Source organism: Triticum urartu, chromosome 7, assembly GCF_003073215.2.
Source record: "Triticum urartu cultivar G1812 chromosome 7, Tu2.1, whole genome shotgun sequence".
NCBI classification, from domain to species: Eukaryota; Viridiplantae; Streptophyta; class Magnoliopsida; order Poales; family Poaceae; genus Triticum; species Triticum urartu.
The window spans coordinates 671,734,198-671,806,286 of record NC_053028.1 but is presented as its reverse complement, the minus strand read 5'-3'; the positions used below and the strand labels follow the sequence as shown (position 1 = coordinate 671,806,286).

General features: G+C 47.8%; 1 protein-coding gene across 1 annotated transcript; it reads right to left on the bottom strand.

The window, feature by feature from the left end:
• Positions 1-52,908: 52,908 nt before the first annotated feature.
• LOC125520270 (zinc finger protein CONSTANS-LIKE 5-like) lies at positions 52,909-54,499 on the bottom strand. Its single transcript, XM_048685151.1, has 2 exons — positions 53,729-54,499; positions 52,909-53,624 (listed from the first exon to the last, which is right to left on the bottom strand). Exons 1-2 carry the CDS (start codon positions 54,395-54,397, stop codon positions 53,175-53,177), a joined length of 1,119 nt encoding a protein of 372 aa, XP_048541108.1. The 5' UTR covers positions 54,398-54,499; the 3' UTR covers positions 52,909-53,174.
• Positions 54,500-72,089: the final 17,590 nt, after the last annotated feature.

Genomic DNA, 72,089 nt, shown 5'->3' with positions numbered 1-72,089 from the left:
CGCAGGCGGTTACAAATCACATGAGAGGAGGAAAAAAGTGCAGCAGACCCAAATGCAGGCACTGCAAGCAAGGGTACAAGCGATAGAGGAACGAGAAGCAAATCGCAGCAAACGTACTGCCGAAGCTTCCCCCGAAGCTACCCCACCATCTCAGCGGAGAAGCAGCGTGGCTTCCACCGAGCTGCTTCAGCCAGAGCATGCCTTGATGGCTCCTGCCATCTATCCCGTGGATGCTATCACGGAGTCTCAAAATTGCCACCTTATGACGCAATGGATGAATTTGAAGGTCAAGGCGGCTGTTGGCTTTGTTTATCCTACTGAACCCGGCGCAACTTTTTACTGCTGGCCGATTCCAGAAGGATATGCTAGGGTGATGGTGGATGAAATAACGGAGGGATTTGAGGTCCTCCAGCTTGACCACCCTACAGGTGAAGGGGAGACTAGGCTGGGGTCTGCTTTGAAGACTCCATGCCTATGGCGGAAGGAGCTCATCAACCTTCCGAACTGGACGCCTCCGCCTCTCCTCCTCCTCCGGGAAGTCAGGGCACTCCGCCTCCTCCACCGCCTCCTCCTCCGGCGAGTCAGGGCACTCTGCCTCCTCCACCGCCTCCTCCTCCGGCGAGTGACGATCAGGGCACTCGACCAGCTCCTTCTCCAGTGCGTGGCAGCACTCCGCCTCCTTCTCCGCCTGCGCCGACGCGCCCGAGCAGCCAGCCTCCTCCTTCTCCGCCTCGTCAGCAAGGGCGGAAGAGACCTGCCGCCGCTCCGGCTGCTCCGGCGCGTCATAGTCCTTCTCCTCCGCCTCGTAAGCAAGTAAAGAATCCGTCTACTCGGCCGGCGTCTAGCAGTACAGCCAGAGGCGGGAGGACATACAGATTTGGTCCTTCTCTAAAGACTCCAGAGAAGTTACCATACGAGAGGACCCCGGAGGAGAACGCCGAGATCGCATGAACCGAAGTGGATGACTGGTTTCAAGGGTTGAAAGCAAAGAGACATCCACTACCGGAGGAGAAGGTAGATTTGGTGAAAGCGAAGCGCACTCTGGCTGCCCTGACAAAACCACCCAAGTCTCCGCCGAAAGGAAACTATGAGCGCATTATTGGAAAGGAATTTGCCGAAGCGGAGCGGTCGGGAAGTACTGTCAGTGATCAAAGGCTAAAAGAACGACGAGCTGGGAAACAAATTGCCCAGCTCGGCGAACAAGCGAAGCAATCGTGCCCCCCGCTCAAGGTGCCTAGCCACAACGTCGCTAATGATCCGAGGATGGTGCCTTTTATAGCAATCTTGCAGATTACCTGCCCGACGATGTACATTATGAACCCATGGAGGTGCAGATACAAAGATACGAGTACGGGAAGCCTCTCGTCAAAGATGAAAGATCTCTATCAACGATGATGCGAAGATTGCATGATTGGTACTTGAAAATCTGCAGAGACTCTGGGGGAGGAGTACTTTGTATGTGAAAGTTAGAAAGGAGCATGACCTCGTTGGAATTGAACTGTTGCCTGTTCCATTTGAGGAGTTCTATCAGTTTTTCAACCAATTGGCCCTCGATAAAACATCGGTCGCCTGCTACTGTCTGTAAGTAGTACTACTTCTGTCATTAAGTCTCTCTATATAGCTCAGCTCTTTCATTGCATGTATTTATAATCATCCTCACTATATTATGCAGATTGAAGATCGCCGAATTGAAGAAAAGACAAGTCGGTGATATTGGGTTCATTAACACATATCTCATAGATGCAACTCAGGTTAAATTTCATGCCGCAGCTACCGAGGCCAACTTGCTATGATCGTTGGTAATAAATGAAAACAAAGATATAATACTCTTTCCTTACAACTTCAAGTGAGTGTTACTGTCTTGTGCGTATTCGATTTCCCTTATATATTAGTCAAGGTTATAGTAATGTAATTGATGAGTTATGCATGCGTGTGCAGTTTCCACTATATTCTCCTAGAGATTAAGCTTGAGCAGGGACTAGTAACCTTCTTAGACTCAAGACGAAAAGATCCCCAGGACTATGCAGACATGACTCAAATACTCGAGAAGTAAGTTAAATCGATCATTATCCACCATATCAGCAACTTTGTTCATTTCCTGATATATCAAGTAATTGTTTTCTTTGTCCGGCAGGGTTTGGAGAAAATTCACCAGAAAAGATCCGGGACTGCCGAAGGAGCTGCAATTTAGACACCCGAAAGTAAGTATTATAGTAGCATGTTCCGCGCATCTACTAGTCATTCAAGCGCTAGTTTCATCAATACCATTTGGCATTTTTGCTTATCAGTTTGATTGACCACTATTTCTTGTAAAGTGGTTGTGGCAGGAACAAGGGAATGATTTATGTGGATACTACGTTTGCGAGTCCATCCGCCACACGACTTGTGAGCGGGGCTACACTGACGAACAATATGAAGTACGTAAATAACAACATTCACAATTTTATTTTATTACCATCATTTGTGTTGAGTTTCATTCATTCATATATATATGTATTGACCCCCTTCTTTAAATTAGATGTTTCGGAAGCGGGATGAACTCCTAGCACCAGCTCGCATGCGAGCAATTCAAGAGGAATTGGCGGCATTATTTCTTAACCACGTGATCCCTAAAGACGGAGAATACTATGTGGACCCTGAGTCCGTATGATTATATTTGTAAGAGATAACTATTGTATATATGTAGCCGGTAGTGTCGGATAGATATACGAGAACTTGTTGTTCGACCAATCTCTCGGAGAAGGAGAGGTGGTCGATATCACTTCTCTCTGTATGCATATATGTTCTTGACGATCTTCTGTTTGCTTCATTTGCTTACTAGCTAGCTAGCGTGTCTAGTCCTCTCTATACGTATGTATAGTACGTAGCGTCGACCAAGCACGGACATAAGAGAGGACACTTCTCTCTATTAATTATAGCTAGCTAACACAATATATGAAACACCTAAATTAACCCCCCCAAAACCCCCAAACCCCCCCCCCCCCCCCCCCCCCTTTCAAAAAAAACAAAAACCCCAACCACAGAAATGCTGACGCGTGGATGCCTATTGGTCCCGGTTGGTGCCACCAACGGGGACCAAAGGGTCTCCTGCCTGGGCTCCGCGCACAGGCCACATGGAGGCCCATCTGGCCCGGTTCTGGATTGAACCGGGACTAAAGGGACAGGGCATTAGTACCGACCCTTTAGTCCCGGTTCCAGAACCGGGACAAAAGGCCCATACGAACCGGGACAACAGGCCCTTTTTCTACCAGTGTAAGTATATGTTTGTCTGATGATCTTTGAATGATTTCATAAATGAGGTTGGTTCACAGGTTCGTACAGTTGCACTGCGAGGTTATTCCTTCCGATCATCATCACACTCAAGGCAAGTGCATTGATTAGTGAATGTCTAGACTCAAAAAGTCGTACACAATGTCATTGCTTTGGAGGCCACCTGATACTCACACATTTATGTAGAAGGCCATGTTCAAGGTGTCAATTAATAAAGAAACAGGTTGGCTCTTACTCGCAAATGTAGAAACAAGGCTAATTATCGTATGTATGTATGTATCGATTGTTCCAAAGGGCCTCACAGCATGTACAAGTTTTGCATGGCGTACATGCTGGAGCGAGGAGATGCCCTGGACGGTGCACCATAGCCAGATCTGGATCACTATCTCTAACTAAAGATGGCTAGAAATCAATACATTATATTTAGTCAGTAAGATTCTCCATCTCAAGCTCCAAAGAAAAACAAACCAAGAGTTCATATTGACTACGCCCAATGAGTCCCAATAACTATTTAAACTTTCTCTAACTAAAGATGGCTAGAAATCAATGCATTATATTTAGTCAGTAAGATTCTCCATCTCAACCTTCAAAGAAAAACAAACCAAGAGTTCCAATTGACTACGCCCAATGAGTCCCAATAACCATGACAAGAACTGTAACATTTATAAAATTACACTCTATGAATCCCAATAATGATTTAAACTTTCTAACCTTTTTATGTTTTTAAATATGTGAAGTTAATCATTAATTCTTGTATGAGAATGCAAACACAAGTCAATAAAAAAGTTACACTCTGAATATATTTCATGCGACAAATATAATCAAACAAATTCCACGCATGCCATCAGCCTATATCTTTTTTTAGAATCGATGTGAAAAGTATTATGATGTAAGACTTCCTAAAACACCTTCTACTTCAGAATGGATAAAGTGTTACTTTCCAGCTCCGTCGTAAAAAAAACTCTAGCTACAAAAAATAAAGTTGCCAAGCAATGGGATAGCAATGTATTTGATGGAAAGTTTGTACGAGTACATGTTCAGGAATAATTAGGGAAATCCTTTGTGAGAAAAGGTAATTCTTACATGCAAGGACGAGTTTGTACCATGCTCTAGAGAAGACATAAGTCGAAAACTGAGGTAACTATAGGCACTCTCAAATGGATCAAAGGGAACAATCAGCTCAATTATGAGAAACTACTACTTATTTATTTGACATAATTGATACATCACCTGGATTAAGCATTCTATTATGATTCTTCTGTGCTTTGGAGTTGTGCATATTAAAAATAATCCAACTACACAAGCTGGTTGCCATTTATTTCTTTATACATTATTAGTTCATTATATAATACTTCCAAGAATAAACAAAATAATGTTTTATCTTCGTATATATGTGATACTTTTTTTACGTAGCCAACACCACTTTATTGTATTTGTAGGATCTTCCGGACATATATGGTAGTATAAATTATACAAAAGAAACTCATTTGCCTGTCAAATATTAATAAAATTATTATTGTTCCTAACTAAAATATACCAACAGAAGTTATACAGAGACATTATTCGGCTGGCTCTTATGATTCAATGTTGTCAACCAGTAATCTAAGATTGATTTACACAACTTAAGGTTCTCTATGTTAATTATTAATGATATAGCATATTGTGTTAGCTTTCCTAATGTGGGACTAATACATTACAGTTAGGTTAGGAACGAGGAATTTTATCTAAATATCAATTATCATTTTCTTTAGAATATATTTTATAAAGATTTTGCAACTAATAACAATCTATAGCCTGTGCGAATGCACGGGTTGACGACTAGTTTCCCTTAGTTTTTGAGAACCAAGGTATCAATCCAGTAGGAGGCCACGCTCAAGTCCATCGTACCTGCACAAAACGATAGCTACTCGCAACCAACGCGATTAGGGGTTGTCAATCCCTTCATGGTCACTTACGAGAGTGAGATCTAATAGAGATAAAAAATTTGGTATTTTTGGTATAAAGATGCAAAGTAAAAAGTAAAAGCAAAGTAAAAATGCAAAGCAAGATTAAAGTGATGGAGATTGATATGATGAGAATAGACCCGGGGGCCATAGGTTTCACTAGTGGCTTCTCTCAAGAGCATAAGTATTCTATGGTGGGTGAACAAATTACTGTTGAGAAATTGACAGACTTGAGCATAGTTATGAGAATATCTAGGCATGATCATGTATATAGGAATCACGTCCGAGACAAGTAGACCGAAACGATTCTGCATCTACTACTATTACTCCACTCATCGACCGCTATCCAGCATGCATCTAGAGTATTAAATTAAAAACAGAGTAACGCCTTAAGCAAGATGACATGATGTAGAGAGATAAATTCATGCAATATGAAATAAACCCCATCTTGTTATCCCCCATGGAAACGATGCAATACGTGCCTTGCTGCCCCTTCTGTCACTGGGAAAGGACACCACAAGATCGAACCCAAAGCTAAGCACTTCTTCCATGGCAAGAACTACCAATCTAGTTGGCCAAACCAAACAGATAATTCAAAGAGTCTTGCAAAGATAACCAATCATACATAAAAGAATTCAGAGAAGATTCAAATATTATTCATAGATAGACTTGATCATAAACCCACAATTCATCGGTCTCAACAAACACACCGCAAAAAGAAGATTACATCGAATACATCTCCATAAGAGAGGGGGAGAACTTTGTATTGAGATCCAAAAAGGGATAAGAAGCCATCTAGCTAGTAACTATGGACCCGAAGGTCTGAGGTAAACTACTCACACTTCATCGGAGAGGCTAGGATGATGTAGAAGCCCTCCGTGATGACGGCCCTCTTCCGGCGGAGCTCCGGAATAGGCCCCAAGATGGGATCTCGTGGATACAGAAAGTTGCGGCGGTGGAATTAGGTTTTTGGCTCCTATTCTGATCGTTTGGGGCTACGTAGGTATATATAGGAGGAAGGAGTATGTCGGTGGAGCACCGAGGGGCCCACGAGGCAGGGTGCGCGCCCTAGGGGGGGGGCGCCCCCCACCCTCGTGACCGCCTCTTTTGTTCCTTGGAGCAGGGTCCACGTCTCCTGGATCACGTTAGGTGAGAAAATCACGTTCCCGAAGGTTTTATTCCGTTTGGACTCCGTTTGATATTCCGTTTTTCGAGACACTGAAATAGGCAAAAAAACAACAATTCTGGGTTGGGCCTCCGGTTAATAGGTTAGTCCCAAAAATAATATAAAAGTGGAAAATAAATCCCAATATAGTCCAAAACAGTAGATAATATAGCATGTAGCAATTAAAAATTATAGATACGTTTGAGACGTATCAGAGGTCGAGGCGGAGCTTCTGAGCGCATCAGCAAGGCGAGGCAGTGGCTGTGGCCACGACAACAGCGAGCGGTGGCGACGACGGCGCTCGGGCACGAGAGGAAAGAGAGCAGAGGAAGTGAGAAGCTCAGGGAGAGTGAGACAGCGGTCGAGGGGGCTGCGTGGCGTCAGCCGAAGAGACCAGGGCGAAGCGGAAAGCAGGAGGTGGCCGGGCGTGTGCCGGCGTCCGTCGGCCACGCGCTCGTCCCCCTGGGAAGGAGGAAGACGATAGGGGAGGGGGCTAGGCGGGCTGGGGCGCATAGTGTTGGGCCGGCTAGGGGTGCCAGGTAAGCTAGGTAAGTTTCTCTCTCTCTCCTTTATTTTCTATTTTTCTATTTCTTCTATAACTTTGTGGCTTTAATTAAAATACTAAAACTAACTCAAAAATCATAAAACTGGTCATGCCCACTGTATGGAATATTTCCAACAGTAAACATTTTAGTTTATGATTATTTGGACATTTAAAATAATTTATACCATTTAAATGTCCAAATGAAATTAACATATGATTTAATCCAGTGACCTTGTGATGTCCTAGAAAAGTGTGCACCATTTTTTTCAGAGGTTCTAGACCAAGGCAAAGATGGTGAACATTTTAGAAGGGCATTTCAGGTTCATTGAAAAAGATTTTGGTAAACCCTAGTTGGATTAAGGGGGTGCTGGGGGTTCTGTCATCCCCATTTCAAGTTTGTGAGGGAAAGTAAACATGATGCATGGAGATTATGCAATCACAGGCAATAGGGTTGTGACAACTCACCCCCACTAAACAAGAATCTCGTCCCGAGATTCAAGCGTAGGGTAAGATGAAGGGGGGACACAAACTAACATAATCTTCATGATCCAGGTTGCACTTCATAAAGGCATTGATTCAATCACCATCTTTGTCTCGTCGTCTTGCTCTGAGAACTCCAGCCAACATGACAACGAGAGGAAAAGGAAACTCTAGAAGGATCGATATTCTCGAAGATCGAATAACTCAGGATCAACTCATAAAATGAGACATAGCAACATCTCTCAAGCTGAGACACGAAGCACACATCTAGAGGGATGGAGTGGAACAGATGTCGAGGGTTCACTAGGTAGACAACAATTCCACACCTAAGAGGGTGGTGAACGGTTGTCAACGTAGCGAGGATTTGACTTGCCGTGATACCATAACGAGACACCTTAGAGAAGGATGACTCGTAGAATTATCCCTTATGTGGCAAAAAGAATTACTTTTGATTCAGAGATCAATAAAATTTTCTATACCAGCCTAGGGCAAATCTCGAGCAATCCTTTGAAGGAGTTCGAAAGAATGACATACTCTAACTAGAATGGATGATGTGGACTACCTTGTTGAAGACAACGTAATGGATGATCTCTACTTATCATCGGAAATGGATGGAACCCGTGTTAGGATGGCACAACGACGCTGCAAGATGGGAATAAAATGCAAATGCTGGGAATGATTCTAGTAACTGGGGGGAAACCCAACAGTAGAGAGTGAGTCCACTGTTTGAAAAGGTTATAACATAACTGAGGAAACTGGGAGCAATTCCCAATTAATGCCAACGATAATACCTAGTGCTTGCGCGTGCTCTTAAGAACTTGAGCATTTCCATATTCATCAAGGTTTTACCAATATCCATGTCAAGCATCCTGGCAACACAACATACTACCATGATGAATGGTGATGGACGATGCGGATGCAAAGGAAGCTAACACCTTCTCATATTTCACCTTAACGAGGCCAAGGAAACAGAATCTGGATGATCCACCGAGAGACATTTAGCACTCTGCTTCTAATGTTCTCCTTGATGTGCTAGCGTAACCCATTTATTGATATGGTTTGGTATCTAGGACATCAAGTAAAAGGTCGGACTTCGGGAACACAAGAATCCATAAGGAGCAACTTCTGGAGTATATACTATGAGATCCTTATGGGGAGGTGGCCAACTTCCTCAATCAAGATACTACAATGATAGGTCTTCCGGCTGGGTGTGTTGGCCACGATTCAACCATCATATCTGCATGAGATTCAGATCTGGTTGGTGTCAGGATATTCCAGACTCATCAAGTCTAGAGAGAAAAATGAAGGTTTGCAACACAAATCAACAAGATGACGTTGCGAGAATCTCGAGAAATGAACTATGATAGCAAGCCCCAAAACATGAGCTGGTTCTGCTACACCCATGTGAAGACGTTGTCCATGACAAGCATGATCACATGGTAGCCTTACAACAAAATACTACCAAGTTCTGGTAGGGAACCATCAATAATGATATGGAAGTCTCCGCGTGGAAGTCTAAAGTAAGAACCTTAGAATCAACTCCTTTATCTTGAACAAATCAATCGGTGGCTTGGTGTGCTAGCAATTACGTATGGAATTGAGGTGGCCAAACCTATCAACCCATAGAATACTTCACACATACTTGATTGACTTGGGATGATTCCAGAGGAAGCAAAACAAACTTTCTCAAAGTCACGACGACAACTTGCACCCAATGCACGTGAATTAGAGGAAGTCACTTCTTTCATCCAGCATATGCTTCATGAACGGAACATGAAGATAATGCTCATAGAAGTTTCCAACACTAGCTAGATGTTCATCATAAATCATGGAGAAGATAAAGATGTTGCTGATGGGCTCAACAACAATTCATTGGAATTTCCAAAATAAAATGAAATTCCATAATTATGTGAACAAGGTGATAGCACTGGTCAGACCAAAGGATATAACGGTGTATGCTCGAGGAAAACCACGAGTAAGACAACATTACGAACATCGTTGGTTCTGATTTGATTTGTGGATAGCACACACTCAAATCAAAGTTTTGACAAGACAATAGATCCAACAACTGATGACGAGGACCAATTGGTGAAAATATCATCTTTCTTCAACACGCACACAAACACAAAGATATCCCTTCAGAATGAACCAAATTCGGCAAAGATTTTTATCTTACAACTCTCCAAGTTGTTGTTTAGCTTAACCAACTAGCTCATAAAAATCACGGAAACCTAGCAAATCACATAATGTTTTTGGAATCGTGGAAACACTAGCACCCAAATCACACAAAGCATACAATTCATGATCTTTAATTTTAATTTTAATAGTAGGTTCCCACTCATCATAAAGTTTTCTAGGGTTAGAAACTTCCAACTCAAGTTTTTCTTCATAAGATTGCATCAAAGCATCAACGATATGTTTGGTAAAAGCTTTATTTTGACTATAAGCATGAGGAGAATTTAGCATGGATTGCAACAAGGAAATACAATCTATCAAAGAACAATTATCATAATTAAATTCCTTGAAATCCAAGATAGTGGGTTTATTATCTAGAGTTTTGATCTCTTCAATCCCACTTTTATCAATTTTAGCATCAAGATCTGAAAACTCTGGATTTTTGGAATGCCTTCTAGGTAAAGGTGGATCATATTCAGTCCCATCATTATCAAGATTCATATTGCAAAACAAAGATTTAATAGGGGACACATCAATAACTTTTAGATCTTCATCTTTATTTTCATAGGAACTAGAAGAACACGCTCTCATAAAGCAATCTTTCTTAGCACGCATCCTAGCGGTTCTTTCTTTGCACTCATCAATGGAAATTCTCATGGATTTGAGAGACTCATTGATATCATGCTTAGGAGGAATAGATCTATGTTTTAAAGAATCAACATCAAGAGAAATTCTATCAACGTTCCTAGCCAAATCATCAACTTTAAGCAATTTCTCTTCAAGCAAAGCAGTGAAATTCTTTTGAGAATTCATAAATTCCTTAAAACTAGTCTCAAATTCAGAGGCATCTTATTAAAATTTCCATAAGAATTGTTGTAGGAATTACCATAATTATTAGAGGAATTACTAGGATAAGGCCTAGGATTAATGTTTCCTCTATACGCGTTGTTACCAAAATTATTCCTACCAACAAAATTCACATCCATAGATTCATTATTATTATCAACTAAAATATACAAAGGCATATCATTAGGATCATAAGAAACACTCTTAGTAGCAAATAATTTCATAAGTTCATCCATCTTTCCACTCAAAACATTAATTTCTTCTATCGCATGCACTTTTTTATTAGTAGATCTTTCAGTGTGCCATTGAGAATAATTAACCATAATATTATCTAGGAGTTTAGTGGCTTCCCCTAAAGTGATTTCCATAAAAGTGCCTCCCGCGGCCGAATCTAAAAGATTTCTAGAAGCAAAATTCAATCCAGCATAAAAAATTTGTATAATCATCCACAAATTCAAACCATGAGTTGGTCAATTACGTATCATTAATTTCATCCTCTCCCAAGCTTGTGCAACATGTTCATGATCAAGTTGCTTAAAATTCATAATATCGTTTCTAAGAGAGATGATCTTAGCGGGAGGAAAATACTTAGAGATAAAAGCATCTTTGCACTTATTCCAAGAATCAATACTATTTGTAGGCAAAGACGAAAACCAAGCTTTAGCACGATCTCTAAGCGAAAAAGGAAATAGCTTCAATTTCACAATATCATTGTCCACATCTTTCTTCTTTTGCATATCACACAAATCAATGAAGCTATTTAGATGAGTAGTGGCATCTTCACTAGGAAGGCCGGCGAATTCATCTTTCATACCAAGATTCAACAAAGTAGCATTGATTTCACAAGATTCAGTATTGGTAAGAGGAGCAATCGGAGTGCTAAGGAAATCATTATTGTTGGTATTGGTAAAGTCACATAATTTGTTATTATCTTGAGCCATCATGACAAGCAAGCAATCCAACACACGAGCAAACAAGAAGCAAGCGAAAAAGAGGCGAACGGAAAAGAGAGGGCGAATAAAACGGCAAGGGTGAAGTGGGGGAGAGGAAAACGAGAGGCAAATGGCAAATAATGTAATGCGGGAGATAATGGTTTGTGATGGGTACTTGGTACGTTTGTCGGAGTAATGGGCCATAGGTAGGCTAACCCGAGGCCCAGAACCTTTCAAGACATCGGGGCTGACTGCGCCCCTCAAGACACCAAGATGAAGAGCCGCCTTCTGGAGGCCGGCTGGAGGAATAGCTGACTGCCCGCATGTGGCCGAGTCCTGGTGGCGAGGTCAAGACAAGCCGACTCCTACCTGGCGGCTTCCAGAGAATCCGGCCACGGGGAGTCGGCCCACGGCACCAACAAAGCCCATGCCCTCATCAAGGGGGATGGGACGGGGAGTGGCTACAGTGAAGCCCACTCCCTCCCCTTTCCAGGGGCTGGCATGGCCACATTGCGCTGTACCAGCGCAGATCTCCGTCCGGCGCGGCACTGTTGCCATGCCATCCCTGACATCAGCACCAGTGGGCGGAGTCCTGCACCCACGACGGTCTGTCAGTACGGCCCAAGGACGATGGGCCCTACCAGTCAGTGAGATCCCAGAAGACGGCAAGAGCACTACCAGTCGGACCCGATGGGAGCCGGCCCCTCGGAGTCGGCCTGCCCCTCCCACGGGTCCCACGCGCCATTAACCAGATGAGACGGGGAGTGGCTACAGTAATCGCCCGCCAGGCGGCGGAGCTGTAGCCACGACCCCCTGACCGAGACTGCGTCATTAGAGTCACGGCTACAGTAATCAGCAGCCGGCAAGACCCGCAAGCGGTGAGTACGGCCTGTCGGCTCCGTACCGGACCAGTCGGCGGGGCCCCCAGTCAGCGGGCACCAACAGTCGGCGAAGCGGCCGAAGAGACTGACGGCTGGGCCCTGCGCCCAGCTGGATTACCATTGTACCCCTGGGGGTAGGCTTATATAAAGCCCCTAGTGCACCCATGCAAAGGGTTCCAACCCCTTAGAACAAGACCAGATCATATAGGAAGGAGAGAGCTAGCCTTGCCTACTCCTACCTCTAGCATACAGCTCGAGGAGCAACCTTGTACTCACTTTGCCTTAGGGATCATGCGGGGACCCCGCAGAGCAGGACTAGGGGTGTTATCTCCTAGGAGAGCCCCGAACCTGGGTAAAGTACGCCGGCGTTCGTGTCTATGCCTCATCCCGCTTCCGGGCACCGGCGACATTCAACTCGCTCCCACCATGATAAGCCATCCTTTGGCATATGTCGCACCCAACCCCCGACATTTGGCGCCCACCTTGGGGCAAGGTGCACCGTCGTCCGGAGACCTGTTTTGGATGGGAACCCTTTTCCTCCCTGGCGAGCGCAGCCAGCCCGCCACGCCAGACGGAGTCTGCGCCGTAGCGCTGCATGGCGCGGAAATCGCCTGCGCGGCCAGTTGCCTCGCCGATCTTGTTGGCGAGGTTCGCCTCTCCGACGAGCCCGCGTCCGACGTGGGCACAGGCGGCCCCGAGAGCCTCCTCGCGGGCCTCCTTGATCAACTCCACGTCGCCAGCGAGCCAGCTGTGGACTTGGAGTCCGTAGGCTCCACCGACCCGATGTTGGTTGACTCCGACACCGCGTCGCTCGACGCGTTCCCCACCAACGTGGTGGTCTACGACGAGCCGCTCCCTCGTGCGGAGAGCGGCGGAAGTACCGTGACGGAGGTGCTTGTCATCGGTCACGGCGAGCACTCCGGCGGAGGTGCTCGTGACCCGCTCGACGCAGAGCTTCAAGACCTGACTGCGCCCATTCTCGAAGACGCCGACGCCAAGACGCTGGAGGCACGCCGCCTTCAGCTTGTCGAAGGCGCCAAGAAGCTTGACAGCATGAGACGCATGTCCGAGGCCTACTAGCGCGATATGGACCGCACTGTGGGTGGCACACCGGCTCCAGCTGGGCCTAGCCGCCTTGGCACGGTCCAACAGCGGGGCGTGGCCATCGCCAACCTGTTCGGGGCAAATCGCCCCGTCTACGCCACGCCTGCGGAAAACATCCGAGCTGCCCAGGCGGCGGCAGACGAACTAGACAAGTTCGAGGGCGAAGAACGTCGCCTGATGACGGAGCGCGTCCAGCAGCTCCTCGACGCAGCTGCCGAGCAGAACGAGGCCGGTTGCTACACTGATGCGCTGCATCGGCAGAATGACGACCTACATCCCCACCGAGACCAAGGCGTGACATCTCGGATGCCGACTGGTGGCGTCCGCGGAAGAAAAGACAAGGAGTCAGCTGCCAGCCGCAGTCGGACTCGCATCACCATAGAGCGCGACCAAGACGGCCGCCCAAGAGCAGTGGAACGACGGGACGACTGTCCACCTCCTCCCCCTCGTAGGGAAAGGCGAGTCTCCCCGCCGCTCGTTGATCACCCGACACTCGGCGACCGCCTTGGCCGCCGAGAAGGAGTCGGAGAGAACGACGCTCGCCACCGAATCGACCGTCTCCACCGATCCCTGGCACTAGAAGAAGAAGATGAGTTGGGTACGCCGTGTTTTGGCCCCCGCATTCGGGACGAGCCTTTTCCCAAAGGGTTCACGCTCCCAAGAGACACGCCCAAATACACCGGCTCCGTGAAGCCAGAGGACTGGCTGGTTGACTACTCCACAACCGTCAGCATAGCAAACGGCAACAAGCGTGTTGCCGTGAAATACATTCTGCTCATGCTCTAGGGCACAGCCCGGACATTGCTAAACAGCTTGAAGCCCCGCAGCATCAACAGTTGGGTCGACTTCACCGACGCCTTCGTCCGCAACTTCACCAGCATGTATAAGCGGCCGCCCAAGCCTCGCCAGCTTTCCTTATGCGTGCAAGGCCCCAACGAGTCAACTCGTGACTACCTCACGCACTGGGCCGAGCTCCGTAACTCCTGCGAGGGCGTACACGAGGTGCAGGCCATCAAGTACTTCACCACAGGGTGCCGAGAAGGCACCCTCCTCAAGCACAAGCTTCTCTGCGATGAGCTGGAGACCCTCGACGAGCTGCTGGTGATAGCAGACAAATATGCCACGGCCGACTCCTCCATGAAGGCAGAGATCCAAGTTAGTGCGACTGGCAAAGTGGCTCCGCAGGATCCTCGAACCCCGGCTGGAGACGCCAGTCGGCGTCAACAGCAGAATGACAACAAGCGCAAGGCCACGCAGCAGGCAGGTGGCGACCGTCGAAGACCAGCAGCCGGAAGGGCAGCCTCCGCCCAAACGTCAGAAGGGCGGCAAGCCCAACTGGTTGTCGGCTTTTTCATATGAGCAGACTTTGGATGCACCCTGCAAATTCCATAGTGATGCGAAGCCGTCCAACCACACCACTCGGAAGTGCCACTGGCTCACCAGGATCGCCAAGGGAGATGGCCTCTTGCCTCCCCCACCTGCTGGGAAGCCGCCTCCGCCTCCGCCCTAGCAGCCGGCTGTCAGACCAGTTGGCGCAATACAAGACGAGTACCCAGAAGAGCATGGGGCCCATGTTGTGTTCACCAGCGTGGCCGATGACCGACGCAGCAGGCGGCTGCAGCAACAAGAAGTGAATGCAGTAGCATGAGAGACACCAGAGTTCATGCATTGGTCCGAGAAGCCCATCAGCTGGAGCAGAGCCGACCACCCGGAAGTAATGCCCAAACCCGGCTCCTATGCCTTGGTTTTGGATGCCACCTTTGCCATGGACAGGCGAGCTGCTCGTTTCTCCCGAGTTATGATAGACGGCGGCAGCTGCATCAACATCATGTACAAGGACACCATGGAGAAGTTAGGGATCAGACAGAGGCAGCTTCAGTCCAGCCGGACGGTATTCCATGGCATAGTTCCTGGCCTTTCCTGCTCACCAATCGGCAAGATCCTGATAGACGTCCTCTTCGGGGACAAAGATCATTTCTGCCGAGAGTCAGTTTGGTTTGAGGTGGTGCACCTTGAGAGCCCGTACCATGTGTTACTTGCTCGGCCTGCCCTGGCCAAGTTCATTGTTGTCCCCCACTATGCCTACCTCAAGATGAAGATGTCGAGTTCCAAGGGGATTCTGACCATAGCTGGCGACTACAAGAAGTCGTCCGCCTGCCCAGCAGAGAGCAGTCGGCTGGCCGAGTCCCTCGTGATCGCAGCTGACAAGCGGCTCCTTGACCGGGTTGTGGCGATGACAAGCAAGCAGCCGGAGATGTCGCCCGATCCCAAGGAGTCGGAAGCTGAGGGCTCGTACAAGCCGGCCAAAGAGACAAAGAAGATACCCTTGGACCCGGAGCACCCGGAGAGGTACGCTGTCATAGGTACAAACCTCGATAGTAAATAGGAAGGCGAGCTCGTTGATTTCCTCCGTGAGAATCGGGACATCTTTGCATGGTCCCCCAAAGACATGCCGGGTGTTCCGGCAGATTTCGCCGAGCACAAGTTACATGTCCGATCTGATGCCAAACCAGTCAGGCAGCCCTTGCGCCGCCTGTCAAAAGAGAAGAGAAGAGTTGTTGGAGAAGAGATAGCTCGGCTGCTGGCAGCCGGCTTCATCATGGACGTGTTCTTTCCAGAGTGGCTAGCCAACCCGGTCCTGGTGATGAAGAAGAACAAGCAGTGGCAGATGTGTATTGACTACACCAGCCTCAACAAAGCATGCCCCAAGGACCCATTCTCTTTGCCAGGGATTGACCAAGTGATAGACTCCACAGCCGGATGCGAGCTGTTGAATTTCTTAGATGCGTATTCAGGATATCACCAGATCAAGTTGAACCCGGCCGACAGACTGAAGAACGCCTTCATCACGCTGTTTGGAGCCTTCTGCTACTTGACCATGACATTCGGCTTGAGGAACGCCGGTGCCAACTTTCAACGTTGCATGCAGAAGTGCCTCCTCAAGCAACTCGGCAGGAACGCCCACGTTTACGTGGATGACGTGGTGGTGAAGACGGAGAAGCTTGGAACGCTGCTAGAGGACCTCAAGGAGACCTTGAGAACCTACGCCGGTTTCAAATCAAGCTCAACCCAAAGAAATGCGTCTTCGGAGTACCAGCCGGCCAGCATCTTGGCTTCCTGGTCTCGGAACGCGGCATAGAGTGCAACCCCGTGAAGATCAAGGCCATTGAGAGGATGGAAGTGCCCACCTGACTGCTAGATGTGCAGAAGTTCACTGGCTGTTTGGCGTCCATCAGCCATTTCATCAGTCGGCTGGGAGAGAAGGCTCTTCCCCTGTACCAGCTCATGAAGAAAACCACTTTTTGAGTGGAATGACAAGGCGAATGAAGCTTTTATCCAGCTTAAGAAGACGTTGACTACTCCACCTGTTCTAGCGGCTCCGACTTCCAAAGAGCCCATGCTCCTCTACATCGCCGCCACCAGCCGAGTGGTCAGCACACTCATTGTGGTAGAGCGCAAGGAGGAAGGCAAGGCGCTACCAGTCCAGAGATCGGTATATTATTTGAGTGAAGTACTGTCGACCTCAAAGCAAAACTACCCCCACTACCAGAAGATGTGCTACGACGTTCACTTTACCACCAAGAAATTGAAGCCGTATTTTCAAGAGCACCCAATCACTGTGGTCTGCATAGCTCCACTGGCCGAGATCATTGGAAGCCGAGATGCTTCAGGCCGAGTGGCCAAATGGGCCATAGATTTGGCCCCCTACACCATCTACTACCAGCCTCGCACTGCCATCAAGTCATAAGCTTTGGCCGACTTCCTCGTCGAGTAGGCCAAGACCCAGTACCTGCCGCCAGCGCCTGACTCCACCCATTGGCGGATGCATTTTGATGGTTCCAAGATGCGCACCGGTTTGGGAGCCGGCATCATCCTCACCTCTCCCAAAGGCGACAAGCTCAAGTATGTGATGCAAATCCATTTTGCCGCCTCCAACAAAGTCGCCGAATACGAGGCACTCATTCACGGGCTCCGGCTTGCCAAAGAACTCAGCATTGGCCGGATCTTGTGCTATGGTGACTCTGACTTGGTGGTCCAGCAGTCGTCAGGCGACTAGGACGCCAAAGATGCAAACATGGCGAGCTACCGCTTCCTCGTACAACAGCTCAGTGGATATTTTGAAGGGTGTGAGTTTCTCCATGTGCCAAGAAATGACAATGAGCAAGCAGATGCCTTGGCACGAATCGGCTCTACCCATCAAGCAATACCGTCCAGCATCACCCTTCAATGCCTCCTGAAGCCGTCTGTCATCCCATCGCTAGAGTCAGATTCTATCTTCGTGTCGGCTCCTCCTGAAGCAATCGGATCCGACTTGAGAGCACCAGCAGCCGGCACGGGAATTCTGGCAGGCGGCCCAGGAATCACGGCAGTCGCACCCGGCCCGGGGACTTTAGAACCTGGCCCGGGGACTGCAGCGGTCAGCCAAAAGACTTCAGAACTCGGCCCGAGGACTGCGCCAATCGGCCCGGGGACCTCATCAGCCCAGCAAGCGGCTGCCGACTCCAACCCGCCGCCTCCCGGCCTAGCCGCCCTCGTCCAAGTCGTAGTCCTGATAGCTGCAGAAATTGTAGCACCTTCATGGGCCCATCCCATCCTCAAATTCCTGGTGAACAAAGAGCTGCCAACTGAGGAGATCTTGGCTCGGCAAGTGCAACGCTGGGCAGCAGCCGACACCATAGTCAACAGAGAGCTTGTAAGGCGCAGTGTCACTGGTGTCTACCAGCGCTGCGTGGAGCCGGAGCAAGGCCAAGCGATTCTCAAAGACATCCATCAAGGTGAGTGTGTCCACCACGTGGCTTCAAGAGCACTTGTCGCCAAAGCCTTCCACCATGGTTTCTTCTGGCCGACTGCTCTAGAAAACGCCAAGGACTTGGTCCAAAAATGCAAAGGGTGCCAGAAGTTCTATTCCAAGCCACATCAGCTGGCTTCTGCACTCAAGACTATTCCCATTGCCTGGCCCTTTGCTGTTTGGGGCCTGGACATGGTGGGACCATTCAAGACGGCACGAGGCGGCTTGACTCACTTGCTTGTAGCAGTGGACAAGTTCACCAAGTGGATAGAAGCAAAACCAATCAAGAAGTTGAATGGTCCGACTGCTGTGGCTTTCATCTCCAACATTACAATCCGGTATGGCATACCACACAGCATCATCACCGACAACGGCAAAAACTTCGCCAAGGGTGCCTTGGCCTGTTTTTGCGTGACGCAGGGCATCCAACTAGAATTAGCGTATGTTGCCCATCCGCAGTCAAACGGCCAGGTAGAGCGAGCAAATGGCCTCATCCTGTCTGGCATCAAGCCTCGACTAGTCGAGCCTCTGGAGCGTTCGGCCGGCTGCTGGCTTGATGAGTTGTCAGCCATCCTCTGGAGCCTGCACACAACTCCAAACAAGTCAACCGGCTTCACGCCCTTCTTCCTCGTCTACGGTGCCGAAGTCGTCATCCCAACAGATATAGAATTCGACTCCCCACGAGTCACCATGTTCACCGAAGAGGAGGCGGAAGAAGCACGTCAAGACGGTGTCGATCTGCTGGAAGAGGGTCGGTTGTTGGCACTCAGCCGGTCCAGCATCTACCAGCAGAGCCTGCATCGATACTATAATTGGAAGGTTAAGCCGAGATCTTTTCAAGAAGGAGACCTTGTGCTCCGGCTGATCCATTGAACAGCCGGCCAGCACAAGCTCTCAGCGCCTTGGGAAGGCCCCTTCATCATCAGCAAAGTGTTAGGCAATGACTCCTACTACCTAATCGACGCTCAGAAGCCTCGAGCGTGCAAGCGGGACGACTCTGGCAAGGAGACGGAGCGTCCATGGAATGCGAATCTCCTCCGAAGATTTTAAAGTTGATGAAGTATGTACCACGCTACCTTTTGTATTAAAGTACGAAGACTCCGGGTCCCCCGAGGTGAGCTCGGGGACTGCCCTCTTTTATCTATATGATAAGAATTATGCCCATAAGTATGTTATTTTTTATGCCGCTTGGCACCGGGTTCGACTAGTCGGCCCGGGGACTTGCCGTCTTGTACTATGAAATGCTTCCTGCAGCTGGAAAAGTAGTGTGTGGCACTTAAGCCGTCTCCTGTCAGAAGCCGCAGCTCGCAGAGCGACTATCTGGTGGGCAGGAGTAAGGTAGAATAGGTGTCCACATGAAAAATGGCTAAGGACTCAAAGCGTGTACACAGTTTAAGCCGGCTTCCAGCCTTTTTACAACCGACTCTTGAGCAGTCGGCTCACCGTTTTCTACTCAACTTGCTAAAAAACACTAAAAGGCTAAGTACTTGCCTTCCCAAAAGAAGCTAAGTACTTGATCCAGAAACAGTCCACAGAGCGGCTGTCTGACTGGCAAGACGGCAACCAAGGGAAGGCGGCAAAGGAAAAAGCCAAAAGAGCAATAGGCAAGAAGAGACAGAATTCGGAAGATATTTACATAGCAAAGGCCCTTGGCCAAATCTTCAAACAGAAGTTCAAGATACACCCCGCGGGTGGAATTGTGCAAATTAACAAGTTCATCAAGACTATTAAGCAGATAAAAACAAAGACAAAGTGGCAGCCTAGGAAGCGGCAGAAGGGTTCGCAGGGTCGCAGGAGTCCGCGGCGCCGGTTGGTGGAGTGGCCGGCTGGTTAGTCTCCTCATGATCGCCTCCAGTAGTAGCCGGCTCGGTTGGGTGTGGCTCGTTGCTGGAGGCGCGGTCGAGCTGAGGCTGGCCGTCTGCTCCGAACTCCGGCGCTCCTCTTCGCCTCCCCCATCCGCCTCGCCACTGGAGTCGATCACCTCCGTCGAGTCCTCGCCATCGTCTGGATTCAGCCCGAACCACTCCGGCGGTGCCTCGCCGCTGTTCTCAGCCCTCTCCGGAACGAAGACGCTGGTGTCGGTGTACTCGGCGATCGACGACGCGCACTTGACGAGATCGTCTTCCACGACCACAAACTCCTCCTGAGCTTCTTGCCGGAATGTGGCTAGCTGGGCTAGACTCAGCCCATGATACCACGCCTTGACGAACTCCAAGGCCAGGCGCTCTCCAGCCTGGGCCGAAGAGCCCTTCCAGGCCTCAAGACGGCCAGCCGCTACCACCAGCCAGTCGGCAGTCCGACTGGGAGTACGCGGAGCCGGCATGTCTGGCCACAGGGCGGCAATCGCCTGGGCACCGACGCGTTGAAGCCGGCGCATCGTCCGGTGGGCCGGCCGAAGACGACCCTCGATGCTCAGGATCTGCTCGTCAAGGGTTCAGGAGGCGTCGGCGGCGATCTTCGCGCCATCCGCCCTCCGCCCTTCACGGTCAGCCTCGATGGCCTGGTTGGAGGCGTTCGATTGGCCAGGGAAGAAGTCTGCCAAGACAGGAGAGCAAAGAGCCAAATTAAAGATTAGAAGCCGGCTCGACCAACAGCCGGCAGCTCAAAGAAGGAAAATGAGGGGAAGCTCACCGTCGACGAGATCCTCGATCTCATGGAAGCCAGAAGCCAACATCGCCTCCTTGTCGGTCCAGGAGGAGCGCTCGGTCGCGCACTCAGCAAGGAGGGCGGTCTCCTTGTCCTCCGCCTCTTTCTGGGTCTTCTTGAGCAGCTCCTTCTGTTCTGCCAGCTGCGTGACCAGCCGGTCACGCTCCTCAGCCAGCTTGCCGCACTCCTCCTCCTTGGCACGCAGCGCGGAGTTGGCCTCGCCCAGCTGCTGCTGCAAGGTGGCGTTGGCCTCTACGGAAGGAAAAAGAGAACAAAGTGTTAGTTGTCAACAAGGAAGAAAGGTCGCTGGGGAGATCCGGCCCGACTGCTCAGCAGTCGGCCCGAATCTCGGGGACTATAGCCCGCGGGTGCGCCAGCACGCCCCCACAAAAAAAGTCATCAACAAGAAAGAAGAAAGGTCGCCTGGGAGATCCGGCCCGACTGCTCAGCAGTCGGCCCGAATGTCGGGGACTACAGCCCGCGGGTGTGCCTGCGCGCCCTCGCATAAAAGAGAAGGACTCACTCCGGCTTTCTGACAAGTCGGCGGTCCGCTTGGCCAGCTCCTCGACGTTGGCATTGAAGGCGCTCATGCGAAGATTGTGGTAATCCTGTGACAAGATTTCAGAACAAGTGTTAGTGCTTGGAACTTGCCGATTAGAGTTCCAAGCCGCCTTCTCAGTAGCCGGCCCGAAACTCGGGGACTACACCCAGTGGGTGCACTGATGCGCCCCCATAGAGAAGTACAAGAAACAGAAACGAGGAGGAAGGAAACATACTCGAACGGCCTCTCGCGCCGCCAGGTGCGCCTTGGTGCAGCTCAGGATGGCGTCGCCCTTGGCTCGGATCTTGGCTTGGACATCCAAAAGCGCCCGGTTCAATGGGCCCGTCCCGCCTCCCCGCACCCACCCAGTGGGTGCGGCGCTCGTCGCCTCGGTATCCGAGATTGAGGAGCTCGCGGCGCCGGTCTCCAGAGGGCGCGGCGCCGAAGCCTCCTTCGCGAGACGGTGACGCGCCGGCGTGTCGACCTGGAGAACTAGGCCCGCCACCACCTCGTCTTCAGTTGGCGGCACCAGCGGGTCAGCCGGCTGTCCGCCTTGCGCGCTCCCGGATGGCGGCGGTGGCGGCACGATCACGTCCGGCATGGTGGTGTCGCCGCCGTCCCTTTCCATGATCGGGTTCTCGTCGCCGACATCTCCAGTCTGCGCCGTGAACACCGGAGGTGGCGGTGCGGAGTTCAGTGGGGTGATGAGGATCGCCGACTGGCGGCGAGCGGCTTCTTAGGCCTGCTTCTTCGCTGCGATGGCGGCTTCGGCCTCTGCCAGTTTCTTCTTGGCAGCGGCCTCCGTCTTCTCAGCCTCCGCCTTCTCCAGGCGGGCGGCTTCTCGCTCTGCACAAACCTCTTGTGCGTTCCGCTCTGTCGCCTCCCGAAGGTCGGCGGCGGGGTCAATCCGCCAGGTGGTTGCGGAAGTCTCCGTTGACCCCACGACAGAGGCGGCAGCAACCCTCTCGAGAGAGAGAGGGGAGCCCTAGACCAAGGGAAACAAGCAAAGAACTCAGACAAGATCAATGAAGAAGAAAAATGATGAAGACATGAAGGAAGGTAGCACTTATGCGGAGACCAGCGGTGGCTTCTTCACCTCCTTGTGGAAGCGGTTGGCCTTCGCGGCCGCTTCATCCCGCTTGGTCGCCGTGGCCGAGCCCTTGGGTTTCTTCGGCCGACTGCCGAACAAGCTCGGCGCGGCCCTGTGTTTCTTCGCGCCTCCTTATATGTCCGGCGCGGCGGAAGAGCTCGCACCCTGCTGGCCGGCTCCTGGCTGGTGGTGAGGGGCGACTTCCCCCGTGTCGTCGTCGGGCCAATCCTCGAGGCTGGCTCCGAGCCTCGAGCTGCCTGCGTTGCCGCCTCCGCCCTCGGTGTCGTCCTCCAAGGCCGCCGCCCCCAAGTCGGGGTCGTCGACATCGCTCTCCGCCTGATCCGGAGGGAAGTCGCGGGCCGGCCCCGTGGTGCCGGCTACTGGCTGCAGGACGGGGTTCTGTTCAGGGGCCGATTGGTCAAACAAGACAAGACGGACTCGACAGCAAAGAATTAGAGAAAAAAGAAAGAAAAAGATAACTCACCATGGGCGGAGGGTTGGCGCGTGAATACGGCTCCTTGCCAAACCGCCACTCCTCCGTGAGCTCGCAGTTCGCAAGGTAGTTCACCATGTAGGCTATCTCCTCATGAGGCATCTCCTTGTTGCACATCCGACTCGGGTCCCGATGCCCGCTCATCTGGCAGATCATGCGAGGGCGGCCCTGGAGCGGGAGCACTCAGCGCGCCACGAAGGCGGCTAGCAAATCAGACCCGGTCAGGCCCTCCGACTGCGTCAAACTCGGAGCCGCACGACGGCGGCGGCTCCAGCAGGCGTGAGTGTCCTGGCCCGGTATGACCAGTTGGGCCGCCTTCTAGCTGGCGGGCCGGCTACGTAAGCTGGCAGATTAACCCAGTCGCCCTCCACGAAGATGCTCTTCATGTAGAAGTACGACCGCTGCCACATCTTCAGTGACTTTATCAGTATGATGGGGGGAACAGGTTGTGGGCCCCTGGCCTCCGCACGGCGATGAACGCGCGCACTGAGCCGGCACGCCTGCGGCTTGGGTACCAAGCTTGGTGTTGAAGAACTCCCCCCAGACCTCGATGGTGGGGAGGACGCCGAGGAAGCCTTCGCACAAAGAGACGAAGGCAGACAGCAGCACCACCGTGTTGTGGGTGAGGTGGTGCGGCTGGAGGCCATAGAATTCAAGAAAGGAGTAGAAGAAGCCGCTCGCCAGCAGGCCGAGGCCCCGCAGGCAGTGCAAGCGGAACATGACCTGCTCGGAGAGATTTCCCCCCTCGGCCGAGGTGGACCCACACGAAATCCATGCCGGGAAGCCGGCGCGTCTTGCGGAGGAAATCGACGTGATCATCGTGGACCTCCGAACCGTCCCAGGTGCCGGAGCGCACCACGGGGGCGTGACGGTGGAGGAAGAGCTCATCGGGAATGGACCACCGCAACGCTCGACGTAGCATGGGGTGCAGCGGTGAGAGGAAGAATAAGAAGTATTGATGAGGAGGGGCACGCGTGCTCTGCTGCTCCCCCTCCTCCGCCTACTTATAGGCTTATGGGCTGCGAAGCCGAGGGGGCAGTCGTGGGATTTACTACGCCCACTACCCCATACCCCTGCGTTTATCGCGCAGAGTTACTGCACGCAGTAACTCCGCGGGAGCATCAACCGCCCACCTCGTCCGTAGCAGATCCGCTCGCGTGCCGAGGCGCGGTAGTGGCGGGCCCTGCCTGCAGGCGTATCCCGTCGCACGCGTGGTTGGGCAGACTGGCCCAGCCGCACGTCGCCACGTGACAGGACCGAAACAGGCGGCGGCCTTGAAGCTTAGCTAGCACGCCACTTGGATCCCGCCGAGGCATTCAAAATTTTTGGACAAGTCAGATTGGGCGAGTCCGACTCCTACCAGTCGGCCCGACAGAAGTCGAATGAGGTTTCACCTCAAGCACTCTGAGAAAGAAACTACTGAGGCTCCTCGACTGATCATCCATGGCGCCTCACCAGCTTCGGGGACTACTATCAGAGTAATGGGCCATGGGTAGGCTAACCCGAGGCCCAGAACCTTTCAAGACATCGGGGCTAACTGCGCCCCTCAAGACGCCAAGATGAAGAGCCGCCTTCTAGAGGCCGGCTGGAGGAACAGCCGACTGCTCGCATGTGGCCGAGTCCTGGAGGCGAGGTCAAGACAAGTCGACTCCTACCTGGCGGCTTCCAGAGAAGCCGGCCACGGGGAGTCGGCCCACGACACCAACAAAGCCCATGCCCTCATCAAGGGGGATGGGACGGGGAGTGGCTACAGTGAAGCCCACTCCCTCCCCTTTCCAGGGGCTAGCGTGGCCACAGTGCGTTGTACCAGCGGAGATCTCCATCCGGCGCGGCACTGTTGCCATGCCATCCCTGACATCAGCACCAGTGGGCGGAGTCCTGCACTCACGATGGTCTGTCAGTACGGCCCAAGGACGATGGGCCCTACCAGTCAGCGAGAGCCCAGAAGATGGCAAGAGCACTACCAGTCGGACCCAATGGGAGTCGGCCCCTGGGAGTCGGCTTGCCCCTCCCACGGGTCCCACGCGCCATTAACCAAACGAGACGGTGAGTGGGTACAGTAATCGCCCGCCAGGCGGCGGAGCTGTAGCCACGACCTCCTGACTGAGCCTGCGTCATTAGAGGCACGGCTACAGTAATCAGCAGCCGGCAAGACCCGCAAGCGGCGAGTACGGCCTGTCGGCTCCGTACCGAACCAGTCGGCGGGCCCCAATAGTTAGCGAAGAAGCCGGCGGCCGAAGAGACTAACGGCTGGGCCATGCGCCCAGCCGGATTACCATTGTACCCCTGGGGGGTAGGCCTATATAAACCCCCAGTGCACCCATGCAAAGGGTTCCAACCCCTTAGAATGAGACCAGATCATATAGGAAGGAAAGAGCTAGCCTTGCCATCTCCTACCTCTAGCATACAGCTCGAGGACCAACCTTGTACTCACTTTTCCTTAGTAATCATGCGGAGACCCCGCAGAGTAGGACTAGGGGTGTTATCTCCTAGGAGAGCCCCGAACCTGGGTAAAGTACGCCGACGTTCGTGTCTACGCCTCATCCCGCTTCCGGGCACTGGGGACGTTCTACTCCCTCCCACCATCATAAGCCATCATTTGGCATATGTCGCACCCAACCCCCGACAATGTTGACTTTTGCGTAGACCACCCCGGACACGGCACCAGAAATCCTTCTTGCTACCTCTTGAGCACTGCGTTGGTTTTCCCTTGAAGAGGAAAGGGTGATACAGCAAAGTAGCATAAGTATTTCCCTCGTTTTTGAGAACCAATGTATCAATCCAGTAGGAGGCTACGCGCGAGTCCCTCGCACCTACAAAAAACAAATAAATCCTCGCAACCAACGCGATAAGGGGTTGTCAATCCCTACATGGTCACTTATGAGAGTGAGATCTGATAGATATGATAAGATAATATTTTTTGGTATTTTTATGATAAAGATGCAATGTAAAATAAAAGCAAAGTAAATAGATAAGTGTTGGAAGATTAATATGATGGAAGATAGACCCGAGGGCCATAGGTTTCACTAGTAGCTTCTCTCAAGAGCATAAGTATTTTACGGTGGGTGAATGAATTACTGTTGAGCAATTGACAGAATTGAGCATAGTTATGAGAATATCTAGGTATGATCATGTATATAGGCATCACGTCCAAGACAAGTAGACCGACTCCTGCCTGCATCTACTACAATTACTCCACACATCGACCGCTATACAGCATGCATCTAGAGTATTAAGTTCATAAGAACAGTGTAACGCCTTAAGCAAGATGACATGATGTAGAGGGATAAATTCATGCAATATGATAAAAAAACCATCTTGTTATTCTCGATGGCAACAATATGGTACGTGCCTTGCTGCCCCCACTGTCACTGGGAAAGGACACTAAAAGATTGAACCCAAAGCTAAGCACTTCTCCCTTTGCAAGAAAGATCAATCTAGTAGGCCAAACCAAACTGATAATTCGAAGAGACTTGCAAAGATAACCAATCATACATAAAAGAATTCAGAAGATTCAAATATTGTTCATAGATAAACTTGATCATAAACCCAGAATTCATCGGTCTCAACAAACACACTGCAAAAAGAAGATTACATCGACTAGATCTCCAGGAGAGAGGGGAGAACATTGTATTGAGATCCAAAAAGAGAGAGAAAGCCATCTAGCTAATAACTATGGACCCGAAGTTCTGAGGTAAACTACTCACACATCATCGGAGGGGCTATGGTGTTGATGTAGAAGCCCTCCATGATCGATGCCCCCTCCGGCGGAGCTCCGGAACAGTCCCCAAGATGGGATCTCGTGGGTACAGAAGGTTGCGGTGGTGGAATTAGGTTTTTGGCTTCTGTTCTGATCGTTTGGGGGTACGTAGGTATATATAGGAGGAAGGAGTGCGTCGGTGGAGTAACAAGGGGCCCACGAGGGTGGAGAGCGTGCCTGGGGGCGGGGGTAGGCGCGCCCCCTACCTCGTGGCTTCCTCCTTTGTTTCTTGGCGTAGGGTCCAAGTCCTGTGGATCATATTCGTTCCGAAAATCACGTTCCCGAAGGTTTAATTCCGTTTGGACTCCGTTTGATATTCTTTTTCTGCGAAACTCTAAAATAGGCAAAAAAAACAACAATTCTGGGCTGGGCCTCCGGTTAATAGGTTAGTCCCAAAAATAATCTAAAAGTGAATAATAAAGCCCAATAATGTCCAAAACAGAAGATATTATAGCATGGAGCAATCAAAAATTATAGATACGTTGGAGACGTATCAAGGCTTCCCTCATCCCCGCGCTAGTCAGCAGGGTCACGGCGAAGAAGATAGGGGTGATCAAACCACTCCTGGACCCTTGGGTTCCTTGTAATGATGTTATTAGTTGAGTCGAGAATGGTCTTCAATGAACCTGCCATGCTAGCCGAGGTGATGAAATTGCACCTATCAATGAGTTCCTCCACCACGTCATCTTTCGGATCGGGGCAAGAATAACAGGGTCGTTTCCGGCCCGTTCCATCCATGGTGAAGATGATCGAACAATGGCATAAGGAAGGGTGAAGGAAAATGGAGGAAGAGCATGCAACAGCAGTTCCAAATTGAGAGGGAAAGGCGAAGAGGCGGTGGACGGTTGGCACAATACAAGAAGAGGCTAGTGGGGAGCAAACGGTTGCCACAGAGGTCACACACTGACGACAAGGCCGAGTGAACCGCATGCGTATATCACACACACCTTGATCTGGCTGACCATTTCTTTTCTGTTGCCTAATCACAAATAGTTCATCCAAGTGAACTATATGATGTACATCGCACACACCTTCATCTGGCTGCCCCTTTCTTTTGTGTTGCCTAATCACAAACAGTTCATCCGAGTGAACCGTATGCTGTGTATCGCACACGCCTTCATCTGGCTACCCGTTTGTTTTGTTCCGACTCATCGCAAACAGTTAATTGAACTGAACCGTATGCCCTTCATCGCACATGCAACTAAAATCTGAACTATGTTTGATGCATCCGTCATTGCAAACGTTTTACACATTTTTGACGGTTTTCATACACCACCATTTGCAATTATTGCATCACACACAGTTTCTCGAAGGCTCTCTGATCGTAGTATCGCGTTAGCAACATCCTGCAGTAGTGCCAATTAGCAGGCTAATTGCCCTATTATTAATAATCCATTTATTAATCTAATTGACATTCATATTAAGCACATAATATATTTCATTTCCATATTAAGGAAGCAGGATTTCATAATTGAAATACATCAGAGTACAACATGATATAGCTTCAGCACTCAGCTACCCCATTACACAACTACACCAGCACCAAGTTTCACATGCAACATCTAGAACCTTTCGAAATTAGCATCATAGACGGTACATAGATAGATGCATCTCATCTAGAAAACTGCTAAGGCGGAAGGCGAATATTGAGCCTTCATCCATGTTGAAGGTCTTTGCAACTTTAGGCCAATGCCTGTGGATGATTGGTCGTCCATCCTTCGTCCTCTTCAGGAACACTTCAATATTGAACCATGGGTGTTGTATGAAAACCTTCCTCGCCTCCTGGCCATAGAGTTGGTTTGAGAGGTAATCACCAGTGAACTGCTTTGGAAAGGCCTGAAAACAAGGATGTGCATAAATATCTTCTCTATATTGGAAATGGGGCAAAGGAATAAAATAGGCAAGGTATAATAGTTAGTACCATCTTGTAGTGAACTGATGTCTTCCTCATTGTGTAGACAAAGATCTTGTTGTTTTTTGTCGCTAATTTCTTTATCCTAACAATCTTTATGAGTTACTTGACTTGATTGATATTCATGGACAACTCATTTCCCCATATGCAAAAAGGGTTGAACGGTGGGTCAAAACCTCTGACTGCAGGACCTACATATGCAAGACCAAATTGTTGAAAACCTGAATATTAGAATGGTTCCTGCAATTGCACAATAATGTGCTATTAGACAACAGAGCATCCACGTGCTAACCTCGATTGTAAACCTCAGTGCTTCCCATTGTTTCCCAGCAACACATATAAGGTAGTTAATCATCAGGTTAAATAAGGGGTCGCATGCCATTAGTAAAATATGTCGATGAAAAATAAGCACATTGCAGATTCATTAGATTAATTCAGGCCACATGGAAAACCCATGTATCCAAACCAAGCATGATTAAGAACTAGGAAATCTAGCACTTGTATATGTTTCTCATGTATTAAGTGTAGCCAAATTTGATTTGTTCCTCACATGCACAACAATACAAAATTGTACCCATGATAATTGGACATCGCATTGCAGAATGGAGCCAAGCAGTTAACTAAACACCACAACAAATGAACCAAACATTAACAGAGCACCACATTGCAAAATATAACATACTCCTAATAGAAGATCAGACAGTTAACCAAACCAAGCATGCTTAACAACTTGGAAATATAGCAATTGTATTTGTTTCTCATGTATTTAGTATAGCCAAATTCAATTTACATGGTATACAATAACAGAATGCACCCACAACAATTGAACATTGCACTGTAGAATTGAACCAAAAAGTTAACTAAACACCACAATAAATCAACCAAACGTTAACTAAGCACCACATTGCACAAAATTGCAGCCTGAAGAATTGAACATCACATTTGCAGAATTGAACCAAATAGTTAATTGAAGATGACAACTAATTAACCAAACAGTTAATAAGTGAGCACCACACTGCACGACATATAGAACATATACACTAGAGCAACAAATTTCATGGTAAAATTAGATAGCACAATTCACTAGAATTTGTTAAGGAAAGGCAGGAGCAGCACACGCAACGGGTAAACCGAGCATGCTTAACCAGCGTAGCTATCAAATGGCAAGGTGCTGCTCCAAGATCTGGGGGTCGCCATGAATGGTAGCCATCGCGACCTCATTCGCGCGTGCGGTCGTGATTTGCTTCTCCGCTGCCAAATGCTCCTTGAGCTCCTGGCTATACCGCGTGCTGCATGGCTTAGTGCGGCGCTTATTTGGTGGAGGGTTCGGTGATTTGGGAGGAAGGTGTCGCGCCAGCGGTCAGGGCATGTGGGATGTGGAAGGAGGAGGAGGATGGGGGTTGGGTGTGGATTACCTGCCTGGATAGACAAGGCCGAGCAGCGTGAAGGAGGGTCGCTGGCGAGGAGGCGATGCTACAAGCAAGGAATGAAGGTTTCAACTTGGAAAGGAAGGCGGAAATAGGGGAAATGTGGCTTTTGGTAAGGGGGAGGGGCGGGGAGGTAGATATTTCTGCGGAAGCCAAAAATTTTGAATCGGTTCAGTGAAAAAACTGGCGCGCAAAGTGTCATCAGACACGGTCCCTTATTCAGAACTGTGTACCATTTGTGAACATCACAAACAGTTCAGATAGCTTAACCCGTGTGTGATTAGTTTGAACGTCAAAAATTTTGGTTCGAATTTTCCTGGTTACAGTGGTCATCCACGTCATTACAAAATTTGGGTACACAAAGGAGACTACAGCACACCCACACTTCTTAATTAAGCAAGTTCAGCAATTAAACAGAGCTAGATGACCTAAACATTACTCTAACAAATTAAAGACCGGTGCTCTTAATTAAACAAAACAAAGAGTACTACTATGGCTGATGCTCGTCGATCTCCGCCGCCTCCTTCATGTCCAGCTCGCGCCCGATGGTCTCTTGGGGAAGGGGCTCCATGGCATCCATCACACCATAGTTAGCAAGAATCTCGCCATCTGTGTCCGCCATCTCTTTGGAAAAGGCCGCCACGAGCTCAGCGTGGGCTGCTGCGATCTAGGCTTGGATGGGCTCCATCGTGGGCCACCGACGGAGGAACGACTCATGGCAAGGTATGCGCCATAGGAATGGACGGCTGCTCGAACGCTCTCAGTGATTGCCAACTCTTCGGCTGGGTTGCCGACCTTTGTCGGAGAAGCTTCTTTCGGTTTGTGCAGTCACCGCCACGTACTAGGCGTGGGCAGCCTCAACCTGGTCATGGGCGGCCTCCGTCAGGGCTAAGGCCGCCGCTGCGGAACGGACAACTGTTGTGCCGCTCTCGCCAGTTGCTATCCTCGAGGCAGATGTTGCTGCCGCCACCTGAGAAGCAATATCGGCTGTTTGGGCTGCCTTGGCCGCCCGGTCGCAGATTGCGGCTGCGCTCATGCACCTTGTTAGCACACGCATGGTGGCTGCGGCCGCGCTCGTGCTAGAGTGGGCCACCGACGTTGCCCTCACGACATGGGTCCATATCCCCATCTATCACCGGCGATGATTGAATAGTGAAATGATATTTGGGGAGCGAGCTAGTGTGCTTGACATGCCGGTTGTGGACTGTAGCCGACGCACCTTCTCGCGTAAGCCATAGGCATACTATACGCCGACGGTGCTCCAGGATATTTTGTATTGCATCTCACACGGTTGGTGATAATAAACTGTGTGGGATCTACTTGATTTTTCATCTTGATTTGAATTACATAATGGGGTCACAGTGGCAATGGATGGTGCTTGAATTGCTAGAACTTTTATCTGAAGTGAACATGCAACTATATGTGTGTCGTAAAAGAACTGGAATTATTCAGGGTTTGTTTGGACATTTTATACATTAAATTGGTTTTTCAGTCATTTCAGGTGCACAATTCAAAATTAATCTACATGCACATGCTCCGGTCCACCAACATGGGTTGTAAAATCATATATGTGTCCATGGGTTTATGCTTATGTCCCATGCAAGAAATGGGGATGAATTTTGAACACCACGGCACAGTGGCTCTCCGCCAAACGTTGATGTACTTGCTTTTGTAATTCTAGTAAATCCAAAACCCGCCTGAAATTCATGAACCTTGGCATGCTATCATGGAATGGCATCAACATGCTGGGGTAAAAAATATTGTCCCATTTGGGGCAGGTTATGGTATAAGCTTCTCACAAACCAGAGCTTCTCAAAAGAAGCCTCATGGTTTCCGTTAAGGAAACGTGTGACCTCTGTGGACAAAACGATATTCGTCGCCTCTTCTTCCTTTAAATTTGTTTTCCTGGTGTCAACATAGAACAACAGGAGCGTCGTGTTAAATTTTGGATTTTTTCGGGGATCGTTTGGACATTTTTATATGTTAACTGAGTTTTCTAGGCATTTATGTGCATAATCCAAAATTGAACTACATGCACATGCTCCAGTCCATAAAAATGTGTTGCAAAATCAAATGTTTGTCCTTGGTTGCAAGCTTAATTAGGTCACATGCAAGCAATGAGAATGAATGTCAAACACCTTGACACTGTCGCTCGGCCGCTAACTTTGAGATACATGGTTTTAAAATTCTAGTAAATCGAAAACTCGTCTGAAATTCATGAAACTTGACATGATATCATGGAATGGCATCGATATGACGTGGTAAAAATGTTGTCCCATTTGGGGAACGTTTGGCCATGAGCTTCTCACAAACCAGAGCTTCTGTCACAACAAGCCTGATGGTTTCGGTAGGGAACGTGCCACCTTGGGGGACAAAATAATATCTGTTGCTTCTTCTTACTTTCAAATTTTTTCTCGTGTCAACATAGAACAACACGAGTGTTGTGTCAATTTTTGGTATTTTTCGGGGTTCGCTTGGACATTTTTATACATTAACTGAGTTTTCTATGCATTCATGTGCATAATTCAAATTTGAACTGCATGCACATGCTCGAGTGCATATAAATTGGTTCAAAATTGGAATGTGTGTCCTTGGTTACATGCTTAAGTCCCATACAAGAAATGAGAATGAATGTCAAACACCTCGCCATCGTTGCTCGGCCGCTAACATTGAGATACATGGTTTTTAAATTCTAGTAAATTGAAAACGCGTCTGAAATTTATGAAACTTGACATGCTAGCATGGAACGGCATCAACATGCAGTGGTAAAAATATTGTCCCGTTTGGGGCAGGTTGGGGTATATAAGCTTCTCACAACAAGCCTCATGGTTACGGTAGGGAACGTTTCACCTTTCTGGACAAACGATATCCATTGCCTCTTCCTGATTTCAATTTTTTTCTATTGTCAACGTAGAACAACATGAGTGTTGTGTTAATTTTAGAAATTTGTCGGGGCTTGTTTGGACATTTTTATACACTAGTAAGCATGCACGTGCAACGCACGTTCTTTTAACGTATATATTATACTCTTGTACATGCAACATAAGGCAGCTGAAAAATTTATCTATCTCTACTCTTATAAAAGCCGAGTTGGTGATGATGGTGTGCCTGCCATCTTACAATATAGACCGTCCAATCTATATCTGACGGATAGAAAGCAAACTGTGGCAATTTTGCAAAAAGATACCCGCACCTCTCTCGTTCATCCTTATCTCCCACAACTTCACTGTTGAGTAATTTAAAAAAGAAGCCTCTTGAACAATCTGGCATGATGGCCGCTGCCAGCGTCATCCATCCCCATGCCTCCGCTAAGTCCGACCATCAATCACCACCGCGCCCCACTTATCCTCACCTTATCTCTCATCTTTCTCGAGATATCATTGTTTCGATGAAATTCTCGAGATATCATGTTTTCGATGAAATTCCCAAGATATCGTTAATTTTTACACATGGGATTACTCCTGCATGTGTCAAGCACAACAGGTGTTTTGTAAAAAAATGCTTCTTGATGTTCTGTGCGATGCACGGGCATCTTGCTAGTAACACATAATTTGTATTCTAAAATAACATATACTCATGCACATCAGACTATTTTTTATCGTTAAAATAAACATATGGAAGTGGAAATCTCATTTAATTCATCTATTTCTCCCCATTCCAAACAAGTAAGGCAACAAATAAATCACAATATAACAATAAATTCAATTGCATAACATAGTAATTCACTTTTTTGTTTCTCTCCCCTTTTTGTTGGTGAAAATGTTACAAAAGTGTTAGTGTTAAATAATCCTATCCAAGCGTTATTATCATAAAATATTTGCCAATGACCCTTAACACTTTCAAAAATCGCTGCCAAGTGTTCAGATGCAAAATACTTGTAAAACTGAAAAAACAAATTCATGGCATAAAACTCAAAATTAATGACAAAAATAATGTTGGAGAAAATGTAAGTATAATCAAAATTGAACTGAACTTGACAAAATTCGAAATCATAACCTTTCTATGGTTGGCAATGGGTCATTCTACATAGCAAAATTTACATGTTTAGAAGCGTTGGACAAAATATCTACCTACTCCATGAAATTTAACACCCAATGACCACAAGATGACTTGCATGATTACAAAATTTGATATAATAAAAATCTTAATAGTTTATAAAAATTCCAAAATGATAGTGACTGAACACCTTTTTTAACCCCTTGTGACCATATCAAAAAATCACACCCACATAGCCAAACTGAATTGGACAAAGTCCGACCCTAAATACAAACCAAATGACCAAAAAGGCTATTTTTGATTAAAAAATGAATTGGGCAGCGCCCAACGCTACATATGTAATTACGACTTCACCAAAAGGGCTAAAAACCAACTCAAAAACCAACTCAAAAAAGAAAAGAAATGAAAAAACATAAAAAAGACACACCTGACACTTCTCTCAGTTCTCCTCACCTCGTCACCTACCTTCACTACCCTTATCACTTCACTGTCTCCCCACTTCTCCCTGTGGCCACAAGCCCACAACTCTCTCTCTCTACCTCCTCAGGCCCCCCTCCTCTTCGTCTCCACTGCAGACGTGAGGTCTCGCACCGCCTCTCCCCACTCTTCTCAGCACTTCCTAATCGAATCGGTCTCTGAAGTGCCCGAGGAACCGCTCAAGCTTGGCATGCTCGCTGGCTGACCTAGTGCTAGGCGTGGACAAAGGCCGACGCGGAGGCGCGGGACTTGTCTCCACCAGATCGGTGGCCGTGGCAATCATGCATCCGAAGCTCCGCGGCCCGGCTCCGTGCCTTCCTCTCCGTCTCGCTCGCCTGGCGCTTGGAGTGTCTGCTCGTCATCGGCTCCCACCACCCTGTGTGTGCAGCTGTGTTGTGCCCTGACCTGCCCAGGTGCAGGTGCGGCAGTAGTGCCGGGGTGGCTGGTCCCCTGCAACTACAAGCCGGCGCCGGTTGATGTTCTATTCCCCACTCCAGCTTTCATATCTGCTTAGTTCGATTTGAGGTAGTACTCCCCATTCAACTTTTGCTAATTATTTTTTTTGCAAAACAGTTTTGCTAATTCCTAGTTGCTATTCATCACTGTACAATACATATGTAGCTCAGTATCTTAGGTTTAAGCATGAGAGTCTGTAACACCCCGGATGTAACTTTCCCAATTTGTACTCCAACTCTTGCCGTTTCCGGTGTTAAGTTATTTTATTTTCTCGGGTTCGGGTTTTTATTGTTGTCGTTGTCATGCATCTCATATCATGTCATCATGTGCATTGCATTTGCATATGTGTTCATCTCATGCATTCGAGCATTTTCCCCGTTGTCCGTTTTGCATTCCGGCGCTTCGTTCTCCTCCGGTGGTCATTTCTACCTTTCTTTCGTGTGTGGGGATTAAACATTTCTGGATTGGACCGAGACTTGCCAAGCGGCCTTGTTTTACTACCGGTAGACCGCATGTCAAGTTTTGTATCATTTGGACTTTGTTTGATACTCCAACGGTTAACCGAGGGACCGAAAAGGCCTCGTGTGTGTTGCAGCCCAACACCCCTCCAATTTGGCCCAAAACCCACCAAAACCTGCTCCATCATCTAGAGCGTTCGATCACGATCACGTGGCCGAAAACCGCACCTCATTTGGACTCTCCTAGCTCCCTCTATGCCTATATATGGACCCCTTCCCCGAAATCTAGATCCCCCCTCGTCCAAAACCCTAGATCCAACCCACCGCGCCGCGCCGGACGAAAACCTGCCGACGGACATTGTCCGGCCGTCCCCGCCGCCGCCACGTGTCGCCTCCGCGTTCGTCCGCCGCCTCGCCCCACTTCGCCGGCCCGCGAGGCCCGCGTTGGGCCCCCGCGGCCCGAAGCCGCCGCCGCCGCACCGCGCCCGGCCCCGCCGCCTCGTTCGCCCGCGCCGCCCCTCTCCTCGCCCGCCGGCCACCGCCCGCCGGATCCCCGCCGGCGCCGACCTCCGCTGCCGCCCGGCCCACTCCGCCGCCCGGCCGGCCTCGCCTCCACGCCGCCGCCCGAGCTTCGGTGGCCGCCGCCCCTCCTCACCGCCTCGCCCTCGCCTTCTCCTCGCCGGCCCCGGCCACCAAGGAGCTTGCCGGAGCTACAGTGCGTGCTGCCACTTCGCCGGAGATCGCCTCGATCTGCGTGCCTCGGGTCAAACCCTAGATCTGGGTGCCTCATGTTCGTAGCTCCGTAACTTTGCATCCGTAGCTCCGATTCATGCATATAGCATATCAAAATGTTCATCTCAGAGAGTACATCATTTCATTCCATTGCATCATTTTCATTTGAGTTCATCTTGATGCCCGAAATGCTGTTAGAAGAGGGCTACTTGAGTTAATTGTCAGATTTGCTGCTCCATTTAGCTTTTTGTCATTTTTGCCATGATTAATGTGTGCATGATATGCCCTGATGTTCTACATATGTTTTGTTAAGGGTTTTGTCATATTTCCAGAGGTGCAACCCATGTATTTTTGTGATGTGTGTGGTGACTAGTGCAATCTTGCAAAGTGGTGCACTTGTTAATTCTGTTTTCAGGGACTTAGCAATTCCACTAAGTCCTTGAGATGTTTATCTCATGATGCCATATGTTCATGTTGTTTCCTAGTGATCCGTGCCTCTTTTGAGGATGATAAGTAAGGATGTTTTGTTAATATTGTAGTACTATATCCATCCATGTCTTTGTTTGGAATTATGGAGCACCCTAGCTTGAGTCAATCGAGCTCTACTTTTGCTACTTTGTGAATCTGGGCAGATTGTCAACTTGTTTGCAATATTGCCGATGATGTTGTAGTTGATCCGTGCATGCTATGCTATTGTTCTTGCCATGTGTAGCTTGCATTTTGTGCCTTCTTGACAGATGTATGCTTAGCTTATCATGACTTGCACCGTAGTGAGTGCATCGAGCTCATAAACATGCCTACTTGAGTTATGTTTCAGCATGTGCCAGTTTTCACTAAGTCTGAAAACTGATTATGTTTTTGCTAGGTTCACATGCTTGCAATTGTATTTTCCGATCCCTTTTGGCTCAAGGTCACTAAGGGACTTTTGTTAAGCTCTTTGAGTAGCTCCATGCCATGCCTTAATTTGCCATGTTCAGGTCAGGTAGCATGTAGTATTGTTACTCCGAAGTGGGCTACCTGATTTGAAATTCCAGACAAGTGTTAATTTCACTAAGTCTGAGTTCTGTTTGCCATATGCATTTTTTGCCATGCTTGGTTGAACCTGTTAATGGATGATTTGGCCGTAGCTTAGTACTAGAATTTTGTTAAGCATCTTGAATGCATCCCTGCCATGTATTTTGTTGTCTTGTTTGGGTGATGTAGCATGTTCATCTCGTTGCATTTAGATGGCTACTTGCTGTAAATCGCAAACCGGTGTCATATTTGAATCGCTTGCCATTTCCAAACCGTAACTCCGTTTCCAGTGTTATTTATATCGTTTTCAAGCGATTTCATCTCATCTTTCCAATGGCACACTTGGAATTCCAATTTGAGGCTAGGTTCTTGCTTTTCCTGTCATATCTTGCATTTTGCATCCCGCATCGCATCCCGCATAGCATATCATTTTTGCATCATCTTGTTTGGTCCTTGCACGTGGTTGATTGTGTCCTTGTTGCTTGTTTGTCTTGTTTGGGTAGAGCCGGGAGACGAGTTCGCTAACGAGGAGCCCGTTGAGTTTGCTTTCGAGGATCCAGTCAACTCTGACAACTGTGCAGGCAAGATGATCATACCCTCGATATCACTACTATCTTTGCTATGCTAGTTTGCTCGCTCTTTTACTATGCCAATGCTACAATGCCTACCACTTGCTTTCAAGCCTCCCAAATTGCCATGTCAAACCTCTAACCCACCATGTTCCTAGCAAATCGTTGTTTGGCTATGTTACCGCTTTGCTCAGCCCCTCTTATAGCGTTGCTAGTTGCAGGTGAAGATTGAAGGCCGTTCCTTGTTGGAACATTTATTTACTTGTTGGGATATCTTTATATTATCTTGTTATCTTAATGCATCTATATACTTGGTAAAGGGTGGAAGGCTCGGCCTCTCGCCTAGTGTTTTGTTCCACTCTTGCCGCCCTAGTTTCCGTCATATCGGTGTTATGTTCCCGGATTTTGCGTTCCTTACGCGGTTGGGTTATAATGGGAACCCCTTGATAGTTCGCCTTGATTAAAGCTTTTCCAGCAATGCCCAACCTTGGTTTTACCATTTTCCACCTAGCCTTTTCTTTCCCTTGGGTTCTGCAGACTCAAGGGTCATCATTATTTTAAACCCCCTCGGGCCAGTGCTCCTCTGAGTGTTCGTCCAAACTGTCAGCCGCCGGTGGCTACCAGGGGCAACTCTCGGCTGGCCTACCGGAAGTTTAGACAATCTGAGTGTGCCCTGAGAAAGAAATATGTGCAGCTCCTATCGGGATTTGTCGGCACATTCGGGCGGTGTTGCTGGTCTTGTTTTAACCTGTCGAAGTGTCTTGAAGAACCGAGATACCGAGTCTGATCGGTCCGTCTTGGGAGGAGGTCTATTCCTTCGTTGACCGTGAGAGCTTGTCATGGGCTAAGTTGGGACTCCCCTGTAGGGATTTGAACTTTCAAAAGCCGTGCCCGCGGTTATGGGCAGATGGGAATTTGTTAATGTCCGGTTGTAGATAACTTGAACCTTAACTTAATTAAAATGAATCAAATGAGTGTGTTACCGTGATGGCCTCTTCTCGGCGGAGTCCGGGAAGTGGACACGGTGTTGGAGTAATGTTTGCGCAGATTGCTCTCTAGTTTCTCGCTCGTTCTTTGCCTCCTCTGCTTGCTCTCTTTTGCGAATAAGTTAGCCACCATATTTTGCTAGTCGCTTGCTGCAGCTCCACATATTTTTACCTTGCCATACCTATAAGCTTAAATAGTCTTGATCGCGAGGGTGCGAGATTGCTGAGTCCCTGTGGCTCACAGATTACTATTACACCAGATTCAGGGCCTGATGATTCCGCTCCAGGAGACGGGTTTGAGCTCAAGTGGGAGTTCGACGAGGACTCTCAATGTTACTATGTTTGTTTTCCCGATGATCAGTAGTGGTGCCCAGTTGGGGGTGAACGGGACCGTGTCGCATGTTGGGTTATCTTTTATTTTGGCGCCGTAGTCGGGCCATGAGTGTTTGGATGATGTAATGTTATTTATGTACTCGATTGACGTGGCGAGTGTAAGCCAACTATGTTCTCCCCTTTATGATTTATATTACATGGGAGTTGTGAAGATTGCCTAACTTGCGACATATGCCTTCAATGCGATTATGCCTCTAAGTCGTGCCTCGACACGTGGGAGATATAGTCGCATCAAGGGTGTTACAGAGTCATTTTTAGAATCGGGGAGAAAAAAATAGAAGTTGGAGTAAGCTGTTTGATTAGACGTTCTTAACTTTGTTGCAACAACTGTTATGAGTGGAGATTCTGGTTAGTTAATATTTTTGAGGTAACCATGCTGTCATAAAGTTGATTGATTGGTGGATTTGAATTCTGGGTGGCTAGGGGCATTGTGAGGAGCTAGGGACCAAGACAGATTTGGTTGATTTGGCTTGATCCTGCCAAAGAAATTTACTTCTTCTGAAAAGACGGAAGCTTGTTTTTAGAAAGTTCATGGTTAACTTTCCAAATCCGAGATTTATAGCAAAGCAAAGAGACAGGTTGAAGAATGAATAATTGATATAGCACAACCTTCTAGATGTATTTCTTCTTGTCCCGGACTCCCAGTTATAACCGAAGTGCTTTTGCTGGCTTACAAGGAATGGATATTGAAGACCATGGAAGAGTCATTGAATTTGTTCCACAATAAATTTTTGGGACTCTGGAATAAACAGAAAGATGTGAATGGGGAGGCATACCTGCCTGCCATATACATCAACCCGAAGCTTTTGAGCGTTGTACAGAAGAAGTACTTGACAGGTTTACCTCATGATAGTCTCGGATTTTGTTTGGTCAGAATGATCAGGTACTCACTCACTTAATTTCCGAATATACCAGTTATTTGTTGAATGTATTGGTTCGAATCGGTGATACATCGAAGCTTCTCTTTCCTGAAACGACTTAAGGGTGTATTAAGGTAATCTAGTGCATGGGTTTCATATTTCAATTCTTATATGTCATCCTGTTTTCATAATGTTATGCAGTTAAAAATAAGAATAAATAGCTTACAAAATGCACCTTGTTAAGAGCTCAAAATCGCATTTGACTCAGAAGACCAGCATTTATGATTACAACACTAAAAAATGATCAAATGTGCTTCGGGAATGCTATGCAGGGAAAAAAATAAGCACAATAGCATAACAAATGTACCCTGCTAAGACTCTGCACATATTCTCGTGCCTTAAGCATGATTTCATGACTTTGGACTCTGACTAAAAATTACTCAACTTTCGTTGCCTATACTTGCTCTTCTCTGTACAGGAGAGTTTTTGGAATTGCCTGTACGGACAAGTATGTATGACTGTACTGTCAAAAAAATTGTGTACGACAAGTATGTGTGACTGTACTATACACTTTGGCTATCTTAAAATATGTTTTAATCTGGTCAAGATATAGTACTTTCTTAAGTCTTAGTTTGGCCTTTACCAGTAAACCTACATTTACACGCTGCATATGGCAACATGTTTATTTCTTTACACTGTGTAAGTGTTTGACTAGTCTCACATCAAAGCATAGTTTGAGACGTTTCACTGATGAGCACATACATATATAGAAAGTTTGCACATAATCTGTTCAAACCGGGAGGGATACAAGGATTTTTTTTTAGATGAGGACAAACCTGTTTGCAAATCCTAGCTTTGCCAATGATTCTACCTGAATTTACTTTAGTACATCTTCTCTTGTAAAATCCAAACTGTTTCCGAGCCTATACGTTTACTTTCCTATTTTTGTTTATCATGCAATACTTATCCTGCAGCCATCTAATATGAAAGTTTAATAATAGAAGATGACCTCATTTATATACAGAAAAATGAAAAATGTTGTAACATTTAGAGCATTCCACTTACCGGATTTTAATTCCATGTGCTTGGATGCATATTTGAATAAATAATCCAGTTCTTTTAGCTGTTGCACCACAAATGAAAAGGTATTAGCATCACAAGCCACAAATAAAAAGAAAAATAATCTTATTTCAGAAGATGGGGTGGTAGGACTAACTACAAACCGTAGAAGTGCTTTTGGAACGTCCACCCATCTCTGCATTGATGAGAGATTCAAGATAGGACCAACTACAGTACTGCTCTCTATCCCTCTGCCATTTTATTTCTTTAGGGTCTGGAATTCATGACATAGTTTAGCAGTTGAACAACAATCCAGTGATTGCACCACCTGCACATGTTATGTTCTGCAGTTGTGTGACTGCTGATTGTCTGGTAGCCGGCACCTGTGTTACAATGTGACTGCCATCAAGGACGGCAACAATATGCTTATTTTGCTCGCGGGTTGGACGTTGTCACTTTAAAATGTCCTCTCTATTTTGTGCATACCGCTCCCTTTCCATCTGATTCTTTATCTCATTACGGTCTGCATGTTTGAAAAACAGATCATAGATCATTATATAGCAATAAAACCGGGCCATATATCATGAAGTTGATCATCATTACCTTGTGATACAACCAGCTGGGTGTGTGCCCAATTGAGCTCGGCTGCGGCAATTTTCTTCTATTTATAGACCTCACGTTGTCTCTTATTAATCTCATCCCTATTTTGTGCATACTGCTCTCTATCCCTCAGCCTTTTTTACTTCTTTAGGGTTTGCAATCAGTGACACAATTCAGCATTTGAGAAAAAAACTGAAATCGTGTGCATGGGTACTGATCATCACCCAAGTACTGGGTGTTGCTTATATCCTGGCACCGGGTGAGCGTCCCGTTGGGAGTGGTCGGGACCATACGCTGTCCTTTAACCTTGTGAATGTCAAGAATGTTATCATACAACTATACCTGAAGGAATAATGCAACAGGAAGTAGTAGTTTGCAATACCATCATCTAGGTCTCTTTCTGGTTGTCTTTATTTGTGTTCATATTACTTGTAACTAAAGCATTGGACGATCCATATGCAGACTAGGAACGATTTTAGGTGAGGTCAGTTATATACTGAAGAGCATGCACCTGTGTTGGTGACGAGCTTGTCAAGCGCGGCCGTGGACGGGCGCCTCGGCGGCTGCACCTGTGATGGCGAAGAGCTCGTCGTCGTGGTCGTCGTCGGGTGACTCGGCGGTTGCACTTGTGCTGGCGAAGAGCTCGTCGTCGTGGTTGTTGTCCGGTGCCTCGGCGTCTGCGCAGGGCAGCGAGCAGCGATGGCGCACATCAAGCTGGACGCCTAGATTGATTCTCCCCTAATTTAGCAGATTTCTTTCCGTATAGTTGAGCAATTCCATGCAAATTGGACGTGTTGTTTCCTTGTACGGGCGTGGGATCCATACTAAAGTGGCGTGTTGTGCGGCGGCTTCTTTGCGTGAGTTATCATGGGAGAAGTAGGACGTGAGCGTCTGCCCTGGCAGAACATTTAATCCTGAGCGTTGACTGGTGTGGCAGGCCTTTCATGTAATATAGAACGTTTTATGTAATTTAGTGGGATTGATCAAACGTCTCTGGTACTTATGTCTACACTTTGTGGCGTGACTTTACGAGGATTCATGTTTGTTCTTTTAATATTAGTATAGATTAACTGAGTTTTGTATGCATTTTGTGCATAATTCAAATTTGAACTACAGGCACATGCTCTAATGCATATAAACTGGTTGAAAATTCAAATTTGTGTCCTTGGTTGCATGCTTAGGTCCCATGCAAGAAATGGGAATGAATGTCAAACACCCTACCACCATCACTCGGTCGCAAACACTGAGAAACCTGGTTTTTAAATTCTAGTAAATCCAAAACTCTTCTAAAATTCATGAAACTTGGCATGCTATCATGAAGCGAAATCAACATGTCGTGGTTAAGTTTTTGTCCCATTTGGGGCGGGTTTGGGTATAAGCTTCTCACAAACCAGAGCTTCTCACAACAAGTCTGATGGTTTCGGTAGGGAACGTCCCACCTTTGGGGACGAAACGAAATCCGTTGCCTCTTATTGCTTTCAAAAAATTTCTAGTGTCAAACACCAGGACACTGTTGATTGCTGACAAAACATTGAGATACCTGGTTTTTAAATTCTAGTAAATCCAAAACTCATCTGAAATTCATGAAACTTGGCATGCTATCATGGAGCGGCATCAGCATGGTGTGGTAAATTTTTTGTCCCATTTGGGGAAGGTTTGGGAATAAGCTTCTCACAAACCAGAGCCTCGCATGACAAGCCTGATGGTTTCGGTAGGAAACGTGCCACCTTTGGGGACGAAACGATATTCGTTGCCTCTTATTGCTTTAAAAAAAATTCTAGTGTCAACATAGAACAATATGAGTGTTGTGTTAAATTTTGGAATTTTTCGGGGTTTGTTTGGACATTTTTATACATTAACTAGGTTTTCTAGGCATTTTACATGCATAATTCAAATTTGAACTACATGCACATGCTCCAGTGCATATAAATTGGTTGAAAAATCAAATCTATGTCCTTGGGTGCATGCTTAGGTCACATGCAAGAAATTGGATTGAATTTCAAACACCAGGGCACTGTTGATTGCCGGCAAAACATTGAGATACTTTGTTTCTAAATTCTAGTAAATCCAAAACTCGTCTGAAATTCATGAAACTTGGCATGCTATCATGTAATGGCACCCGACATGCTGTGGTATTTTTCGTGTCCATTTTGAGAGAAGGCGCACTCGAATAACAGCCAACAAAGGCATTTTGAAAAAATAGCTGCCACTTTAATACCTCAAACATTTGTATAATTTAAATTGTGTGCGTTTTGTCAACCACTCACGTGACGCCATGTGTCTTGGTTTTACTGGCTATAGGAGGTTCCGTAGGAGAACTGCTTGACTGAACGGGAGGCGTGCGAGCGAAGTTCGGTGCGCAGGCTGACCGAGAGGCGTGCAAGTTGTCCTCCAATATGCACGCTCACCAGGAAGTGTGTGAGCTGTACGCTGTGCAGGTTCACTGGGAAGCGAGCCCTTTGACTTCCATGGTCACCCGCCTTCCTCTCCATTAATGGCGCTCGAGCCGCTATTTAATATGGGCGGCCTTACTGTTCGCCTCCCATTCCCCTTCCTCCCGCAGACCTCCACCAACGCCATGGCGCAGAAGGATCATCTGCCACTAGTCTTCAAGTTTGGTGAAGTCGACTCCGAGCCGGAGGACATAGAAAATAAGGAGGAACGGGGCCTCATGGACATGGCCCTGAATGAGCTGGCTGTGGCGGTTGCTGCCCCCGCTCCCGCCCCAGCTCCCATCCCCGAGCCCGCGCCAGTGACCATCCCCGTAGCATTGACGGGCTAGTCGCCGATCACTATCGCTGAGCTAGAAGCCGCGGGAGTCAGTGAGGTCTCCGCGGACCCGCGCGAGCTCGTGTACATGCCAGCGCCCGTGCCCGTGCGCGCCCCTCCACCCACTGCGGCGCCGGTCCCCATGCGTTTGGCTGCACCCGCCGCGCCCGTGCCCGTGAGCGCGCGCCCCTCGACGGCATAGGACGCCGCCGTCGACCGCTACCTCTCAGCGCCGCATGTTGCCGTCCTCCGGCGCCCCGCCCGTCGATCGCGCGATGACATGATGTTTGATTTACAAGTGAAGAACATTCTATGCTGCCTTGAAGACTTCAACAACGGCGTCCCGGAGGACGACAACGACAATGACAGCGCAGCACGCCGCCTCCGCCACCGCCGGAAATAGTTTTTTTTGGTTTACTAATATATCTCGATCATATGAATAGAAATTCGCAGTATGACTGAATGAAAGATATGGTTTGAACGAACTTGCGTTTTCCTCTCTTAATGTACAGACTTATCAAACGATTTTCTTCTGAAAAAAACATCAATGGTTTTTAAATATAAAAAACTCATCGCAAATATTTTAGTTAGAACACCCATATGCAAACCGACAGCTTCCCTAAGAAGCCAAGGGAAAATGTGTCGAGAAAGATTTGTGCACCTCTTCAACACAAATGGTTGTTTCGGATGACCCGTGTGCAACCACGTACAAACAATTTGGTAAGACTTGCATCTGTCATATTGGGTATATATGTTGCCATTTGTTAAACTGGAAAGATTTACATTTGTTGATCTAGTAACATTGCCATTTGTCAACCTTGTAACACTGCGATTTGTCAAAATATGCAGCTAAAATTCACTAGCACTATCTAATTTTAGCAACTAAAATTCAGTAATTAAGCATAGATTTCATTCATAGATTAAGCAGTCGTTCTTTATACAAATAGTTCAACTCGACAGCTGATCCGACCAAACTTTTCCCCAACTGTTGTCAATCATGTATTGAAATAGCTAGTTCAACTGTATATACTAGCTAATTTTAAGTATGTTGTACAGTTCCACCACATCTATAGTCAGATGAACTGAACAAAATAGCCCTAAATACTACTACCACTAGGAGGGGCTTTGTACTACTTACGGCAGCATCTCCTCTGTCGAGCGCGCTCAGTAAGAGGCAGGGGAGGAGGAGGAGCCTACCGACGAGTTGGACAACTTCAATACGGTGCCTGCTGATGCTGCACATTTAGCGACGCTCAGCTCGAACGTCGTCTGCCGCTCCAGACGACCCCTCACCAAGCGGTGGTTCTCCTCGTAGATCTCCTGATTCCTCGCCTCTGAGGCGGCATGTGCGACGGCCACGGCGGTGGTAAGGCTCTTTGCGTGCTCGATGAGGTGCTCCTCCTCCTCCCGCAGGAACTCGGGGTTGCACGCAAGGTCGCTGACGCACGTGCGGGCCTCCACCTCCGCCTCCCGCCTTCGGGCGGCAGTGGTGGAGCGGGTGATCACCCAGGCGGTCGACGGTGGGCTGGCGGCCACGGCGGCCGACGATGAGGTGGCCGCCACGACCACCACCTCCCTCCTTCGGGCCGCGGTTGCAGAGTGGGTGATGGCCACGGTGGCCGGCAGTCGGGTGGTGGCCATGACAACCACCTCCCGCCTTCGGGCCACGGGGCGGAGCGGGCAATGGCCCTAGCTTCCGATGGTGGTGTGGCGGCAACAGCGGCCGGCAACAGTTGCCGACAGGAAGCGGCGGCGGAGCGTGTGGTGGGTGTTCAGCGCACACCCAATAGGGACACCACGCGCACTACACTACGCCGGGGACTGCGCCGCTGCCGCGGTGTAGCCTCCCAGCTGGAGCTATCCTCTAATGACGGCGGAGTGGTTGAGCGACAACAACGTATCGGTGCCATTGGGGATTGTGGGAGAAGCAGGCGAGATAAGCTACAAGAAGGGAGGGGAAAATGCGACGCAGGACTCGCCGGCCATGAGGGTTTATATAGCAGTCCAATAAGCATTGGGATTTTGGGGGACTTCACCGAGTCGGGCGGGAAGCTTGCGCGGGAACCTGCGAGGTTGCGCGGGAACAGGCTCACCGACGAATCATTGGCGCCACTTCGAGCCACCGTTTGGCCAAAAGAACGTCGCCGCGCGCTACGCAAGCTTGCGCTGTAAGCCGGCTGCGGCAGCGGGATGAAAAGACGTGCGAGAGGAGGATGAAAGGCCACGTACGCATATGGTTAACAAAAAATGTTTGTGATTTAATTACCAACTATACCGCCGTCCTGATTTATAAGTAGGATTTAACTAAAAAAATACGAATGCATGTCGCCAAAGATTATATAGTTGGATTCGTATTTGAACATAGTTTCCAATTATATAATTTTTATAACATGCATTAACATTTTGTTGGTTAAATTTAAGAGCAAAGTATGGCACAGAATATAAAGGGGACTATAGACCAAGATGGAGGTAGTAGCACACGGCCGCTCTCTACGCAGCAACGCAACTGTCGGCCGGCTTGTAGGCGACCATTTCATGCGTATTCAACTGCTCTATGCTTGTGGTTGATTGCAGTTGAGGCGGCCGCGGCGCGCTTTGCTCGCGTCCCGCCGCTCGTGCTCTGCTCTCGCATCCCTCCGGGTGCTCTGCCCTCGTCCCTCCACGCTCGCGGCCAGTGTTTGGGGCCGGCGCACGATCACGCACGTTCGTGTACATGCGGTTGCGCCGGGCGCGGTGCGATGATGCAGTTACCCGCTGCAAAAACTGCCATGCGGATGCACCGAGAAATCCAGGCCGCCCGGCCCCCATTATTCATGCAGCCATTTACCTTCATTTCTCACGTCACATGACACAATAAGCACACCCACGGTGACACATACAGAGAGGACATCCAGCGGTTCCAATGGTGCTCCTCATGGCTCCAATGGCACTCCCCGTGGCTCTAATAGCGCACCCAGTGGCCGACGACGACAACGGCGGGCAGTTCACCATGCATCACGTAGTAGACACCCACGTGAGGGGGAAGGACCTCTCGGTGGTGTACAAGAATGATCCGGTCTCGGTGGAGAGCTCCATCCAAACTATGGAGCAGTGCCTTGCCGAGGACAAGTACCAAGTGGTCGGCTTCGACCTCGAGTACACCATCGGTCGGGCCGAGCACGATCAGAAGGTTGTCGTCGCCCAGTTGTGCGTGCAACATGACGTCCTCGTCTACCACTACCACATGGCCATGAGGCCTTGCGAGCGTTTCTCCAAGTTTATCAGTAGCTCCGACTATAGTTTCACTACGGTGGACACCACCAACGATCTAAAAGCGCTCAAGGTTTCGGGCTTGAAATGTCGGAATCTTGTCAACATCCAGGACCACTACAAGGTCTGGGGCAGCGACAACAACAAACTGAACTAACTTTTGACCTCGCCTCGGCCATCATCGACCCCTACTACACGAAGATGAAGGATGAGAGCAAGAAGGACAAGAACGCCTGGCACAGTGTTTGGCATGAGAAACTGGATGAACAACACGTCAAGTACGCGGCCAAGGATGCGTACACAAGCTACAAGATGTACAGGCGGATCGTTGACATGAGGAAGTGTTTTCTTCCTGCCCCAGACGAGGGATCGAGCCACAGAGCAGTGGCGGGAGCGTCACAAGAAGTAGATGACTAGACGATCGTTTCTCCTACTTTAGAATGCATGCAATTGTTTATTGTGGTGTGTGCGAAGAATAACATATATATGTGTGTGTGTGTGTGTGTGTGTGTATGTGTGTGTGTGTATATATATATGTTATTCTTCTGTGGACATAGCAAATCACACGGCTTATTAGCAGCAATCGTCTGTGTTATTATTGGTCTGCGCACACATTTCTGATTACGGACATGTTTGCCGCGTATCACACACATCTTGTTTAGTTGAACCGTTTCCATTGTGTTGCCTAATCACACACAGTTCATCCAAGTGTACTGTATGCCATATATCGCACACACCCTCATCTGGCTGCCCGTTTCTGTTGTTCTGCATCATCGCAAACAGTTCTTCTAGATTGACCGTTTTCCACTCATCGCACACGCAAATCTAATACGAACCGTGTTTGATGTCGCGACCATCGCAAATGTTTTGCATCTTTTTTGACGGTTTTATTACATCACCGTTTGTGATTGATGCATCGCACACAATTTCGTCGAAGGGTCTCTGATTCGACTATCGCGTTTGGACCATCCTGCCGTAGTGCCTGGCAACTCCTGCAACCCTAACACCAACTCCAGAAGGACCTATTCGCTAAGAAAAAAATCAGAGAGAAGGAATCATCGTGTTTTACTATACGGAGCTGCCGCCACCTCCTGTTCTTCATCAGGAGGGCTGATCTGGAGTCTGTTCTGGGCTACGAAGAGGGGGATTCGATGTCGTTGTCATCATCGACCTTCCTCCATCATCAATTTCATGATGCTCACCGCCGAGAGTGAATAATTCCTTCGTAGGCTTGCTGGACGGTGATGGATTGGATGAGATTTATCATGTAATCGAGTTAGTTTTGTTAGAGCTTGATCCCTAGTATCCACTATGTTCTGAGATTGATGTCGTTATAACTTTGTTATGCTTAATGCTCGTCACTAGGGCCCGCGTGCCATAATTTCATATCTAAACCCTTTATGTTTTCATGAATATATTTGTGTTCTTGATCCTATCTTGCAAGTTATACGCACCTATTACGTGTTATGATCCGCATACAGGTGACAATAATTGGAATTATTTCCAGTGATTACCGTAGTTTGAGGAGTTCATGTATTCACTATGTGTTAATGCTTTGTTTCGGTTCTCTATTAAGAGGAGGCCAAAATATCCCTTTGTTTCCTTATGAACCTCGCAGCCACGGGAGGGTAGGATAGAAGACATCATGCAAGTTCTTAACACAAACATCGTATGACTATATATGAAATACATGCCTACATTACATTGATGAATTGGAGCTAGTTCTGTGTCGCCCTAGGTTATAACTATTTGATACGTCTCCAATGTATCTATAATTTTTTATTATTCCATGCTATTATATTATCTATTTTCGATGTTTTATATGCATTAATATGCTATTTTATATTACTTTTTGGACTAAACTATTAACCTAGAGCCCAGTGCCAGTTTATGTTTTTTCCTTGTTTTTGAGTTTTACAGAAAAGGAATATCATATGGAGTCCAAATGAGCTGAAATTTTACAGTGATTTTTTATGGACCAGAAGAGACCCACGGAGCATCGGAGTTGGGCCAGAAGACTCCCGAGGAAACCACAAGCCTAGGGGGTGCCCCTGGCTTGTGGGCTCCTCGGGAACCCCCCCTGACTTATTTCCGATGCCAAAAATTCCTATAAATAAAGAAACCCCTGAAAAGAAACATAGAACGGGAGTTCCACCGCCGAAAGCCTTTATAGCCATGAAAATCAATCGGGAGCCCGTTCCGACACCCTGTCGGAGGGGGAAACCATCACCGAAGGCCATCTTCATCATCCCGACGGTCTCCATGACGAGGAAGGAGTAGTTCACCCTGTACTAGTAGGTATGTATTTGATCTCTCTCTCTCATGTTCTTGATTTGGCACGATCTTTATGTACAGCGAGCTTTGTTATTATAGTTGGATCTTATGGTGTTTCTCCCTTTCTACCTTCTTGTGATGAATTGAGTCTTGATCTTTGAGGTTTTGTTATGTTGGATTAAGTATTGGATTTGAGAACACTTGATGTATGTCTTGCGATGGGATATCTGTGGTGACAATGGCATTTTCTATTGATTCACTTGATGTATGTTTTGGCACTCAACTCGCGGATTCCCGAGGTGACATTGGGGTAATCTATGCATAGGGATTAATACATGTGTTCTTCCTACGTTCTCCAATAGAAACTTTGGAGTGATTCTTTATTGCACGTTGAGGGATTGTTATATAATTCAATTATGTTATCATTGTTGAGAGACTTTGCACTAGTGAAAGTTAGAACCCTAGGTCTTGTTTTCAAGCATTGCAATACCCTTTTTGCTCACTTTTGTTACTAATTACCTTGCTGTTTTTATATTTTTATATTACAAAAACCTATATCTATCATCCGTATTACACTTGTATCACCATCTCTTCGCCGAACTAGTGCACCTATAAAATTTACCATTGTATTGGGTGTGTTGGGGACACAAGAGACTCTTTATTATTTGGTTGCAGGGTTGTTTGAGAGAGACCATATTCATCCTACGCCTCCTACGGATTGATAAACCTTAGGTCATCCACTTGATGGAAAATTGCTACTGTCCTACAAAACTCTGTGCTTGGAGGCCCAACACGAGTCTACAAGAAGAAGGTTGCGTAGTAGACATCACTGTTACATGATGAATGTCATCCAGCATAATTATCCGTCACCAATTCAATGCATACGAGCTTTTTCACACATTGATATTTGCTAATTTACTACTATTGTTGTTGTTGTTGTTACAATCGCTACAAAACTGCTACTTTTATTGTTACCATTACTGTTGCTACTGTTACCAGTGCTATCAAACTGTCATATTACTGTGCTACTGACCACTTTGATGCAGATATTTAGTTCTCCAGGTGTGGCTGAATTGACAACTCAACTGCTAATACTTGCAAATATTCTTTGACTCCCTTTGTGTCGAATCATTAAATTTGGGTTGAATACTATACCCTCGAAAACTGTTGCGATCCTTTATACTTGTTGGTTATCACCGCGCTACTGCGTGAAGCGCGAGCCAGAATCCCCACTCCGCGGGATGAAGGATGAGTGTGCCCCCCTCCCTCCCCACCCACATACACGCACCCACGAGCAACCGCGGCTGCGTCCAGATCATGGGCCGCATAGGAAGGAGCTGGTGTCACCCCCACACAACCGCGACGTCTAGATCAAATGACACGTGAAAGACAAGCCCGCGTCGCCGCTGGTGTATAGCTGGTGCGCCCGCATTGCCGGCCCGCGTCGCCTCCCCGCCACCCGATCCCATCAAGGGGGAGCCACCGTCCGCGATCATGAAGGCGCGGGGCCGCATCCACCATCACCACCTCGGAGCCGCCTTCCCGTGGACGCTCAACCGCTGCGTCACCACCGCGGAGACGGCCACCATGCGCCGCCACCATTGCCTTGACGGTGAGCTTGCCAAGGTCGGCGAGGAATGGTCGCTTAGCGACTCCTCCGCCAACGCTGGCAGAGGAAAGCCCACCGTAAGAGCTCTGCATTGGCCGTGGCGGTCCTCCGCACCGCCCGGGATGAGGTGGGGCGGCTTCTCTATGAGTGGCAGGCAACCGCACGACAAGGTTGCCATGACGACGACGACACGGGCGACAACGGCGGTGAGCAGAGCACGACAGCCACACGTACGAAGTGGTCGTATAGTGTTTATGCGTTTTCTTCTAGTTTTAAGTTAATCGGTCGAAATATCGACCTTTTATTGAAATTATGTTGGGATTTTTATGAAATCCACTGTGTTTGATGATATCCATCTAATTTGTTTAAACTTGATTTGAAATGTGTGCAGGCAGTCTTGGACGGCGGTTTCTGCATCCGTGTGCACGGACTAGTCTTCCTATCGACGGACAGATGCGCTGACCGTTTTACGGGCCGGCGTTGGAGTTGCCCAAACTAATTAACCAATGTAATATTACATGGTGTGTAACCAATCCGACGTTAGATCCTTAGTCATGGCAAATCAAATGTTTGTTAGGACAATTTATATTTGCGTGAGGATAACAAATTTAATTTGTAAGCATGGCAATTTCCTTATGCAGAATGAACTAAGATGAATTTGCCATGTTCATAACTAAAATTACCATCCGCGATGAACACAAGTTGCCATGATAACCGTTTGTTTTGTCATATTTAAATATCTGATGTTCAGTGGACATCCAGGTCCACAAACAATATATTTTTTTTATAAAGCTGATTTTTTAATACAGTGCAGACGCAAGCGCTTATATACACGTGTATACACTCACCTCTATGAACGCATACATGGACACCTTACCCCTATGAGCACCTTCGAAAGGCTGAGCCAGCATATCATTTTAAAATTTACGAAGTCGTCGACGAAAACGTCTCCTCCCACGAAATGCACATCGCCGGAAATCATGAAATAAATACAGGAACCAATGGCGGCTCTAGGAATTTGCAACCGGGTATTCATGTGTATTCATTTTGTCAAAATCATTGTCGATTTTTGAAAATTGTCATTGTTTTGCCAAAATCAACACTTTTTTTTGTAAAAATCATGGGTATTTACATGAAGACTCAAGAATACCCCTACTGCCGCCCCTGACAGGAACAAATGCGAGCACTAGGATTTGAATCTATGATGGGCTGGGATGTCGCCGTTCCTCTAACCATCCAACCACATATTGGTTCGCTTTTATAAAGCTAATTTGGTGCGTACCTTTCACGGATATAGTACCCATGCATGCACAGTTGAACGGAATTCATTGCAATTTGCAGAGAAATTTTAAGATCGATCACAAGAGCATTCGCGATCGATCATATCGACCCTTGTTTTTGTCGGTAGATGAACAGAATCGCCATAAACATAGATGATAAATAATGATTGATGATCCAAATGTTTGGGCTACTAGTTTCGGCCATCCAAAAATAAACGAGCATATTGGCCAAAGTACTACTACTGTTACAGTTTACAGTATTACTAGTACATCAAAAGCGCGATCGAACTAGCTCAGGAGGAGTACATGGATGGATTACTAGTCCCCTACGTACTACTGTACATGCATCAATGGTACAAGTACAAGGCCGCCGGCCGGGGCGCCGGGCCGGCGGATCAGAAGGACGGCACGACGCCGTAGCCAAAGTCGAGCAAGTAGGACGTGGAAGACGGCACGGCATGGGCCTCCGCGTCCACGTCGTCGCCGTCGGCGTCCTGGTCGGTGCGCTTGGCGAAGCGGCCCTTGACGCGCGGCCGCGACTCGGCGTAGGCCTTCCTGGACGCGTACCGGATGGTCTTCTCGAACCGGCGGTTCTTCCTCTTCTCCCGGTACCGCATCAGCCTCGCCACCCTGCCCTCCCCGGTCACCGCCACCGGACGCTCCGGCACCGTCAAGTACCCCATGTCCACCGGCGACGCCTGCTGCGCGCTCACCCCATGGCTCGGCGGTGCCGCGGTGTACGCGGGCATGTACGGCTGCGGCTTGGGCCGGGTGAAGTCGATCTCGAAGCTCCCGACGCCGCCGCAGATGGCCTCCGGCACCACGCTGACCTCCGATGAAGAGCCCTGAAAAATTATAGCCCTCTCGATCGATCAGCAAGTTGGTCTACGTACGGCAAGCAAGAAGGCGCGCGATCGGTTCGCGCCAAGGCAAAGGCGAGGCGACTGACGCTGTGCGCGCCGGAGGCGTTGGCCGTGTACGAGGAGCTGTAGGTCGGCGGCGGCTTGGCGCCGATCCCGCACGCGAAGTCCAGGTCCACGACGGCGGGTACGGCGCCGGTGGCGACGCCGCTGGGCACGACGCTGTCAGCGTGGGCGAAGCGCGTAAAGTCGACAGCGAGGTAGGGGTCGACGAGGTCGGAGAAGAGGTAGTCCATCTTCCCGCCCTCCTTGCCGGCCTCCACGTTGAGGTTCAGCATCCCCCCGTGCTGGTGCAGCTGCTCGGGCACGTCGTCCTGATCCGCCCGCGCCTCGCCGTCACCGGCGCCACAGAACATCATGGCCTCGGCCGCCACCGCGGCGGCCTCGGGGGAGCCGATGGGCGCGATGGGCACGCGCACGTGGCGCTCGGCGAGCGGGTTGGCGTGGTGGATGTCGGCGTCGCACAGGGCGCAGAGCACGGCGGCGTCGGCCTTGCACGTCACGGCCGCGGGGCTGACCTCGCAGACCTCGCACACCCAGACGCGCTCGTGGCCAGCCCGCGCGTGCGCCGGGCGCGCGTCGCACCCCGTGCACAGGTACCCGGCGCAATCCCGGCAGTGCACCGCCGCCGGCGCCGCCCCCTCGCACGCCCCGCACCTCCTCCCCCCCACGCCCCAGTACTTGCGCAGCTCCATCATACTAGTAACTAATCTCGTAGCTTCGACAGGCAATGGCGGGTGAACGCGGTGGGAGTAGTGGGAGGGAAGAGTGATTGATCTGAGGTGAGGGAGGTGGTGGGGGAGGAGGCAGTAGATGTAATAGTGGGTGGGGGAGGGGGACGTGGCCGGAGCGGGGCACGTGGTAGGTTCGGAGCCAAGCGATGGGTTGATGCCGATATGATACAGTGGGATTTTGGCGGGGATTTGGTGCATGTGAAAGACGGGGAGACATCGCCGTCGCTGGCTGGGTGCTGGGTGGGTTGGCTTGGCTTTTCGGGGGAGGCAACCGATACCGGGGTACTAATCCCATCTTATCATGTCCTCCTCCATGCTCACGCTGATGGTGTCCGTGAACTGTGATGCCATTGCCGGGGAGGCAAACGGCGAGATCGCCATGCCGAGCCGGCCGGGGTGCGCGCGCAGGCCACACGTCCGGGACGCGGGGTTGGCTGATTTTGCTACCTCGGTTCATACGCGCGCGTCTCCTCTCCGGGATGTAACGTTGAACGTACTATGAATCTGGTGTGTCCGTGCCGACGTGGTATATGCCCCCGTACGTAGTACACACAAGTATCGATTCCGACCGGTGGGCCGGCACGGCACATGCATGATTGCTCCGTCGTATTCGTATCGCTGCGAAATTTCCTTTGACCTCCATCTGTATCATGGTACCCAATGCTTTGTACAAAGCATTAGCCTTTTTGTTCGAGAAAAAGGAAAATTCCATGACACCCACAATCAAAAACCAGTACAAATACGTTGCAAAAGCCTAGTGGCTAAAAGTTTGATGGGACCCGAAAAAGACGGTTGTATGACACGTATTGTACAGATTTTGTTTTAGCGAAAAAGACTAGTTCTATTACGAAAGTTCAAAGCACTTTTTTTTTGCGGGGTAAGTTCAAAGCACTTCAAACATGACAAAAATTACGTCAAGCTTCTTGGGTCACCGAACTACCATTGACGCCGCCGCTAAAATGAGCAACCGGGGCCTATAAGATAATCAACTTCAGTATTGTGGCCCCGCCATCGTAGGTTCTCAATCAATACTTATTTGGCAGAAAATGTGCTCTTACTCATGTCCATCACTACACACAGCACGCACACAATCACATAATACCCATACAAGACAACGGTCATGAAGTTTGAATAAATTTAAAAAATATTTTGTGGAAGTGAAATACATTACATGTTCCTGCCAAAAAAAAGGGTTGTGCTAACTTTGGACTGACCGGAAGATAAGCAACATATCCATACGCCTACTTCTTTCTACCTAATCATGCATGCATGTAACCTTACTAGCTAATTTTGTGGGTGGTGGCAGAGAAAACACATGTAACCAGCCTTGATTAATGATTTCATGCATGCATGTAAACTAAAAGACAAAACAGATGATGTCAGCAAAAGATTCTTCCTATTTTGAAACTTTAAAATGTTTTGTAGCTCAAATCGTCGCTCCGATTTAAAATCCGTTTTCACGTAAAAATTTGCCACGACGAGAGCATCGAAACAAGATCACATGTTGGTATGTTTCGACTTCTTTTTTTTCAGGCCAAAAGTTATCATGCCCATAGTGTGTAACTTATTATGGTGTTACACTGATGTTATCAGGGATATGTTTCAACTACTTTTTTTGCGTGAGTCAAAATTTGCCATGGTATTATAAGTAAATTATCCAATACCCACCGTGTACGATCGATGTCGTCCTTGGGCCACGAGGTGAGGTCCACATGCCAACATGGCATGACCCAGATAAAACAAAAAATTGCGCATTGTGCCTGGCTAGACTGGTTTAGGTAGGTGCCAGACAGCGCAGTGCTTAGGTCTATGGTGCATAGAATACCATGGCATTTACACTGAGGTTATTGAGGGTATGTTTTTCAATTTGTTCTCCCCGGATCAAAGTTACCGCGGTCTGTGGTCGACTATTACCATATTACTTACACAGAAAGGTATCGAGGTTATGTCTTCTTGAAAGAAAAAACGAGTGAAAGTTACCGTGGTGTTCGTACGTGAGTTATCAGCTCTGGTATGCGTATATTACCATATTATTTACACAGAAATTATCGGGGGTATCTTTTTTCAACAAATTTTATTTCGAGGCCAAAAGTTACAATGGTACTTGTACCTGAGTTGTCATCTCTGTTGTCCATGTATTATCATGTTATTTGCACAGAAGTTATCGGGACACCTAGTCAAAAGTTACGTTGATGTTTGTACGTGAGTTATCAACTCGGATAGCAATATATTACCATGTTATTTACATGGAAATTATCAGAGGTGTGTTTTCAACAACAACCCACTCCCCCTGTTTTCAACAACAGTTTCCCCCTGAGTCAAAGTTATCATGATGTTCGCCGTAAGCTATGAAATCCATTGTGAGTAAAGTATCATGCTATTTACACAAAATTTATTAGGGGTATGTTTCCAACAACTTCCCCCAGGTCAAACTTACCACACTGTTGTATATAAGTTATCATGTCTGCAGTATGTAAATTAACATGCTATTTACACAGAAATTACAGGGTACCTTTTCAATACTTTTTTCCGGTTCAAAGTTATCATTGTGTTTGAACGCAAGTTACCAGAACTGCGGTGACTAAATTATCATGCAATTAACATAAAAAATGGGGGGGGGGGGTGTTTTCGACAACTTTTTTCTCGGGGTCAAAGTTATCACGATATTTGTATGTTAGTTATCATGTTTACGGTGCGTAAATTATCATGCTATTTACATATAGAGTTACTCGGGGAACTATTTAACCTCCCGTGGGTTAAAGTTACTTTGGTTATAACAACCTTTTCCTTTTGTTAAAGTTGCGTGGTGTTTATATCTAAGTTATCGAATCTGTGATGTGTCTGTTGCCATACTACTTATCACAGAAGTTGTCGGGGTGCACGAGTGGTGATGGTGATGCATGCATAGTTGAATAGCAAGTCCCCCCCCGGAGGACGGCCCCCCGGAGGACGGGGGGGGGGGGGGGGGGGGGCGGGACGGGCAGTTGGGAGCTCCATCGCAACCGCGAGCATCTCACCCGACACATGTCGAGTTGATCGGGACTGTCGGAAAACATAATATATGGTACTTAACAGTTTCGCGGCTTGCGGGCCGGCGTGGCATGCTGTGGCATTTACACAAATTTTTACTGGGAGTATGTTTACAAATTTTTTTCAGATGGAAGTTATCATGGTGTTTTTATGCAAGTTACCAAGTCGGTGGTGTGTGAATTACCATGCTATTTACATAGAAGTTAACGGGGTATGTTTCGACAAAAAGAATACCTCAATGAAAAGTTACCAGGCCCTGGGTGCGTAAGTTATCTGGTCCACCTTTCGTAAATTATCATGTTATTTACAAAAAAATAAATCCAGGGTGTGTTGTCAACAACTTTTTCCCCGGTCAGAACTACCACAATGTTTATACGTAATTGATCAAATCGGCGGTCCTTAAATCATTAGTTTAATCCACTTGTGAAACACTTTTTTAAATGTATTTAAAATTGATGTAAACATGTATTCCTCTCCCACTATAGTCAGTACATGACACACTAGTGAAAAATGAAAAATCAGAAGATATAATGCTTTTTCCCAATGCGTAAGAAAGAAGGATAAAAATGTTCAGTTGCGTTCAAGTGCACAAGAAGTAACGCCAGCCCAGTTGGTTGACCTGTATGAGTTAGTAGTAGACGACCAGAGTTCGAATCCCTGCTCCAGCATGTTTTTCCATGCAACACTGAATCTCGCGGGAAAAAAAAGGGATCAGCGAACGGGAAAAAAGGGATCGCACGGGGGGAACGGGATCGTACGTGCCTATCGCTAACTGCCAGTCGGCAGGAAAATAGTTTTTCCAAAAAAAGATACATTGCATTACATGAGTTTTTAATTGTTTTCATTTCTTCGAACATAGGAAGTGTTTTGAAAGACCCGATGCTGGATTAAACACAAAACGATGGTACACAACAACAACTCACAAACATGACCCAAATGGAAAATGACAAATTGTACTTTGACTCTTACTAAGAGGACACCAAAGAGCTGACATAGATCGCAATTGGGTCCCTAGCTACTTCAACACGAACCTAGTCACGCCGCCACCAGCTACGACACCAGTTGGGTGCGGCGAAACATCCTTGACACCATACCATCTCCATGCAGGGACTACACTACCTCCCTGTTATCTTGACCATGAGGAAGAAGAAAGGCCCCCATTCACCGAACATACTCGATCGCACGTCATAGACGGTTGGCAATTGATTCATCCTCTGCTTGCAAGGTTGTCATGGTAGTGAAGTATGAGCAGAGAAGAGATGCAGTTTCAATTGGGAAGGTGTTGATCACCAATGGTTGTTATGTAGAGGGTCTTTCAAAACACTTCCTATGTTCGAAGAAATGAAAACAATTAAAAACTCATGTAATGCAATGTATCTTTTTTTGGAAAAACTATTTTCCTGCCGACTGGCAGTTAGCGATAGGCACGTACGATCCCGTTCCCCCCGTGCGATCCCTTTTTTCCCGTTCGATGATCCCTTTTTTTTCCCGCGAGATTCAGTGTTGCGTGGAACTGCATCTCTCCTCTGCTCATACTTCACTACCATGACAACCTTGCAAGCAGAGGATGAATCAGAGGGCCTCCTCCAGATCAGGGAATCAGGCGATACACGACACCAGACCAGTGCAGGTTCCTCCACCTCCTCCTCACCCCCCCCCCCCCCCCCCCCCCCCCCCCCCCCCCCCGCCCCTCCATGAAGGTAGGAAGAGATTGGGGATTCCAGTAGGATTCCTAAAATAAGTATACGGAAAACGCAAAGTATTTTGTTATAAGGTAGACTAGACTTGCCTTTCTATTACAACAAGTTGTGCTTGACTCACATGAGGAGGGGTGATGACGGTGGCACGCCTTGAGATCGCTCAAGTGCTTGTAATTTTGTTACTTTTGGTGTTTTTGTGATGCCATAATGGATGGTGTGCACTTCTCCTTGTTATAACTTTTAACACTCGGAATGATAGTTCTTTTTTACCCCAAAACACTTGCTTTCAGGCTTTGTTTCGGCTACACGTTTGAACTACCTAGTAGGTACTACAAAAAATAAATAACTATCACCTGCTAGGCCCTCCATCCATATAGGCCCATGCTTCCAATGCTAGAAGTAGCTTGTTCCTTAAAAGTTTTGTGCCAGAGGAAAGCATCTCCCGAACCGTTTGGCTCCTAGATTACTCCTTATAGTACTAGTACCCTGACATAGCTTAGTGTCTAAAGTCAAAATATATCATAAATAAGGGCGGCCACGGGATCTTCAGTGCTCATCACGAAAGCCTCTCTGAAAGCAACCTCTCTTGCTGGTCCTCGGGGCCGCCCAATAATTCCCAAAAGCTGGAAAGAGACAAGGATTGGCTTTATGGTTCTGACGCCGTCCGCTGCACCGGTTAGGAGATTATTAGCCGTTTTAATTAGCGGATTGATTCGATGCGTATCAACGTCACGCGAGCTCTATCGGCCACCTAAAACTGGCCTTGCTGGGAGTCAATGCCCGAAATGCCCTCCCGTAGCCCGAGCCTATCCGAACTGTAGAAAGCAACCGCCGGAAAATGGCTTGGTACCGGTGCTGTGGAAAACATTTGTTCGGATCTCGTTGCACACGCTTTCAGGAAAGGGGTTGCATACTTGCATTGCACACACGTTGCTCGTAGGCCTTATCATGAATTGCTCGAATTTGTTTTTTGTTTTGTTTCACATCACAACAAACGTCCCTTGCAAACCATGCCAGAGGCAGACCTGCCTAATGTTGCGTTGGGTCTGAAAAACTGCTTGGGAATTTAAAACTAAAAAATCAACATGAATTGGGAAAAATTCTAAAAAAACTAGCTTCTAGCTGGATTCAAATATATGGTTCCGGCCCCCCTTAATATACAATTCAGGCGGGCAGTGGTTGGGGAACGGTGGGATAGATGCTGCATTTAGTTCATTGGTTAATGAAGGTCAACTTGACAAATGAGCTAGATGTATCTGGATTTAAAGGTCATCCGCGTATTTTGGGTTAGATTTGACCAAATATTTGGCTAGCAACATATAAGTCATATGACGCGAAAACGATATCGTCAGATTCATACTCAAAGGAAGTTCCCAATGGTGTTAGTTTTGCTAGAAAAAATTCATATTTTGTTACTTAAAGTTACAGTGAATTTTTTTAAAGGGAAACTATATTTTGTTAGTTAAAGGAAGTTCCCAACTATATTTTACACAATTTTGACAATGATTTTCATGTATTATATGTCTACAAAATTAGCATACAGACGTATGAATAAAATAGATTTGAAAGACAAATACGATAGTAGCATTTATACATGTTTAATCCATGTACTTGGTATATATTTGCAGTCAAAGTCCTGCATCAAAGACTTTTTTTTTTTACAAAAGAAGGATGACCCCCGGCCTCTGCATCTGGAAGATGCATACGATCATTTTATTGATTATTCTCGAGAACCTTACAAAGTAGTACAACAATATGCCTAAATCCGTCATCTTGGCAACATCTTCCGCTACTCTAATCCATATGATGAAGGGGTGCAAGCTGGGCCAAATACCCAGACCACTCACCTAAGCTTTACATCTAAAGCCGAAGGCCCCGACCAAGCCACATACCTCTCACCTAAGTCTAACATCTAAGTCGTGCATCAAAGACTGTGTAAAGTCAATCACGCCTTATATTTTGGGAAAGAGGAAGTAGTAAACAATCTTGGTAAGGGATGGAGCAGAGTAAACAAGGTATCCTCGGCAGAGAAGATTTTGCACATGAAAGAAATTATCACATGAAAAATACACTTGCTTTCGAGATGGACAAAACTTTCCTTTTGCCTTGACAGGATAATGGGCCCTTTTGGTAATAATCTCCGAAAGAATTGGGCGAAACGGCGTGCACTGGTGCAGCGTTGTGTACTGTCGCAGTCCGGCCGGAGAATCTTGATCGCTTAATCGCGATGTAGACGCGTCGACTCGCCACGCCCCGGGGGCACAAGCGTCAACTCACGCCCGCGATGAATGACGAACCGGATGCCGTCATTTCGGCCACCCGCTGGATCCGTTGCGGGCACGACCATGTGTCTACTGGTGCCACACGTTCTTGGTGGGCTCTGGTTCGATGGGATGTGAGAAGCTACTCAGGGCGAGTTGTCGATTTAAAGACAGGCCAGTTTCTTAAAAAAAAAATCAATCTATTTATCTTCAATTATGCAGTACAACAAACACAAAAAATAATAAAAATTGCATCATCCGTAGACCACCTAGCAATGACCGCAAGCACTGAAGCAAGTCAAACACGCGCCCCCAGCATTGCCCCTCCCTCTTCGGAGCCGGACAAAACTTGTTGTGATAGACAGTTGAGAAGTCGTGGTAAGGCCCCATATGATGAGTGCAGCTGAACAACTAACACCATTGAAAAGTAGCGTAGATCGAAAGGGTCCAACTTGAAGACACTTGAACGTACAGAAACTACGACCAGATCCGAGCAAATCTACCAATGACAGATTCGCCGGAGACACATGTCCACACGGCCATCGAGGACGCTAGACGCACCACCAGAACAGTGGCCAGACAGGAAGAATCTTATTCCATCTTCAGAGAGCCCCCGACGTCTCGTCTTCCTGAGCAAGACACAAAACCCTAAGTTAACTCGAAGGAACATCTAAAAACGGAGCTCTCTCACCGGCAAGTGCTGGGATCCACCATGCCGCCATGGCCCTAAGGCCACCAGAGACGAGGTGGACCGACGACGACGCCGGCGGGTGGTTGAGGAACCCTGGGCTTTTCTAGGGAAGGAGGCGGCTGCCATGCCAAGCATACATTATTACTAGAGCTCACTCATAGAGCATCTCTAGTAGATCTCGTAAAAAATCTCGCCGGCCCTTAAAATCCGGTCCGATTTACATGATACATGAAAAACTCTGACCAAGTAGATCCTATAAAAAAGGTCCAGCCTGTAAAAAGTATGGGGCCTGCTACGCGTCGGCTGGCGGATCTTTTAAAAGATCCACCGCCTCCACGGCCGTTTGATGAGGTGTCATTCGATGGCTCAACACGGTCCTCATCACTGGTCCTCATCACTGCCACAAACCTTGTGTTGCAAAAACATTTGTAACTGGGGTCTTGTTGCAGAAACATCAGCAACAAGGATTGTGTTGCAGTGTTTTTTCATCTTTATTTTTGTTGCAACATAGATGATGTTGCGGGAGGACTTTTGCAACATGACTAATGTTGCAGAATTTTTTTTACTGAAAAAGATGATGTGTTTGCGGTGTGAATCGAGAAATTTCTATAACAGAGATAATGTTGTGGGTGTACGTTTGCAACAAGGTCGTTTTTGCGGAAAAGTATAAAAAAGCATCGCCATCCGGAGCAATGACGGAGGCGGGAGGGGTGGCCGAAGTGGAGCTCGGGCGTGCCCCTCGAGCGGTGGTCACGGCAGCGTGGCGGCAAATGGCGACACTTTGCAACGTCATATCGTGCAAGGGTCGGGCTGTAGAAGCTTGCCCCACTCACACTAGTGTCACGGCGGAATGATCTCGGCGATGAATACACAGGGCGAGCTCGGGGAAGCTGGAGCAGCGCAGGGAGGCGGCGGCCTCGACGGGAGCTTGGGAGGAGCACGAGAAGCGATTTCTCTCAAGGATCCAGATCATTCAACAGAGCCCTTATTGCAATGAGAGAGATTGCAACAACGGGCTATTTGCAAAAACTTGTGATGGAGGCCATGAGGCACGTGGCATGCATAGAAGGTGGCGGACGCCAGCCTGCGATCCGTCAGGTGATTTATAATGTTTCCCAAAAAGTATACATGCAGCCCGTAAAACCCTGGTGTCTCCATTATGTTTACTGGATCCGGTGCGTTTGAGGGTTCCTATCCGGTAAATTCCTCTCTCTCTCTCTCTGGCGCCAAATCCCTCTCTCTCTCAGACCGGTGTTTCCTGCGCGCACATCCACTGTTCGACTGCCTCAATGTCGACCGCGAGGGGGGGGGGGGGGGCGGCCGGGGGGGCCGCGGGGGCTTGTCGCCACACAAGAGAGCCTGCCATGATGACGAGGCCGGGAGCTACGCCACCCGCCACCCGGTGGAGGAATGGCACCGCGTGCAGGCAAGGGAGCGCGTCACTCTCCCGCAGCGGCGGCCGAAGGGCGTGAAGTTCGACCGCCTCCACGACATCCTTTGGCCAACCAGCAAAAACTTCCACTAGGTGGAGCGCGAGCTTACCCAGGCGAAAGAGGCAGTCGCGGCCGGACAAGAAGGCGCCGCTGCGCGCCTCGAGGCAGCCAAGGAGGAGTTCGACCTCCTCTTCATCCTCTCCAACTCTGTCATGGATTTTCATCTCCATGTCAAGAAGGATGAGTAGTCTAGATTAGGTTTAATCTAGCATTTTCAAGTTTGTGCGATGAACTTCCGGTGAACTATGGTGGCAGGAACTATGTTCTATGTACTATATTTAAGTTATGCAGTATGGTATGAAGGATCTACTCTGGCGTGCCTTCCGCGGTACCGTAAAATCATTTTACAGTATCCCATAAACGAAATTTACGATCCCGTGGTTTACATGATCTGCTAGTGAGGCTCTTCGGCCAGTTTCTGTCTGTTCGCACGCGATCAGGATGGGACCAAGCACCAGCCCGCCGGGGCAGATGATTGCTTGATCCGCCAACATCTTGGAAGAGGCCCACCTCCCCATGTTGTTAAACTTTCTTCACGTGATCTCCATCGGCATTACTTTTGAAGGAGATTTTGGGTTTGCTTCCCATGATGAGAAAGATATCCCATTATTGTCATGGGCAGATCGCTCTCAGATGGAACTTTCCAGACGACTTATCTTGGGCAATCGGATGAGTTCCCATTACGCCATATACTCCTCCCCTTGCTTGGATTTTGGGCACAAAAATCAGATGCTTACCGGTGCAATGTGGACGCGGTAGCCATATACTCTGTAAGCACAAAATTGAGCAGGTCCCAGCTCCCAGCTTTTTTTTGGACGAAGCCTATACGTTCTCTAGTTGCCAGAGCGCTATCGAATAATGATTTTTTTGTCCGTAATGTTCTTTGCGAAAAAAGGAATAATTGTAAATCTTCTTTTAGGAATGGGGAATCAAATGGAAAAGGCTGAATCGCAGCCGGGACCGGAGGCGGCATAGGAACATAAACGGCTACTGAATCATCAAGTGCAGAAAAGAGACCATAGAAAAGTAGTTGTTGATTAAAAGGTTTAGTGTCTTTGAAATGCATACTTGGCTGAGAAAAATCAATGGAGGAAATATCTTTAACTTAAAGAGAAAAGAAAATAGACTAGTCTTTTTCGTTCACGATGAAGAGCTCTCAGCTACTATGTTACATGACGACCCGAAGACCGGAATAACTGAGGGCAAGAAAAAAACAGGACAGCGGCGGCCTCTTTTATTCTTGCGATAGTTATCGGCGCACATCGTGGAGGCGGAGATGCGGCGGAGAATATAAGCATTGTTCATGTGCTATATTTCCTAATTAGGAGATAAGCATTGCATAGGATGGCAACGGCCTGGAACATGAAAATTCAGAGATACATGAATCTCTGAATCAGTTTTGCCCATTATGTAGTTCATTCAGGCCGGTTCTATGGCCTCCCTGGGCTGGCAGTGGCAGGACAATATCGTCCTTCCTCCTAGCGCTACAGGTCGCCGTCAGTCGTGTGGCATGAGCAAGCCAGCGGGCGCATGGCAACATTATTTGGCCCAAAACCACACGATGCGAGCCTGGCGCGTTGGAAAGCGACTCTCCTCGCTCGTATTACCCTTGCCAGGCGCTTCGTGTGCAGTGCGTGAGTGATCTGAAGCTGTCTCGGCCTAGTTCAGACACCATTTAACAACACGAGTTGTTGCCTTTAGGATCAAAATTCGGACCCGAGGTTTCAATATAATAGATGCGCCCTGTCCCAAGCAAGCACACGGAGGTGAGCTTACCAATGTTTCCCTGCACAAGTTCACCTTGTTGCTCAATGAACTCTAGTAATTTAGCTTGCTGTGGTGCGAGTGGATGAGTCGACAAGGGATGAATCGTCAACGAGCCATGATCGAAGGAGCACAAGAACATGACATGTCAAGATTAGGAAGAGATTGCTAGGTATAATCTTGAGTTGTAATCCGGTAGGATAGGTTAGTTTTCTAGTTGAGTCAGTACGTGAGTAAGTAGTAGTTTGGTGTCCAAGTCTTGTCCACGATTAGATTACGCAGGACAATTAATCTGTGTCCTAAAAGTCCAGAGGGGTTCGTGTAGGTCTAGGATTGGTATTTGAGTTGGCTAGTCTAGCCTGGTCCAGCGTCAATATATATGTGCACCTGGGTGGTGAGTTTTGTAACACCGTGAGTCAAAAAAAGGAGAAAATAAAAAGAGGGAAAAGAGAGGCACGATAGCCTTTGGCAAAAGATTTTGCATGTGCGTGTTCATCGTAATTTGATGTGATTGATCATGTGGATGAAATTTCAATAATTAGTATTTAGAGCAAGGTTCGGATTTGAAGCCGCGCTTACCCGGGATGGCGATTATCTGGCACCTTGGGGTGGGCAATAAAGTCACTGGGAGATGCAGCGATAAGGAGGACCTAGCGATCGTCGTTTAGTGGAGCGACAAGGAGGGGAGGAAGACGGCAGGCTGTCGTCAGGCGGCGGATGGAGATCGATGACGGGAGCGGTGGTGCCGAGGCGCGGTGCCGGCAAGTCGTCAAGATCGTTGTCTGCGGGAGATGGACGAGTTTAGGAGTCATGCGAGTTTGCGCGACTGGTCGTCGTCGTGTCAGTGAGCCGTCGTCAGCGTCGTCATATCCAAGTGTTCATCTATGTGAGGAGGCATTGAAGATGAAGCGTATCCAAGTCGTCTATGTGTCTTGATGAGAGATCAAATTCAACTATGTGGGGACTGTAAACCAGTGAAGGTGAGTCTCTTCAATGAGACCATGTCTCGACATGAGGTTGGGGCGCATGGTGTAGTGCACGGGATGGTGTGATCCATAAGGAGTCGGCATGTATCTTACTAGGGTGGATGATTAAGTTCACCGGATGATGTATTCCACATGTTACTAGCGAGGCTGGGTAGTCCAAGGCATGTTTGAGGTAGTCTGTAAATTCGCCAACTTAAAATTGGGAGGAGATTATTGTGATCGTGAAGTCTAGTAATTTAACTTGTCATGATGCAAGCGAATGAGTCGACAAGAGATGAATTATCAATGAGCCAGGATTAAAGAAGCACAAAGAGATGATATGTCAATATTAAGAAGAGATTGTTAGGTATAATCTTCAGATGTAATCCGGTAAGATAGGTTAGTTTCCTAGTTGAGTCAGTACGTGAATAAGTAGTATTTGATGTCCAAGTCTTGTCCACGATTAGATTACGCAGGACAATTCGTCCGTGTCCTAGTGTTACTGGACGTCTAGTAGTAAGAGTCCAGAGGTGTTCGTCTAGATCTAGGATTGGTATTTGAGTTGGCTAGTCTAGCCTGGTCCAGCCTCAATATATATGTGCACCTGGGTCGTGAGTTTTATAACACCGTGAGTTAGAAAAAGGAGAAAATAAAAAGAGAGAAAAAATAGGTATGACATGTGCCTTTGGCCAAAAAAAAATTACGCATATGTTCATCATGATTTGATATGATTGATTCTGTGGGCGAAATTCCAACACACCTCTGTTCTTACCAACGTTATACGTGTACATAAACTCGCAAATTGGCTGTTCTGCTTCTCTCCCAAGACAGTATCCAGGACGTGTCTGTACTCTACTGAGTAATACTGCTAAGAAACAATGAAGACTGGTTTGTGTACCGTTGCTCTGGCCGTGACCACAGTACTGCTCTTTTACTCGACGGGAATAAATGAAGTCTCATGCATATGTACAACTCAATATTCATCAGCCTTCAAAGTAAGGACCACCTGAGATCTTACTCCGTCCTCCAGTTATCCAATATACTACCCCCTATTATTAAATGAGATCTTTTACGGTACATCAGATCTCGGGTGCCATTTCAAAGATTATTCCACGGAGGGCCGACGGCCGGCGCGGAGCTGGAGACGGAGCGGCCGGCCCTCTGCGACTGAGGAGACGGCCGCCGGGCTGCTGGGGCGGCAGCGTCGCTAGCAGCACTAGTAGAAAAAGGGCCATTTGTCCCGTTCATAAGGCCCATCTGTCCCGATTGCGGAACCGGGACTAAAGGGTCGTTACTAATGCCCTTGGCTTTTAGTCCCGGTTCTTATACGAACCGGGACATATGGGCCTTCAGGTGGCCGCTGTGGCGAGCCCAGGCATGAGGGCCTTCAGTCTCGGTTGGTGGCACCAAGCGGGACAAATAGACATCCACGCGTCAGCTGTTCAGGAGCTATGGTTTTTGTTTTTTTTCCTGAAAGGGGGGGGGTGGATTTGGGGTTTTGTATGATTAATTAAGGTGTTTCATATATTGTGTTAGGTAGCTAATTAATTAATAGAGAGAATTGTCCTTTTTATCTCCGTGCTTGGTCGACGCTACGTACTATACGTATAGAGAGGCCCTCGACACGCTAGCTAGTAAGAAACTGAAGGAAACCATTAAGTACAGAAGTTCGTCATGCATACCGAGAGAAGTGATCGACCTCTCCTTCTCTGAGATATTGGTCGAACAACAAGTATTCGTATTATCTATCCGACGCTACTGGCTACATACATATACAATATGTAAGATCTGTTACAATCCCCTAGCATCTAAAATCAAGTTCCACATGGTATTCTCCGGCTTTATTGATGACGTGGTCAAGAAAGAATCGTGCTAATTCCTCTTGAATTGCTTTCATGCGATCTTCTGGTAGGAGTTCATTCCGCATCTCCCACGTCTAATTTGAAGAAAGGGGTTAATACATATATATGAATGAAACTCAACAGAAATGATGGTGTAATAAAATGAAATTTTGAATATTATTGCTTACGCACATCAAATTGTCTTTTAGAGTAGCCCCGCTTATCTTTGCAAGTCGCGTTGTAGATGAACTCGCACACATAGTATTGATAACCCACAAGTATAGGGATCGCAACAGCTTTCGAGGGTAGAGTATTCAACCGAAATTTATTGATTCGACATAAGGGGAGTCCAAAAATATTCTCAAGTATTAGCAGCTGAGTTATCAATTCAACCACACCTGGAAACTTAGTATCTGCAGCAAAGTGTTTAGTAGCAAAGTAATATGATAGTGGTGGTAGCGGCAACAAAAGTAAAGACAGCAAACGTAATGTTTTTGGTATTTTGTAGTGATTGTAACAACAGCAGCGGAAAAGTAAATAAGCGAGAATCAGTATATGGAAAACTCGTAGGCACCGGATCAGTGATGGATAATTATGCCGGATGCGGTTCATCATGTAACAGTCATAACATAGGGTGACACAGAACTAGCTTCAATTCATCAATGTAATGTAGGCATGTATTCCGTATATAGTCATACATGCTTATGGAAAAGAACTTGCATGACATCTTTTGTCCCACCCTCCCGCGGCAGCGGGGTCCTATTGGAAACTAAGGGATATTAAGGCCTCCTTTTAATAGAGAACCGGAACAAAGCATTAGCACATAGTGAATACATGAACTACTCAAACTATGGTCATCACCGGGAGTGGTCCCGATTATTGTCACTTCGGGGTTGCCGGATCATAACACATAGTAGGTGACTATAGACTTGTAAGATAGGATCAAAAACTCACATATATTCATGAAAACACAATAGGTTCAGATCTGAAATCATGACACTCGGACCCTAGTGACAAGCATTAAGCATAGCAAAGTCATAGCAAAATCAATCTTAGAACATAATGGATACTATGGATCAAACCCTAACAAAACTAACTCGATTACATGATAAATCTCATCCAACCCATCACCGTCCAACAAGCCTATGATGCAATTACTCATGCACGGCGGTGAGGATCATGAAATTGCTAATGGAGGATGGTTGATGATGACGACAGCGACGAATCCCCCTCTCCGGAGCCCCGAACGGACTCCAGATCAGCCCTCCCGAGAGGTTTTAGGGCTTGGCGGCGGCTCCGTATCGTAAAACGCGATGATTTCTTCTCTCTGATTTTTTTCTCATCGAAACTCAATATATGTAGGTGGAGTTGGAGTCGGAGACGCAACAGGGGGCCCATGAGGTAGGGGGCGCGCCCTGGAGGGGGGGGCGCCCCCACCCTCGTGAGAAGGGTGTGGGCCCCCTGGTCTTCATCTTTGGCGAGGATTTTTATTATTTTTTCTAAGATGTTCCGTGGAGTTTCAGGTTATTCCGAGAATATTTGTTTTCCGCACATAAAACAACACCGTGGTAATTCTGCTGAAAACAACGTCAGTCCGGGTTAGTTCCATTCAAATCATACAAGTTAGAGTCCAAAATAAGGGAAAAAGTGTTTGGAAAAGTAGATATGACGGAGATGTATCAACTCCCCCAAGCTTAAACCCTTGCTTGTCCTCAAGAAATTCAGTTGACAAACTGAAAGAAAGAAAGAAAAACTTTTACAAACTCTGTTTGCTCTTGTTGTTGTAACTATGTCAAGGCAGCATTCAAGTTTTCAGCATAGATCATAACTAACCACATTTGGAATAATTCTTAGGTCTCACAATTACTCACATCAATAGCATAATCAACTAGCAAGTTATAATAATAAATCTCGGATGACAACTCTTTCTCAAAACAATCATAATATGATATAACAAGATGGTATCTCGCTAGCCCTTTCTGAGACCGCAAAACATAAATGCAAAGCACCTTTAAAGATCAAGGACTGACTATACATTGTAATTCATGGTAAAAGAGATCCAATCATACTCATACCCAATATAGATTAACAGTGATGGATGCAAATGACGGCTGTGCTCTCCAGCTAGTGCTTTTTAATAAGAGGGTGATGACTCAACATAAAAGTAAATGGATAGGCCCTTTGTAGAGGGAAGTAGGGATTTGCAGAGGTGCCAGAGCTAGGTTTTGAAATAGAGATAAATTGTATTTTGAGTGGTATACTTTCATTGTCAACGTAACAACTAAGAGATGGCGATATCTTCCATGCTAAACACATTATAGGCGTTTCTCAAACAGAATGGTAAAGTTTATACTCCCCCTCCACCAACAAGCATCAATCCATGGCTTGCCCGAAACAACGAGTGCCTCCTGTTGGAAATATGCCCTAGAGGCAATAATAAAAGGATTATTATTATATTTCCTTGTTCATGATAATTGTCTTTTATTCATGCTATAATTGTGTTATCTGAAAATCGTAATACATGTGTGAATACATAGACACCAACATGTCCCTAGTAAGCCTCTAGTTGACTAGCTCGTTGATCAACAGATAGTCATGGTTTCCTGACTATGGACATTAGATGTCATTGATAACGAGATCACATCATTATGAGAATGATGTGATGGACAAGACCCAATCCTAAACATAGCACAAGATCGTATAGTTCGTTTGCTAGAGTTTTTCCAATGTCAAGTATCTTTTCCTTAGACCATGAGATCGTGTAACTCCCGGATACCGTAGGAGTGCTTTGGGTGTACCAAACGTCACAACGTAACTGGGTGACTATAAAGGTATACTACGGGTATCTCCGAAAGTGTTTGTTGGGTTGACACGGATCAAGACTGGGATTTGTCACTCCGTATGATGGAGAGGTATCTCTGGGCCCACTCGGTAATGCATCATCACAATGAGCTCAAAGTGACCAAGTGTCTGGTCACGGGATCATGCATTACGGTACGAGTAAAGTGACTTCCCGGTAACGAGATTGAACGAGGTATTGGGATACCGACGATCGAATCTCGGGCAAGTAACGTACCGATTGACAAAGGGAATTGTATACGGGGTTGCTTGAATCCTCGACATCGTAGTTCATCCGATGAGATCATCGAGAAGCATGTGGGAGCCAACATGGGTATCCAGATCCTGCTGTTGGTTATTGACCGGAGAGCCATCTCGGTCATGTCTACATGTCTCCCGAACCCGTAGGGTCTACACACTTAAGGTTCGGTGACGCTAGGGTTGTAGAGATATGAATATGCAGTAACCCGAAAGTTGTTCGGAGTCCCGGATGAGATCCTGGACGTCACGAGGAGTTCCGGAATGGTCCAGAGGTGAAGAATTATATATAGGAAGTGCAGTTTTGGCCATCGGGAGAGTTTCGGGGGTCACCGGTATTGTACCGGGACCACCGGAAGGGTCCCGGGGGTCCACCGGGTGGGGCCACCCATCCCGGAGGGCCCCATGGGCTAAGTGGGGAGGGGAACCAGCCCATAGTGGGCTGGTGCGCCCCCCTTGGCCCACCCCATGCGCCTAGGGTTGGGAACCCTAGGGTAGGGGGGCGCCCCACCTAGCTTGGGGGGCACTCCACCCCTTGGCCGCCGCGCCCCCTAGGAGATCCCATCTCCTAGGGCCAGCGCACCCCCTAGGGGGCCTATATAAAGGGGGGGAAGGGAGGGGCAGCCGTACCCTTGAGTCTTGGCGCCTCCCTCTCCCCTGCTACACCTCTCCCTCTCGCAGTAGAACGGCGAAGCCCTGCTGCGGTGACCCCTGCATCCACCACCACGCCGTCGTGCTGCTGGATCTTCATCAACCTCTCCTTCCCCTTGCTGGATCAAGAAGGAGGAGACGTCATGCTGACCGTACGTGTGTTG

Excerpts from the sequence above, each read along its gene's own strand:
- LOC125520270 (XM_048685151.1), bottom strand. The coding sequence starts at position 54,397 with ATGATGGAGCTGCGCAAGTACTGGGGCGTGGGGGGGAGGAGGTGCGGG. Across the intron at positions 53,625-53,728 it reads ACGCCTCCGGCGCGCACAGC|GGCTCTTCATCGGAGGTCAG; the intron begins GTCAGTCGCCTC and ends ATAATTTTTCAG.